This window comes from Balaenoptera borealis, assembly GCF_965194805.1.
Source record: "Balaenoptera borealis genome assembly, chromosome: 8".
In the NCBI taxonomy this organism is placed as follows: domain Eukaryota; kingdom Metazoa; phylum Chordata; class Mammalia; order Artiodactyla; family Balaenopteridae; genus Balaenoptera; species Balaenoptera borealis.
The window spans coordinates 90,613,322-90,675,625 of NC_138865.1; the positions used below are offsets into that span (position 1 = coordinate 90,613,322).

At 42.5% G+C, this 62,304-nt stretch overlaps 1 protein-coding gene and 1 pseudogene across 3 annotated transcripts in view; both read left to right on the top strand.

Annotated features, from left to right (window-relative positions):
* LOC309634272 (transmembrane emp24 domain-containing protein 2 pseudogene) overlaps positions 1 to 6,372 on the top strand; it is a 9,346-nt pseudogene extending 2,974 nt beyond the window's left edge. Inside the window, exon 1 of the transcript in view lies at positions 1 to 6,372. This exon is cut by the window's left edge and continues 2,974 nt beyond it. The product of the transcript in view is annotated as a transmembrane emp24 domain-containing protein 2 pseudogene (transcript).
* Positions 6,373 to 19,945: 13,573 nt separating this feature from the next.
* On the top strand, positions 19,946 to 60,145 carry NR4A3 (nuclear receptor subfamily 4 group A member 3). 2 transcript variants are annotated; one of them, XR_014247881.1, is made up of 9 exons: positions 19,946 to 20,507; positions 23,756 to 23,929; positions 26,199 to 27,166; positions 31,116 to 31,245; positions 31,708 to 31,880; positions 41,552 to 41,751; positions 43,984 to 44,162; positions 56,857 to 58,158; positions 59,843 to 60,145. XR_014247881.1 is itself a non-coding variant. In XM_082403988.1 (8 exons), exons 3-8 carry the CDS (start codon positions 26,201 to 26,203, stop codon positions 57,102 to 57,104), a joined length of 1,896 nt encoding a protein of 631 aa, XP_082260114.1. In that variant the 5' UTR covers positions 19,946 to 20,507; positions 23,756 to 23,929; positions 26,199 to 26,200; the 3' UTR covers positions 57,105 to 60,145. The 2 variants fall into 2 exon arrangements, 1 of the variants encoding a protein (XP_082260114.1); XM_082403988.1 differs by having other exon boundaries at positions 56,857 to 60,145.
* Positions 60,146 to 62,304: the final 2,159 nt, after the last annotated feature.

Below are 62,304 nucleotides of genomic sequence, written 5' to 3' on the forward strand. Positions count from 1 at the left end.
TACAATGAGGTATCACCTCACACCAGTTAGAATGGGCATCATAAGAAAATCTACAAACAACAAATGCTGGAGAGGGTGTGGAGAAAAGGGAACCCTCTTGCACTGTTGGTGGGAATGTAAATCGATACAGCCACTATGGAGAACAGTATGGAGGTTCCTTAAAAAACTAAAAATAGAATTACCATATGACCCAGCAATCCCACTACTGGGCATATACCCAGAGAAAACCGTAATTCAAAAAGACACATGCACCCCAATGTTCATTGCAGCACTATTTACAATAGCCAGGTCAGGGAAGCAACCTAAATGCCCATAGACAGAGGAATGGATGAAGAAGATGTGGTACCTATATACGATGGAATATTACCCAGCCATAAAAAGGAATGAAATTGTGTCATTTGCAGAGACGTGGATGGACCTAGAGACTGTCATACAGAGTGAAGTAAGTCAGAAAGAGAAAAGCATATATCGTATATTAACGCATATATGTGGTATCTAGAAAAATGGTACAGATGAACCAGTTTGCAGGGCAGAAATAGAGACACAGATGTAGAGAACAAACGTATGGCCACCAAGGGGGGAAAGTGGCAGTGGGGGGATGAATTAGGAGATTGGGATTCACGTATATACACTAATATGTATAAAATAGATAACTAATAAGAGCCTGCTGTATAAAATTTTTTTTTTGATTTAAGAAAAAGATATAAAAAAAAAAACCCACAATATTGTGGAGAAGGCAGCAGTGGCAGCAGCGACGGCAGCTCTGGAGATGCAGTCCCGGTCCTGGCTTCAACCCCAGCCCCATCATGGTGGCACTCGCTGAGCTCCTGGCCGCCCTCCTGGCCACAGCCTCGGGCTACTTTGTCAGCATCGACGCACATGCCGAGGAGTGCTTCTTCGAGCGGGTCACCTTGGGCACCAAGATGGGCCTCATCTTCGAGGTGGCTGAGGGCAGCTTCCTAGACATCGACGTATAGATTACAGGGCCTAATAATAAACGAATTTATAAAGGAGACTGGGAGTCCAGTGGGAAATACACATTTGCTGCTCACATGGATGGAACATATAAGTTTTGTTTTAGCAGCAGAATGTCCAACGTGACTCCAAAGATAGTGATGTTCACCGTTGATATTGGGGAGGCCCCAAAAGGACAAGACATGGAAACAGAAGCTCACCAGAACAAGCTACAAGAAATGATTAATGAGCTCACAGTGGCAATGACAGCTGTAAAGCATGAACAGGAATACATGGAAGCTCGGGAGCGAATACACAGAGCAGTCAATGACAGCACAAACAGCAGAGTGGTCCTTTGGTCCTTCTTTGAAGCTCTTGTTCTAGTTGCCATGACATTGGGACGGATCTACTACCTGAAGAGATTTTTTGTAGTCCGGAAGGTTGTTTAAAAAGCCTTTTCCTGATGGTCCCAAACTCATAATTCACTGTTTACCAAACATCTTGGGCATAATAATGTCATTACTTTCTATGTTTTTATTTTCTGAACTGTACATTCACAGCTTATGTTTCTTTGTAATTAATAGATATTGGGGGGAAAACACTTTTTCAGGAAAATTATAGTGAAAATTTGACATTTGATTGGCATAATTTCGTATTTGAATTCTTCCTCCATTATACAGGTCCTTCCAGAACTCAGACGCTGTAAGTTGAATATCGGTGTATAGTCCTTATTATATCTTCTTTCCTTTTGCTTTCATAATAAAATGCAGTTTGTTCAGGATAGTACTTTACTGATAGCACTTTACTAAAATGACTGCATTCTTGGGATCCCTAATCCTGCAGTTCAAGTCATTAAAGATTCATTTTGTTGAGTCCTTAGGAGAAACAACAATCTGAATCTTGACATTTTCTGTCCAGCCAAAATTGGCAGAGCCCTGTGACTTAGAAGATGCTACCAGGTGGTATTTTCATACTTTGTCTACCTTGCTTTTGCTTTAAAGATAAGTCTTAAACCAACAACCTTTCCCCCCCGCTAAAGTTTTACTCTGAACCTTAGAACTCAGTCACCTCCAGTTAAAATTGTTGACACAAGCAGCTAATAACCATTTTTTGGTTTCTGCCTAACCGTGTAAGAAGTCTCTGTTAAAGCCAATTCTCTAGGTGTTTCAGCGAACGGTAGCTCTTTTTCTTTCTGTGCTGGCACATCCACTTCTCTACTCTTGGCACGTAGGAGGTATGCATTCAATACTAGGAAAAATCTGGATTTCTGATGCCAAAGGGTTAAAGCCTCCTGGATTTCTTTGCAGTGATATACAGCCACCGTTTCATTTTTGATCAGTGGCATTTTGGTCACTGTTTAATTAGGGTACTGAACATCACTGTCAGTACCAGGGTTTTTGTTTTTGTTTTTCTTGGGTTTTTCTTTTCTTTTGAATTTTGTTTTGTATAAAACGAAATGACTTTCTCTGATGATGGGTTTAAAATTAAAGGAGCATCTAGTTTTGGTGTGGGGATGATCCAGAATTATGTTGTGACTGATGTATATTAGTTACTTGTGCTTTTTTTTTTTTTTTGGATCTTTGCAAGGGGAAAACTACAAGTAATGAGCTTTATATAATTAATTTAAATTTGTTACAGGTTTTCATGTTCAGGATAAACAATTTTTCAACCTGGGGTGAAAATACTTGCAACAGTTTCAGGTGACTGTGTTTTACCTTAGGACAACTGTTGCATTCCAATTTGTGTGCGCATGTGTGTGAAAACATTTCAAAATTGAGTTAAAATATGTAAATTTAAAATTGGTTGTGTATCTAATCTGCCCCAGGTTCAGTAAATAAATAATTCTTAAAAATAAAAAGAGTTTACATATGGATCTTGACTTATATGACCCAAATGAGAATGCCCACGTAATGTAAGAAGCCTATCCTACTGATTTAAGCCATGACCAAAACATACACACACACCTTTTAGTCCAATTACACAAGAAACAAAAAAACCCAACTTTTAATATTGTTAATCATGAATAGTCAGATGTTACTTTAACTTAATTTAGTCCCTTTTTTTATAGTTCTGCAAATGCAAAGCTAGCATAACGATTTGGTGGAACTCTTGTGTTAATTAGTTCAATTCTAGTTACTAAGCACTTAGCACCAACCAGAAATATTTTAAATGTTCCTCTTTGTATACTAGCTAAAAATTCCCCAGCCCATTTGCCCACCTTCAGACAGAAGATTATTTCTTCAATCCAAAAGGAAGATATTAAATTAAATGGCATACAATGAATATAGTGGGTTGAATTGGTGGTCCCTGAAAAGATAGATACATGTCCTAATGCCTGGAAACTGTGAATGTTACCTTATTTGAATAAAGAGTCTTTGCAGGTATAATTAAAGATCTTGAGATGAGGAAATCATCCTGGCTTACTAGGTGGGTCCTAAATCCAATAACAAGTGGAGTATTAAAGTCAGTCCTTATAAGAATCAATCCTTATAAGAGTCCTTATAAGAGAAAGGCAAAGAGAGATTTGAGACAGACATAAGAGGAAAAGACACAGAATAGAGAAGGAGGAGGCTATGTGACCACAAAGGCAGAGACTGGAGTGAGGTGACCATAAGCCAAGGAGTGCCAACAGCCATCAGAAGGTGAAAGAGGCAAAGAATGAATTCTCCCCTAGAGCCTCCGGAGGGAGTGAAGCCCTGACAACACCTTGATTTCAGACTTCTGGCCTCCAGAACCATGAGAGAATAAATATCTGTTGTTTATGCCACCCAGTTTGTGGAAATTTGTTACAGCAACCATAGGAAGCTAATACAGTGAACAAAGGCATTTTGGTAAGGAATCATGGGTTGAAGTCCCACTCCTGTCATTCAGTCCCTATTTGCTCTTTAGTAAGTTGGTTAGCCTCTCTGAGCCTCCGTGACCTTATTTGTAAAAATGGGATAATCAAACCTGTGCTGCTATCCTCCAGGGTTCTGATAAGAATCAAATGAGGTCATACAGATGAAAACATTCAGAATACTGTAAAATCCTTTACAAATATGAATTATTATTCTTATACTTTATCTGGAATTTAATGAGGTTTGGAGTCCAGGCTCTTTATTCAAGCCCACTTGCTGCAACCGTTTACACAAATCAGCACTTGTCTAATTTTAACAATGCCAACATTATATCAATTTCTAATATTAAATTTTATTTATAGAATTAAACTATCACTAATATACATAGTACCTCTTTAGTGCTAGGATTTAATGAAGAAGGTCTAATTACCACTAACCTTATCATCCATTTCACTTCCCTCCAGATATCTTCTACTACTGTCACACTAATTTAGAAAAGAGACCATCTAATTGGTTTATTGACCCCATATACATTAACAAATCAGTTCTAACTGATTTGCCTTCAATAATATCTGTGAACTCACTTAACACAATCATAATTCTTTCTCTAGCTGACCTTAATTATTCCTTACTGAATTTTTCTTGGCTAAGAATGAATCATTAATAACCTCTTCCTCCTATTTTCTGGTTTTCCCCAATAGGTGGATCCTGATCTACTGCCAGACCTAGTTTCACCTTTCCTGAAATCAAGTATATTTATGAAGTATAACCATAAACTAAGGATATCGTTCCACAGGTTATGCACAAAAGTTTCATAACTCTATAATTTCACTTTATCCATGTACGAGTTTATATTTTCTAGAGAATTTTTCCATTTTTATTTCACAAGAAACATCATCAAACATATTCCAAACTATTGAGAGGCTAGTTCTACTGCAAGCTTCAAATTTCTTTCCTTCAGGGGACTTTCCTGGTGACGCAGTGGTTGAGAATCCACCTGGCAATGCATGGGACACGGGTTCGAGCCCTGGTCCAGGAAGATCCCACATGCCGCGGAGCAACTAAGCCCGTGCACCACAACTACTAAGCCTGCGCTCTAGAGCCTGCAAGCCACAACTACTGAGCCTGTATGCCACAACTACTGAACCCGAGCGCCACAACTACTGAAACCCGTGTGCTCTAGGGCCCATGCTCCGCCACAAGAGAAGCCACCGCAATGAGAAACCTGTGCACCGCAACAAAGAGTAGCCCCCGCTCGCTGCAACTAGAGAAAACCTGCATGCAGCAACAAAGACCCAACGCAACCAAAAAAAAAAAAATTTCTTTCCTTCAGTGCAAGAGTTTGACATTAAAAATAAAGAAATAGTACTCTGATGATGCAGTCTTTATTTTCTTGTGCCATAATCATTCTTTTCTATATCAGAATTGAAAGATATTCAAATTTTCCTTAGATCTAACACAGAGTACCATAAACATTTTATTCTTTGAAATTTTGTCTCTTCAGAGTAACTTAAAAGAATTTTTCCCAAACAGAAGTTCAAAACAGTAAAAACCTGAATGGGCTTTTGAGATTTCTAAATGTAATAATCACTTGCAATTATTATTATCAATAACACACATCCTTAAGATGAGATGTCCTTCAAGAACGCATTAGGTGTCCCTACCAAGCCACTGAATTGTGGGCAGTAAGTTATTTTAATATACTTCACTACGTTTCCATAAGTAGAAGTTAAATCACTTCTAAGATGTAAATTAAACACTTGGTTCTCAGGATCACCACTAAAAATTTCAAATCAGAAGTTACACTTAGGAAATCCACAACCATTATTTTGTATAAATACAGACGAATACTACTCTATGGCATTATCCATAACTTTAAATATAGGCTTTACCCGCCTACAAATGGGTTTATAAAGGTACCTACTATAGCACCTCAGATCAATAAGAAATTTAGTAACAATGGTTTCCTAACTCTCTGGTCTCTAAATGACCTACATAAAAGTAAACTGTGAACCTCTTCCAACAACTGTTAGCCTCTACATTTTTCAGACAATCGGATCCCACATGAGACTGCCAAAATACTACTTATTCTGTGAAATGTACTAATCCTCCTGATCAGGAAAACTGGAACTAACGATCTTCATTAAGAATTTTAACTCTGGATTCTCAGAGTACTTCTTAAGAAACAAAAAACATCCTATGAAGCCGTCCATTCCCCAGTCACCCATCTTAGCAACCAAGTGTAGAACCTGGCTCCTCGCCACTAGAGGGGGGTGTTTCTTCTATTGGTTTCTCTTTCCCCTAATTTGGCTTACCAGAATTTCTGGTTCAACTAGAAATAAGCCTCAAGATCAACATCCTGACCTTTATTTCCCCTTCATACTGTGTGGCCCTTTCTTTTTATTTCAGGCTGTAAGCTACCACTAAAATATCAACTTCAAACCCTGATTACCTGTACAATTATGTCCCATGTCATATTTCATTGCCTTTTTACAAACAAACAAGATACACAGAGCTAATTCTAGAGACTTTGACATTAGTTCATCTGAAAAAAATCAGAAAATGCAACCAACCTTGCTTATTCTTTTTCAGGAAAAAGGCTTTTTTTCATTTTCCATGTTCACATTATTTCATTTGAATCACAACAAAACTACAGAAAAGAATTGAACAATTAGTAACAAATTCCAAAGAAGAAACTTTATGTCTTTAAGTGACTTGCCCAAGATTTCAGGTAGCAAATAGTGAAGCCATAATGAAGACTCAAGTGCCCTGACCCCTAGACATTTCTGGTGCTACCTGTTCTATGCCATGAGTAAAAGGCACTAGATGAGAAAATGGACTGAGGACTGACCTACTCTTACGTTTGCCATACCAGTCTAGAGCAAACAGCTGTGTGACTACTTAACTCACTATTATTTCTGGCAAAGATTATAAACGTCTTAGACTAGCCCCCAGTGGCCATAAAGTCACAAAGTGAGACAGGAGTAGATGAGAGAGATAAAGGAAAAGAGAGGCTCAGGGGAGAAGGAAGAGGTGAAAGTAAATCTATTAAACAATTTTGAGGCCAGGCATAAGATGCTAAGTATACAAGAAGAGGGACCAAGATGCATCGAGGAATCAGAATCAGAATCAGGAAAAGAACAAATGAATGACAAAAAGAAGCAGTCACACCACCAGATATTCAAATGATCCAAAAGGCTCCAGAAGAGGGACTTCTCTGGTGGTCCAGTGGTTAAGACTCCATGCTCCCAGTGCAGGGGCCCAGGTTTGATCCCTGGTCAGGTAACTAGAGCCCACATGCCGCAACTAAGAGCCCGCATGCTGCAACTAAAGATCCTGCATGTGGCAACGAAGATCCCGTGTGCTGCAACTAGGACTTGGTACAGCCAAATAAATAAAATAAATAAATGTTTTTTTAAAAAGGCTCCAGAAGAGATGATGGCAGCTGGCTGATTCCTTGCTGCTTTCTGTGAAGAACGCTGGTTCTTCTGTGAAGAACCTCTAAGGGTAGAGGCCCTTAGAGAAGACTGAGACAAGAATTGGCCAGTTAAAATCTGCACCCACTTTCTGAAGCCATAAGACAGGGGAGGGAAGAGCCCCAATAAAAGGAAATCCATCAAAATAAAATCAAAACCGTTTGACATGAATCTGCTTGGGACAAAGTGAGTATACCACTCAGAATGCTTTTGGCTGCAAGTGACAAAATCCCAGATCATGCTGGCTTACACAGTAAGGAACTGTATTATCTCACAGACCTGGAAGTTCAGAGGTAAGGCAGACCAAGTACAATAGAATCAGCAGTTCAGTAAGGTCATCAAGAGCTCAGGTTTCCTCTCTCTGTTCTGCCATCTTCTAGATCAGCTTCCTCCAAAGCTAGTTTCTCTCATTACCCTAAGATGTCTTGAGCAGTTCTAGCTATCATATTCAGACATAACAGCATCAGAGGAAGAAGAGGCACCATCTCTTTCTTTTATCTCTTTTTAGGGTCAAGAAAACCTTTCTCAGAAGCACCCCGGCCCTCCTTCAGGCTTTCCTTCACATCTCATTGGCCAAAATAGGTTACAGGCCATTCCTAACCCTTCATTAGCAGAGGAAATGGGATTAACCATGACTGTTTAGACTCATCATCTAGGGTGGAATTAATGCTGGGTAGTCAATCACTATGACCATACCATGGGCAAGTTATAATGATGAGTATTATTGTGGCATTGTTTTCACTCCATAACAAACCTATAATTTATTATGTTGCTTCCAAGATCTTAACGATGAGGCATGTGCTTTGCCCGAAATTCAGATAATTACTCTTTGGTCACATTCCATATTTGACATCATAAACTTTTCTATCAGTTAGAAAACATTTTATTACAATTTTCTTGGTCAATCCACTATTTAAAAAAAAAAAAAAAAACTTTAATGCAATATTTTAGAGCAAGAATGGCAAATAGGTTTGTCACAGCAACTCCAGCAGCTACAGCTACTTAGAATCCCATTTCAAGAAAGATCCAAAGATGAGTTTGGACCCAATAAGTAATAGTGCCATGACTGATTAGTGATGTCTACCATGTACTCAAGTTTGCGCACAACACATAGCACATATCTGCCAACCCTGATTTAGAGAAAATCTATTTAAATAATTTCCCTCCAATGACAATGGATCTCTCTGCCTTATTTTTATTCTAGTCAGGAGCCAATCTAATTCCTACCCTCTCTTTATTATTCTCATCTAATTTATATATTTATACACATAATATACATCAAGCATGAACTCCAAAAATTACTTTATAGATAATCAGAGCGTTCCACAGGGACCCTTTTGTAAATACATAGAAAGGGTTGGCAGAATGGCTTAATTTACAAACTGTCTCACTTAAATAAAGCAGGGGGGGTGTCTTTGGGGCCCAGGCTAGTTGTGGATCTCAGCAGGCTTCAGGGACAGAAGGAAAAAGAGAATGGCAATCTATTCCCAATTAAAGTGGACTGGCCCACAGTTGCAGGTCAAAAGGCCGAAAGGAACCAAAGCCTAAACCTGGACAAAGGTGACTAATCAATCATTGGAGAATGCTTAAATAATGGCAGATTACAAACAGTATGCAGAGTTTATGTGTATAAAATGCATTTGAAAAGATAGGAAAGGACAACGTTGGTTATTCTTGGGTAAATTAATTTATGGCTTTTTTTTCCTTTTGTCCTTCTACTCATCTACATTTTTTCTGAGTGTCCTGTACTGCACATACACTGCCTTTTTAATGAGGGGAAAAAAACCCAATAATGGAAACATGTTTTTATCTTATCCCTCGATGTTTTGGTTGTTCCAATTAACCTCTTATTGCCTTGTAGTTAAGATCGAGTTTGTCCAACTATGCTATTGTTGGGCAGCTAGGTTGTCTTAACCTTTTGGTATCACAAGCAACAAAGTGCTCTTGTAGTTGAAAATTAATTTGAAATATAAAAGAAGGAAATTAGAAAAATCTCTAGAAAATGGACCAAAAGTGTTTAAACACCCCATAATATACTAAAAGTATCACTACTCAAAAATTAATAACTTAGGATATTCACACCAAATAATTGTTTTAACCAAATTGTCCAGTTGACCAGTTTACTTTCAACTAAATTATATTTGGACAAAATTGATTTTGGCCAAAATAACTTTAAGTCAGATTGGTATGGGACAGAGTATACTACCAGCATCAGAGGAAAGTCTAAATGCAGAGATAAGAAATAGCCACACACACCCCCCAAAAAGGTTCAATAATAAGGAACTGGCAAGTCTGAAAGAGAAACATCACCTGGGGCAATGTTTCAAAGTAGAAGGAAGTGTTTATCAAAAAGCTATAAAACTAGTCCAAGTAGCTTAGAAAGTGCTAGTAAGGATATCAAGTAAATTCACTTTCAGCTGCCTGCTTGGACACTCTCCCCTAGGTAGAACAATGCTGGGTTTTCCCCAGGTTCCCTAGATGAAAAAACTTAATCTGTTTGGAGTTCAAATTGAGGATGTATGTTCCCCAAATCATTCATCCACAATCACTTTCCCAGTAAATGAGGTTCTGGAACTGGCCACTGCATGATGGGGAATCCAAACCACTTCTTGGGCATATTATGGTTCCCTATCCCAAATTATAGAGGGTAATATCCCATATTGTCAGACAAGCAGAGGTAGCAGATGATGTGAATTTGCACAGAAAGAAGCAATCTGAACTGGATTGCCTCAGGAGTAAAAGACCCAGGTAGTGGGTTTCAGCTTCTAGAATAGCTGGGTAGCATGGCCAGAGAGAGTTAGAAGACATCTCTGGCTTGAACATTCTTCGAAGGAAACTGATTACAGTTAAGATTTCTTTTTAGCCCATTATTGCTCCATGGAAAATCCTGGAGAGCTTTCTAAGCAGCCTGTATTCATTCAAATAATAACTGGCTGTCAGGCTGCTGGTGTTGCTGAGGTAAGCAGAGAGGTAGCAGGGTAGAAGGCAAAGACATCTATGCCATTAAAGAAGGCATTCTATAGGAAGGAAAACAGAGAACTGCATTTATATTCAGTCACAGCAAAGTAGGTGTGAAAAAACAAGGTAGATGAATCAATTTGTTTCTAGGAAAAAGCGAAACAATGTAGAGAGGGACTATTCACAAATGGTGTTGGGGCAACTGAGTAGCCATTTGGAAAATAATTAATTTGGACCTATGTCTCATACCATTCACTAAGAAAAATGCATCAAAAAACTTAAGTGTGAAATAGAAGCCATAAAAGTAGTAGTAGAAGACAATATGAGAGAATTCTTTTATAACCTTGTAGTGGGGCAGGCTTTTCTAACTATGACACAAAACCCAAAAGTCATAAAAGAGAAAACTGACAAATTCAACTACATTTTAAGAAAAATCTACATGGCAAAACACTACAAGCAAAGACAAATGACAAACTGGGGTCAGGGGGGATGATGCAACTCATTTTACAGAGGGCAAACCTCCATATTATAAACATCAGCTACAAGTTGATTTTCAAATGACCACCCCCCCAAAAGAAGAAAAGAATATAAGCGATACTTCACAGAAAAGGAAATACAAATGGCTTTTAAACATATGAAAAAATATTCAAACTCACTCTTTAAAAGAAATAAAAATTAAAACCACACTAAGATAACAATTTTCACCCACTGGATTGGAAAAATTCCAAAAGTTCAATAACACATTTTGTTGGCAAGAACACGGCTAGTCAGGCACTATTATACATTTCTGGTGGGGGTATAAATTATACAGCCTCTATGAAGGGCAATTTGGTAGTACCTATAAAACCACTATGAGATACACTCTTTGACCAGCAATTCCACTTTTAGGAATTTACCCTACAAATATATTTGTACAAGTGTGAAATAATCTATGTAACAAAAGTATTTACTGCAGCATTGTTTCTAATAGCAAAAGATTGAAAATTTCCCAAATGTCCATCAATATGGTACTGATTAAATAAATGATGCTATAGCCACACAATGATGTGGAAGAGATCTCCAAGACATAGTGTTAAAGTGAAATACACCTCATATATTTTTCCACTGTTATGGAAAAAACACCAAGATACACTGTTGAGTGAAAAAGGCAGAATGGAAGCATAAGCTTCAATTTGTATAAAAAAGGAAAGGAAAACAGAATTTATATTTGTATTGGCTTGGATATGCATTTTAAAACTCTAGGAGGATAGGAACTGAGTAGATGGTGGACAGGAGTGGAAGGGAAACTTTTTTATTTCTAAACATTTTGTTGTTTGAGTCATGTGAATGTATTACCTTTTCAAAAGTTAAATCTTAAGATTTAATATATTAAATGTTTAGAAAATATAATTTGAGTTCCTAGATAATATTCTACATTTATGCCCCTCAGTCTATGGGTGATAGATGGTAGACAAGTGACAAGAGGCCTTGAACTGTAAAGCAAAGTGAGGGTTACAGTAGGAAATCTTATGACTAGAAGTGAAGAACTTACCAATGAACAGGTTATACAGACCCAGGGTAGAGACAGTAAAGAAAAGAGGGAAGGACACCATCTTGTGAAAGTATCGGAGCAAAAGTGCCACATCGAAATAAAGAGATAAGCCAGAGATTAACTCTTGAGGGGGTTCAGGATCAAAAGGTGATATAATTCCTTAGGATACTTGAATTCGTTACTTCAAACACAGATGTCACAGAGTGCTGTGACTCAGGGGTACTGCCCTCAATATGGACAACTAGATGTGTCTGTAGTCTAGCCGCAATGGAGGGACAGGCGTTTCAGAAGCAGCAGCACAGTGATGTACAGCAGGTCTTCTCTGCTGCTCTCTGATGCTGAACCCCTGAGTGAAACTCTCTCAGAAAAGTTAATAAGGCCACAAGGCTGGTTATGATAAAGAAAATAGAATATTTTGAATAAAGCTTCTTGAAAACTGCTTTCATTCATTCATCAAATGTTTACAGAGCACCTACTCTGTGCCAAGAACTGCTCCGTGGGCTCAGTAAATTCATCCCCCAAAATAAATATGTCCAAGATAATTTAAACAAAAAGGCATTTTAAAAGATTCTGAGGTAAATAGAAGCTTCTCACACACAAAAAACTTAAATATAAAAAGTCACTAGGGGGGCTTCCCTGGTGGCGCAGTGGTTGGGAGTCTGCCTGCCAATGCAGGGGACGCGGGTTCGAGCCCTGGTCTGGGAGGATCCCACATGCCGCGGAGCAACTAGGCCCGTGAGCCACAACTACTGAGCCTGCGCGTCTGGAGCCTGTGCTCCGCAACAAGAGAGGCCGCGATAGTGACAGGCCCGCGCACCGCGATGAAGAGTGGCCCCCGCTTGCCGCAACTGGAGAAAGCCCTCGCACAGAAACGAAGACCCAACACAGCCATAAATAAATAAATAAACAAACAAACAAAAAAAACAAAAAAACACCAAAAAGTCACTAAAAAGTTAACTGGCAACTATAAAGTGCCATGAAACTATGGTAAATGGATTTCAAATTGTATACAGGTTACCCTGTTGTTTTAAAAAAGTGAAATTAATGACTTAACATATGAATTTAAAATAAGATAATCATTTTCAGAAATTAGAAATGAGTAAAATTTAATAATTTTACTAAACTTAAAAAGTATCAATATAAATCTTTAAAATATGGCTTTCTATTCTCATCACTACAATTGATAAAACAGGAAAACATAACTGGAAAAGAGAACTAATTCAGAACAGGTATCAGGGAAGAATTTTTCCAGTAGTGAACTATAAACATGAGTAACAAATAATGAAAAACATATTATGGCAAAAAATTAGAATCAGTTATAATTACATGATCTAAGTAAGAAACCAGATACCTAAATATGTAGAAGAGGCATTTAAAAAGTAGCCCTAAATTAATGGGCAAACCATGTTTTTACTATCCAAACCTAACTCAGATAATACATAAATCTGCAATGTGTTAAGATTCGGGTATTTCCCAATGCCTATAAAGTCAGCCCTTATTTATCCATAAAAATGTATCCAACAGCAAACCAGCAAGTTTGCAAACAGAATTTATTGTATTCTTCCTGTTTGATTTGCTAACATTTTTCCAACTTAATACCTACTTGGTACTTTCCTTTTGACCTGCCTTCTCAATATTTCACTTTCTCTATTTATACTCCAAAAGGAGATGTAAAGACTTACAAGCCCACCATCACCAGTCCTTTTCTAGGAAAAAGCAAAAAGGACAGTTCTGCCTCAGCTGCTACATTTAAGAAGAAATGATTCATGCTTAGCATGCAGTGAGAATCAGAAAAGAACAGGAGGAGCAAACAACAGTATCCATTCCAATGAAAGTTTATTAATTTGTATGAAGTCAGTTTGTGACTCATCCATATTCAAATGAATGAACAAAAACAAATTCCAAAGCTAAATATAAAATGACTTTTGGACTACCCAGGTTTCTGCTTGTTTCCACTTTATGGACAAGACAAGGCTGTGATGCTGGCAACACATAAACACTCTCAGGCCACCAAGATCCCACTCAGTGGCTACAGTTATTTATCAAGTAGGCCAAAGAAGTTTAATATAATATTACTACGAATATTACTACTATTTGTACAGTATACAAAAGAGTTACTGAGCCTCCTGACTTCAGCAATCCAGTAGTGACAGGAGACCAGGCCAGAGCTGACTCATGATTTACAACATTTAACCAGCCTTAAAAAGCATTCAACTTTAGAACCTGAAAGATCCTTAAAGATCATATAGTCAGCCCAACATTATCCTTTTACAGATAATGATATTTAGGCCCCCGCAAAAGATTAATTAACTTACCCAAGGTTGGGCAGCTTCATGGCAGCAAAACCAGCCCCAGGCCTCTGAGAAGCAATCTAGTGCTTTCTGTAAAATACAGCATCCCACTCCTGGAGAATATGCTGAAGGAACTGATCTTGTACACATGAGGCAATTTTTTTTTTTCAGAGTTGGGTGATAGGAAAGGGCTATGTAGTTATATGTGGAGAGATATTTACTTGCTCCATCAACCCTAGCTAAAATGCAGATCTTATTTCATAGGCATAAATAATATCCTGAATTTATTTATCACACATGCGTAATAACTTTTCTCTCCCAAATCACTGTGGCCTTCCAGAGTTTACCAACGACTGGGGAAAACATGACTAAGAAATAAACTATCTTTTTAACCAGATTGCAAGCCTGTCCTGTTATTTACTAATGGATAGAAAAATATTATTTAATGAGATTAAAAAATAATATTAGCGCTTATACTATTAAGTAATCTTTCCCTCTCTGGTTTTTACTCTTTTCTAAAATTTTCTGTAACATAGAAAGTCTTTCCTGATCTATTATTTACTTTTTCCTTGTTAAATATTAATATTCTAATTCACATGAGCCTCTTTCTAAGACTTCTAAGAAATCATAATTCCAAAATCTCTTTGCCTAGTTTACTTCTGCATATACGTAGTGTCATACAAATCTATTTAAACATATCTTAGAAAAGATAAGAAACTCAAGAATTTATATGTTTAACTGGTTATACATAGGTGCCATGGTTCTCAATTTTTTAAACCTTAAGAAATTTTCCCAAAAGAAGTTGATATTAACATTTCCTAGCCTACAGCATCCCATTCTTCATTGAGAGGAAGCAGCATAAGAGAAAGTACACAAAGAGGGGGAAAGACTGTAGAACAGTCAAACCAAAAGTCTGTCAGGGAAAAAAAAAATCATAGCAAATCTTCCTACACGGCTATAATAGGTACAAGCCAAGCTGCAATTTCCTTGTATCACCATGTGGCTGTCTGGGCTTGTGGTGGGCACTATACTCAAATCAGGAGTGTTAAAAGTTGAGGTAAAGAAAACAACTAATGTATGATATCATTTTGTCCATTCATGTCAAGAATATCCTAATCCATATAGCTGGTTACTTATATTATGGCTGCTCTCTCTTCATATTCAAATTTAGATGGGGAAATATTTTATGGATATTTACTATCTCTGTTAAACTTAGGTGCCACAGAAATTTCAAAGATATATGAGACATGCTTTTGAAGCTTACAGTTCAACAGGGCAATAAGCTATGGACACAAGAGCACAAAAAGAAGGCAGTAAAATAAGAACTTTATGAAAGACTAAAGCACAATCTGAGTTCATTTCTTGAACTAGTTTTAGAGGAAGGGTAAGATTTCAATAAGCAGAGAAGAAGGGAACGCCATAAAAAGGAAAACTATGAACAAATGTGGAAGAGTAAAAGGATGTCTGAAGAAAAGTGAGGGTAACAGTTTGACTAGGATAGGAAAATTCTGTGGAAATAAAGAGGCCAGGATGTGGAGGCTTTGGGGTTTTATTTTGGAGACATATCCAGCTGCTGAAGACTTTTGAGCCCAGGAGTGACATAACAAAAGCCGTATTTTAGGAAGAATAATCTGGCAATGATAGAAGTGATAAGGAAGGGATGGTATGCAGGTAGATCAGACAGAAAACTACTACCATTGTCCCATGTTCCTGAGCCCAGTAATTTAAGTGTATAAGTCAATGTCAGCCCAAGCTACCAAATTTTATATACATATCTTAAATGTAGTATAGAACTTCTATAGTGATTCAGGAAAACATGGACTTACACACAAGTCTTTTAATTTTCTCTCTTATCTTCACCTTAGGTAACAACTTCTGGCTTGGAATTTTCATTTCACCTTTCCTCACCCAATTTTTGTATCAGCAAGACTCATCATCATTCTTTACATATTAGCAAAATCAACAAGATTTACATGTCAGTGATTAATCAGAAGAGTCTTTAAAGCAATTCTAAATCCCATTTTGTTAAAGTAACTGCTTTATATCATACACAATAAATTTCCCCAAAATTTCATATTTTATTTTCCAAGAGAAAGAGCACTTTCTTTCTTGCAGACAGACTACACCTACAAAACCAAAACAAAATGAAAGATAATTATCCAATGAATCTGTAATAGTTACTTCATAGAAAGAATTTTTAACAGATTGGCTGCCATAAGTATCATGAAAGCAGAAACTAACTGCTTTCTTTGCTTTGGGTGTAAACTAGGCCACACATGAATGTCCCTCTTCTAGAAAAAGGACCAAACCAGGTTAAGTTTTCCACATTTCACAGACTAAGATAGTCTTATTCTATTTGATTTCCCAAAAGAAGAGATTTAATTATAAAGTATTGTTTCATTTAATAAAAAAGTCATCAAAAAGGTATTTTATATTACTGAAATGGTCATATTACATAAGCCTTACAGAAAATTATGCCTGACTTTTAGTAAATCAGACTTTTGAAACAGTATAGAACAATAGATATTAATTTGAAAAAGAGAACGATTCACTTGGTTTGAGGTCACCTAAAGAACTGCATATGACTACAGCCCTAGGTTTAAGCAAAGGATGGGTGTCCCAGTTTGTAAGAGAGCCTTGTCTCTGCTTCCATGACTTTCCATTTGAGTGCAAAAATGTTGCCACTTATCAGTGACCACTGGAACCTCTCCAACAGTCAGTCCAGCTTCCTACCCAGCGGAGCACTAAGCCAGCTGATTGGTTCAGTGCAATCAGACAACAGCCCTCAGCCTCACAGTAGTCAAGGAACAAAGATTGGTGACCCGATACTCAGGAAGAAAAGGACGTAAAAGGCAGAGGAGGGGAAAAAGGGGCGAGGGAAGCATATAACCAACATAAACGTCCAGAAAGTCACATTCACTCAAGAGTCAAAGGGAGAACTGCTTTACCTGGAGATATGCAGACAGGGATGGAATTTTTTTTTTTAATTTAAGATAAATAAGACCACCGGTTTGAAACGGTCACTGAGGAAACCCAATTCATATAAACAAACTTAGCTAGAAGCTTTATAAGTACCTTCAGTGGGCAAGGATCTTTTACATATTAACATTTAAAAATGTAGTTTACTCAACAAATTCACTGAAAGATGTCTTGTTTCCTAAAAACTGTACCTAATAACTGTTCTTTTCAGTGATTCCAGTTCTGCACGCGATTTCAAATTGAAGGGGGAATGGGTGGGGTGCAGAAGATAAGAAATTTTTACAGCATGGAAATAAAAGTATTTTTAAACCTTCTTGGGGGTGAAAAGTTAGGCAAGAAGTAATACGTGGAAACTGTCAAGTGCTTCTATACACATCCACCCACCAGATACCATCGCAGCCGGCTAGGGGAGTCTCCCTCTTCTTGCCTGACAGCTTCACTTTCTTTGAGGTCTGGAGCTGGTGATCACACTGGCCCGTCATGGTATTTTCATTTAACAAAGCAGTTACTCAACAGGGGAAAAAGCCACAAAGGAGCAGAGCAACTGCTGCTGCACCCGTGATGCAAGTGCAAGATGAGCCCCGGGCCGCCACCGCCGCCTCGGCTCCTCCGTGACGTCCGGGAGGGGTATCCCCGGCTCTCAGGAAGTGGTGGCCGCGGGCGGCTCCGCCCCCACGCGACTCGGGGCTGGCCGGGCCGCGGGGTGGCGGGACGGCCGGGCCCGCCGGCTGGCGGGGATTGCCGTCCCACACCCGCGCACGCCCCATGGGCCGCGCGTCCCGGGCCCTCCCCCGCGCCACCCCTGAGGGCAGGCTCCGCGCCCTGACTCGCCCTCCGCTCAAGTCACAGCCCGCGCGTCCCACTCTATCCCACAGCTCACACCCACTCACCCCGACCCCCTGCGCCGAACCCGGCCCAGCGTCGCCGGTCACCAGACTGGGTCGAGCCGAGTCCAAGATGGCGACTCCGCCCCCGCCCCCTCCGCACTCCCCGCGGGGTCTGGGCGCCCCCTCACGCGGCGAGCTGGCGCCCTAGGCCCGGCTAAAAATAGCCAGGCCCGACTATATTTGGTGCGGCCGGATCCCGGCGCGGCCGCGCGCACCCCGCCCCGCCCCGCGCGCACCCGGCCCCGCCCCGCCCCGCCCCGCCCGGCCGAGAGCTGCTCTGAATGGAGAAGGGGCGGGGGTGACCGAGGGGAACCTACTCCGCTATCTGCCGCGCGCGCGCGGCGGCAGCGGCGGCGGCGGCGGGGCCCGGCCAACCGCCGAATTTAGTAACATTGCCTGCGTCAATCACGCGCCTCGCGTGCGTCAGCGCCGCGCGGCTCCAGGTCCTGCTACCCCCACCCGCCCGCCTTTGAATGGATGCAATGTAGCAGCGCCCTCCTTCCTTGTGAGACTGGATTGGAACCCGTGGCAGTGCAGAGGCTCTGTTCCTGTCCGCTAGGTCAACTTTCGTAGTACCCTTCCAGGTCTTCTCCACACCACCCTGTCTGAAGTGGAAGTGGAAGTGGAGGCGAAGAAATACACCCATAGCATATGTATAATTCTAGTTTTGTTTCCAAGTTTCTTGTGGTAGCTCGAACCTTCGATTCTGAATTGTGTGCTCCGCCCCACACACACACACGCAAAGATTGTGACAGGTCAAAGACATAAATGTCACGTCTGATTCAAGCGGACCACATGGGGACCATGTCTGTCTGCATTGTTTCACTCAAATACTTTCTCCTCCTCAAAAAATCATTTTTAAAAGAGGTTGTTTTCACCCAGCTGCAACCTTTGGAACTAGGAGACTTTAATTCTGATAAAAATTTTTTGTGTTTTCAGCAAGAAATTCACACTTAAATTCATCACTTCCAGGAAGAAATTGCTCTCCCTAACAGAATCACCCAGGCTTTCAGCTCACCATTTCATAACAAATGTGTCCCAGGAGACCAGAGCAAATCCCGTAGCGAGGGACTGACTAATAAATCCTGTTGATTGATTTCGAAATGTTTAATTTGGGAGGTGGGAGGGGAGGCCCGTCTACAACCATCAAAAAGTGAAAGTGCGAACTGAGAGTTACATTTCTGATGGGAGGGGGTGATTTGCAAGTCAGACCCGCTCAGCTGTTCAACACGTGTGTGTTTGTTTTACACACAATAAGTAGTTTCTGCTGCAGCGCGCGCGGATGACGGATGTGCACTTAGTTGGGTTATAAAGTCCCGTTAGGAAACCCACACTTTAAGTGTAAAGAAATAAAACCTTATCTTCCAGAGCCATCGGTATCCCTGTGCGAAACACGCACCCAGCAAATGATGGGAGGAGGAGAGAGATTAGCCTAGGCGCAGGGAGCCAGAAAGACGTAAACAAGCTTTAGAACTGTTGCTTGGGGAAAGAGCAGCTGCACCTCGGGGAGTCTTCGGACTGGTGCCTGACTCCTGCACCCGCTGCCAGGTCACTCGGAGAAGCTGGCTGGCTGAGCCTTCCCTTTCGGAAGAGCTGTCCTCTCTCTTACCCCCTCGCCCTGGCTCCCTGCCTCGGGGCAGCCTCGGAGGCGCGCCAGTAGCACTCCTCCAACTCTACTCCACCCGAGTCTGACAGCTGGGCGGTCCCGCCTGACCCGCGGGCGGGCCGCTGCACCCTCTTACAGAATAGCGCCCGGGCAAGCAGCGCGGTTGCAAACGGGTTGGCAGCGCGAGTCCGAAAGGCCCCCGGGCCGGGACTGGCCGCGCGGCACAGTTTCCATTGCGCTGCCCTGCAAATGGCCGGGGAACGCGCGCGCGCACACATGCACACACACCCCCTCCCTCGCACACGCGGAACCGGCTGGGCCAGGGGAGGGAGGAGGAGGGTGACGTAGCGTCCCATGGCGTCACATTGACGTCTCGCATTCCAGGCACTCTATGGAGAGGCCGCTAGGGCTCCTGTGGCATAAATGACGTGCCGAGAGAGAGAGCGAACGCGCAGCCGGGAGAGCGGAGTCTCCTGCCTCCCGCCCCCCACCCCTCCAGCTCCTGCTCCTCCTCCGCTCCCCACACACAGACAAGCTCACACCCGCTCCCTCACTCGCACACACAGACACACGCGCGCACACACGCTCCTCACACACACTCCACTCTCTCCCGCGCGCTCACACCCCTCTCGCCCTGCGCCCTCGCGGGTGCAGCGCTGCGCGACAGGCGGACGCCCCTCCCGGTCTCACTTTGCAACGCTGACAGCGCCGGCGGTGGCTGTGGAGGTGGGAACAGAAGCGGCATCCTACCCCCTGGTCGCGGCCCGAGCCAGGACGCCCGCGGAACCCCTCGGCGGCGCTCTCCCATGAGTCGGGATCGCAGCATCCCCTGCCAGCAGCTCACTGCCTCTGGGAGCCGCTGGACTTCTACACCGCAGCCCTTCCGGGACAGCAACTGTGACTCCCGCCCCCCCCGCCGCCCCCAGTGCAGATTTCGGGGCAGCTTTCTAGAAACTCGCTCTAAAGACGGAACCGCCACAGCACTCAAGTACGTATGAGATTCGCTCAGTTAATAGGGGGACTTGCTAAAAAGTTGGCGCGCTGGGAAGCTTAGCTTCTGAAATTGACAACTTTGAGTGTGGGGTTTTCCCCCCTCGCCTCCTCGCTCCGGCTTTGCTCGCGGAGTCGCCGGCGGGTTCTGATCTGAAACTTTTCCCCCGTAGCGGTCCTGCGGGGATCTCTGGAGCTTGTGGGATTCCTCTCCCTACCCAAAGAGGCGAAAAGCCTCTAACAAAGAGGAGGACCGGGATTTGTGCAGTAGCAGCTCCAGCGATGTAATTCAGGGTATTTCGGCTCTAGTTGTCATGGTAATGATGCTCTAGGCGGCGGCGGCGGCAGCGGCAGGGAGTTGCAGCTCCGGTGATGAACGGCAGTAATTTTCCTGCCTTTTAACTAGGATTGAAAATAGGGGCTCCGGTGGGTCCAAGTTAATATGCCTAATGGTGACTCCGAGATGGTTGACTGGGAGGAAGCTTGGGAGGGAAGGGGCCTGGTCAGCAGCGGCCGGAGTTTGCAGCGGCGCTCCGAGGATCTCAGGAAAGAGGGCGTAATTGTAGGAATGTGGCTTATTGTATTGAAATGAGCCTGGGGCTCCACCAGGCACGTCTGCCTGGAGTCGCCGACTTGCCCGTTTACACTTTTCCCTTCGGAGGTAATCGGGTGTAATTGCCGACCCCAGTGCCCCGACACGCGTGGGAACGGTGTCCCTCTCCTCCGGGCCTTGAGTCGGTATGCGAGAGGCGTGTTTTACTCTTAACTGACAGAACTCGCGCTTTTGGAGAAGTTGCTCGTAGTGTTTTACTCTTCATAGAAATGAAAGTTCTCGGTGGTGAGAGGAGAGCGGTCAAGCGGGCGCAGCCTGCGGAGGCTGACTTCCAAAGGCACCTCTAGAACCTGTTGGAAGCTTGGGTCAGTCGTGAGGGAGAAAGCATTTGTCCCTTCATTCCAAAGACCGTTCTTGGAGATTGTCATTTATTTATTATGCCCACGGATTCTCCAGAGGGAAGAGCTGCAAGGAGTAGGGTAATCAGAAATCTCGGGCTATTATCCCAGAGCCCTAGGGTGCCAGGAGAGAGGTACAGGGCGCCCTTCAGTCATTTCATCGCGAATCCAATCCTGAATCTTCTTTTCCCACGACGGAGAAATATTTTATAGAACTGAGCTGGGGAAAGGAACAGCTGGCTAACGCGGCTGCTGAGCACAATGAATGAAGTTTGAGTTTATTCGAGTTCTCTTATCCGAGCAAGACGCTCGTAATGTGAATATCAAAGACCCCTTAGGCCACAGCAGCCTCCACACCCGCTCCCTCCTCCCGAACCCCCCAACCCCCCACCCCCACCCCCGCTTCCCTGGGACCGTGCGCTCGCAGAAATTCTCCCCCGCGGTTTGTCTCCTCTCCCTCTGTCTTTCTGAGAATCTCTGTCTTTCCCTTTCTGTCGGTCTCTTCTCCACTCCTCCTGCCCCCGCCCAACCTCCGCCCCCGCTCCCCAGGGTTGGAAACTCCGTGGAGGAGCCCCGGTCACAATGGTGCGTTTCACGGTTTCCTTCACACACTTCACCACGGGGAGGGGAACACGGGGGTGTTCCTTTCGTCGGCCCACGAGAAAGAAAGGGGCTTTGACAGAGGTAGTTATTTCTTCCTAATTTACAACCCCGAGGCTCCGTGCTCCCGGCCGCGGCGGCCGCGAGCGGGAGCGGAGCAACGTGTTTCCAGGCGCTGAGGCTTCGCCTAGGTAACCGGTCTTTTCGGGGCGGGGGGGTAAGGGTGGGGGGAGAGAGCCGAGGGGCGCTCGGCTCGGCTGTAGGAAGTGCGGTGTGGCTCTTCCCCGCGAACGCCGGGCGCTCGAGAGGAGCCCCTTCCTTGGGGAGACGCTACCCTCGACCACCCCAGTCAGAGGCCTATCCTTGGAGAAAGACTCCGCTTGAAAGGCCGCGGAGAAGGGCGGGAATGCGGGCACCTGGAGATGGTGGTGGGAGGTTGCCAGAGACTCCCACTGAAGATGCGGGAGTGACGGGAAGCGCAAGCTACAGCCGTGGGAAGATCCGCCCTTGCCTGCGCTAGGGCGAGCGCAGGCTTTCTGTAGTATCAGCTGGGGCTGGGGTTGGGGATGGCAAGGGAATCCCCCATTTCCTGGCCGTCGAGGGCTCCCCGGATCTGGGGGCTCCGATAACCTCTTTCCTTTCAGGCAAGCCCGGGGAGCAGGGGCGGCGGGAGACGAAACTTATCCGACACCCGCGGCCCGCGCACCCCCGAGGTTTTTGGAATTTTGGTAGTTTGGGTTTTTTTTTTTCCGAGTCCCCGTTCCCATCCCTTAAGCTGCGAGTGGGTCCGGGCAAAGGGGGCGCTATAGGCCGGAGTTTGGGGCCGTGGGATCCTTACCCGAGGCCTGCCGAAATGCGCTTCTAGCTACAAAGTTTCGCTAAGGCTTTGCGCAGAGACGCTCGCCCCAGAGCCGCTCTCGGCGCCCTCCGGAATGTGCCCCCCTCCGGGTCGCCGGATGGCCCCGAGCCTCGAAGTCGCCCACCCTCTGGGATACCGCCCGCTGGGCGCAGGGGGCCTCCCTCCCCTCTCACCACCAGCCGCAAACGCCAACCGCCTTGTGCCTCGTTTCCAGCGCCGGCCTATTTCCACTGTGTCCTTTTGTTTGCTTGACCCCTGGCCCCCGAAACTCGCGGCTAATAGAGGCGAAGCTCCATTCGCATTTAGAATGAAAGGCGCAGACTTTCTTAATTCCTCGGGGCATTCATGCATTCGTTCCGGACCCTGTGCCTTTCCTATGCAACGTGTAAAATTTGTATTTGAGGGGTGGGGGCGGGTGAAGTTGGAAAATATTTTCCGCTCGTGCACACTCACAGACTCCGATTCGGGCGGAACTCCTTCCTCAAGTGTTCTCCATTCTTCGGTTTTCATGACATCGTTAGCTTGGAACCAATTGTGGGGGCAGATAGATTAATTTCTGGGCGACGACTGGCTGCGCGTTTTTTTAGCCTCGGTTCGGCAACCACAAAACCGCGGTGAGTGCGGACAGCCTTTCCTCGGCTCCCCCAAGGCGCTGTGATGCTTGCTGCCCGGGGACTCCGGTCACCTTAAGCACCGCTTTCTTACCCTTCTAATTCTTTTGTAATTAATGCATTTCTAGAGATCTCTTCAACCCTCACCGCCGTACGCCCAGTCCAGGCCGCGGTGACCCAGCGTGGTCTCACTGTGACCTTTGTCCTCTCTCCTGGTGCCCGCAGAGCCCACTGCGGAAGAGCGCAGCCCGGCAAGCCCCAGCCCTGAGACTGGACCCTCAGCGGAGCCGGGCAGCACCTCCGCCGCTTCGCCCTGCCGGACGTCCTCGCCTCCTCCACTCTCAGCCTCCGCTGGAGAGACCCCCAGCCCCACCATTCAGCGCGCAAGATATCCTCCAGGTAGGTCTGAAGGCACGACCCCTTATTCCTCCCGGGCTGGGATATGTGGGTGGGGGAGCCACATACCCAGCAAGCAGGCTGGTCGACTTGCCCAGCGCCAGGACAGCGAGTGACTGCTGGCCGAGAATTTCACGGCACAGGTGGCTTCCTTGCACGAATCTCCTCTGGATACCACACCCTGTTGCTACCTAGTGGAGCAGCCAGATTAAATTAATCGTATTGCTCAAAGATATTTTTCCTGAGAAAAATGCAAATACACCAACAGATTTCGATCTTTTATACATTTTAATGTCTTCATATTTGCTCTACTTTTAATGCTAATGCATTTAAGTTATGGGATCATTTCGAACAATGCAAAGCATTTTTGTTTGTATAAAACGCAAATCATTTGGGTGCAGACATTTGGATTATTGAAGCTCAAAGGGAAAGAGAGAAAGCATTTGAGCTGAAAACCAAGGAGTAAATTTGATTTGGGCAAAAGAAAGGATTGCAGGTTTGGCTTGTAATACCTCTTTATGCATTTGGTAAAGGGATACCAGGTGCCTGGCCAAAGAGATGCAGATAAATAGAACTCAGTCCCAGCAAGCTCATCTTCTATCTGGAAACCTCAGAAAGACACAAAGAAGAGCAATAGGTAGGGATTGGCAAAGAAGAATGATAGAAAAGACTCATGGAGAAATCCAAGGGAGGAGAACAAATGAAACATCAAGCAGTGTTCTTTCTTTTAAATGACTAGCCTTTCATTTCATCCCAACAACTGGACAGCAGGATAAGTGCTCTTTTAACTTCAAACTAATGAGTGTTTGTAGGGCACTCGGGAAATAAAGGCTTGAACTGGCCTCTCCTCATCACTGCTTCTTCCACCAGGCCCTCAACACCTTTTTACAAGATTTCATCCCATACATGTATGACTCAATCAGATTTGGAAATGTGGGTAAGAGAAAGATGTCAAAGGAAATGTGAAGTATTCACTTTTCTGTTAGTCACAACTTTTACCCCATAGACTCCAAAGACACGTTAAGCACGTGGTTTTCCTTTGGCTCAGAAAAACCAACCACCAGAAACTGCCCAGTTTACTATTTATATTTAGCCATAAAGAAAGGGAAATAATTAGATAAATTATCCACTAGATCCAATATTTCTCAGGGCTTTCTCATCCAGTTCAACCTCTCTGAACAATAGTAAGCACTCCAGATATCATTGCTTTGGGGGCTGAAAGAAACTAAACCTATTAAGAAACTGCTTTCTTTTCTAGGGGTGCTAATTCTTCTGTCATAAGAAAATATGTAGATAACTAACCTATTAGGACGACTGTAAACTATTGTTATAAAGCAGCCACTGATATATTTTATTTCTTAGAATGGGGGAGAAATACACACACACACACACACACACACACACACACACACATATATAGCATATATGGCAGAGAGCAGGTTTGGTGGGTGTTTTGTTGCAGCTGCTGATCTTTTTCTTTGCAGATGGTACAAACTCCCCCGAGTCCATTTCCTGGGCCTACGTTCCTACCTCACCACCTAGCTGGCTGAAATCATCAACAGGGGTCCAGTTTGAGCAGGCTGCTAGCCCTGCTTGGAGGAGTAGGGAGAGGGTGGGAGAAAGCAACCACAATGTGTGTGGGTAGCCTCAGTTGGCACTCATAAAATGTTAGAATGTCACTGGGCCAGTAAGTCCCATGTAGGACACCTTTTTTTTTTTTTTTTTTTCTTTTACTAACTCATAGGTTTACAAATCAAAGCGTGTGACTTGGGGGACCAGTGGTCTCTTTCACCCAAAAGAAACCAACACGGCCTTCACTGGATTTCTTCTTGTCCTCCCAATTTGTGGCTGAGGTCACTTCATTTAATCTCTAGGGCTCAAAACCACTTTTAAAAACACGACTTATGAGGGAAGACATCAAAATTCACAGATACAGTGGAGGACAGGGCAAGGGAGGGAAGGTGGGCACAGAAGTCCTCAGGAGGCTGGGTTTTGGCAACCTGTGGCCCCTTCGGCAGTTTGTCAGGGATTCAACTTTCTTCCCAGGGGAAGAAGGAAGGAAGGAAGGGAGGAAGGAAGGGAGGGAGGGAGGGAGGAAGGAAGGAAGGAAGGAAGGAGGGAAGGAAGGACTCTAAGTCTATGCTACTAGAAGGTGGAAAGAATGTCACTTCCTCTCTATTTCCCATATTAGAGAGTGACAAGTCCATTGCTACCTATTAGCTAGGAAGAGTGCCGACTTGCTTCTGAGAGACCTTTTTCCTCTCCCTTGCAGGTATGCCCTGCGTGCAAGCCCAGTATAGCCCTTCACCGCCAGGTTCCAGTTATGCAGCACAGACATATGGCTCGGAATACACCACGGAGATCATGAATCCTGACTACTCCAAGCTGACCATGGACCTCGGCAGCACCGAGATCACGGCCACGGCTACCACGTCCCTGCCCAGCTTCAGTACCTTCATGGAGGGCTACTCGAGCAACTACGAACTCAAGCCCTCCTGCCTGTACCAAATGCAGCCGTCGGGGACCCGACCTTTGATCAAGATGGAGGAGGGCCGCGCGCACGGCTACCACCATCACCACCATGACCACCACCACCACCACCATCACCAGCAGCAGCCATCCATTCCGCCCCCCTCCGGCCCGGAGGACGAGGTGCTGCCCAGCACCTCCATGTACTTTAAGCAGTCTCCGCCGTCCACCCCCACCACGCCGGGCTTCCCCCAGCAGGCGGGGGCGATGTGGGACGACACGCTGTCCTCGGCACAGGGCTGCATCGCACCCGGCCCGTTGCTCGACCAGCCGATGAAGGCGGTGCCCACGGTGGCAGGCGCGCGCTTCCCGCTCTTCCCCTTCAAGCCCTCGCCGCCGCACCCGCCCGCGCCCAGCCCCGCAGGCGGCCACCACCTCGGCTACGACCCGACGGCCGCCGCCGCGCTAAGCCTGCCGCTGGGAGCCGCCGCCGCCGCCGCCGCCGCCGCCGCAGGCAGCCAGGCAGCCGCGCTCGAGGGCCACCCGTATGGGCTGCCGCTGGCCAAGAGGGCGGCCGCGCTGGCCTTCCCGCCACTCGGCCTCACGGCCTCCCCCACCGCATCCAACCTGCTGGGCGAGAGCCCCAGCCTGCCGTCACCGCCCAACAGGAGCTCGGCGTCGGGCGAGGGCACGTGCGCCGTGTGCGGGGACAACGCCGCCTGCCAGCACTACGGTGTGCGCACCTGCGAGGGCTGCAAGGGCTTCTTCAAGGTGAGCGCTCGCCTCTTCCGGCTCCCTCTCCCCTCCGCAGCCAGCTTCCTCAGACACCCGCTCGAGTGAGCGTCTAAGCGGGCCCTTCCCGGTTTGAGAGGTGTAATGGTTATACTGTGCATTTCAGTAGCCTTTCCTAGCACCCTCACACCCACTTTCTCAGGGTTTTTTAACTTGACGTCCATTACAGGAGGCCCAGACGGGCTTGAGGGGGCTGTGAACTTCCTGACTTGGCGTTACTTCCTGCTCATTTTTATGGAGAGAGCTTTCAGCAGATTCGCAAAGGGATCTGTGACCTCAAAATGCAAACACCTCACTGTGTTCCTATTCTGTCCATCCAGTATATCTGAGGGAATAGAGTCTGTGTGCCAGGCCCTGGGTATTTGTATCTCATTTAATCCTCCTAGTAAGAGCTAGGACTCTAGACTCAAACAGAACTGACATTGAATTTTGGTCACCCACTAGCTATTTTTACTAACTGCGTCTTGAATGTTTAATTATCCTTGTTTCATAGATGAGGAAATGGAGGCTCAGGGAGGTTAACTGCCCCTGGACACACACTCAGAGAGTGAGATGGAGGCAGGATGCAAACTCATGTTTGCATGACCTCAACGTGCCTGCCCTCTTCATAGCTCTGCAGCTGCAGAATAGACAGGGGCAGCTGGTGGATGCAGTTTGGGGCAGCTTGCTCTGTAGAAGATAGCAGCTGGGGTCTCATCATTCCACTCCACTTCTGAGTGTACCACACAGAGTGGGGACACTCTTCATTATCTCAGAGACCCAAAGGAGAATTTTATAGTGGGAGGGTCTTCAGCCTCCCCCTTATTTTGCCCAGGAGGATACTGAAGTCTAGAGAGGTGATTTAGTTGCACATGGGGACAGTTCCAGCTGGTTTCTCCTGACTCTTGAGTTCAGTGCTCTTCTCACCACTCAGGGGGAACAGGCCTTGTTCTCTTGCAGCTCTACTTTTGCTACTGACTCCCAGAATTCTTCAGACACTTAATTCTGTGCCACGCTCCTCACTCCTCACTCCCCTGGCTCTTATGTCAGGCATTTGCAAACCCCCGAATGCTCAATAATCACTTCCTAGCCTTCAGTGTTGGGCAGGGTGGAGGGAGAGGAGAAGCTGGATGCTGATTGGATAATGAGGATTTGGGAGGCCAATAGGATGTATCTGGGAGCATCCTGGAATTGGAGTCAGAACACTAAAATAGGAGTCCTTGATCTGTCACCTACCAATTTTATGATGTTGGGCATGACACTTCCTTCCAGGCCTCAGTTCCCCTATCAGGTGAATAAATTTCAGAGAAAGGCTGTGAGTATTAAATGAGAGAAAACATTTATGAAAGCACTTTATAAGCTTTAAAGGGCCATAAAAGAATAGTTCATTATAAATGAAAATACAGACATTTATTAAAAAATGCACATGTGTGCATTGGTATACATACCAACAAGCAACAGTTATTTTTGATCTGGAGCTAGGAATCATGTGATTAACTTCTGCAGATAAATGAGAAAATGCTTGTGGAAAGATTTTGCAGTATGTTAAATGCCATACAGGAGGTATGCAGGATTATGATGTTTTAAATGTAGAACCGTCGGTTTAGCCGTTTTTTTCTGTCTTAACTACACAAGCTTTACTTTCAAGTAACTGCATTCCTTTAGCAGATTTGCTTTTTACAGCATTTCAGCGGAAATGCTGAAAGGCAGTGAAATGGGCAGCTGAAAGGCGGAAAAGAAAGAAAAACGAGAGAAGTACAAGTAATCCACAAATATAATCACCCCTGAATTGACCAAAATACAGGAGTGGTGATACATTCCTCGTCTAGAAATGTCAATTAAGTGTTCCCCAACAGCATCCTTTTTCTGTAGCAATATCTTGAAAACAAATCTATACTTGAAAGGGTAGGGGTAGGATAAGGGAGAACCACCCCACAGATCCGTTAATTAAGGGAACGGGAGCAGGTTTTACCCAGTGGCTTTCTACCATTAAATTGAATTCTTTAAAAATGTGACATGAAGTGCAGTTAATGATGGGAATTCAGTGATTGAACCATAACGATCTCTCCCTGTCCTTAAACTATTGTGCAGGCATACACAAATGTGGGGAAGGTTTGAGGTTATTGGGAAAACGTATACCTGAAGCAAAATGCCACCAGCACTGAAACTGGGATATCCTTGAGGACGATGGCAAGAAGTAGAGTTTTTTAAATTACTTCATGTTCAATGAAAGAGAGCTTCATTTAGGAAACACAAGTTTCCTACCCTTACAAACTGCTGCGAATTTAAATGGTGGAGGGGCTTCCCTGGTGGCGCAGTGGTTGGGAGTCTGCCTGCTAATGCGGGGGACGCGGGTTCGGGCCCTGGTCTGGGAGGATCCCACATGCCGCGGAGCGGCTGGGCCCGTGAGCCACAACTGCTGGGCCTGCGCGTCTGGAGCCTGTGCTCCGCAACGGGAGGGGCCGCAATGGTGAGGGGCCCACGCGCCGCGGTGAAGAGTGGCCCCCGCTTGCCACAACTGGAGAGGGCCCTCGCACAGAAATGAGGACCCAACACAGCCATAAATAAATAAATAAATAAATTTAAATTAAAAAAAAAAAAAGCATTTAAATGGTGGAAACCTCAGAAGTATGTTTGTGTTTTGGAAATTTTGCATTTTAAACTAAAATCACCTGCTAAAGCAGGGAAAATGTATCTGGCTTTAAATTTTATATAAGCAGTTTAGAAATGATCTCTTAAAATGAAATTAAAAGGTGATAAAAAAAAAGGTGATAGAGTGAAAACTGATACAAGGGGGTTGAGAATTGCTGAAAATTAAAAAAGAAAGTAAATCTATTTAGAATTTTAGACACAAAATAGATCACCAATCCCAAATTACCTGGATTTCTTTTTTTTTATGCAGCCCAGGCTTACCAAATAAATTCCAACTTTCTGCTCTATTTGGAGTTGAATATATTCAGGTAATTTCTGAATGAGTGGTAAATACACATCCATTTGCACAAATGTTTTTAATTTTTTTAAAAAAATCAAGCATTCTCTTATATTTGGAGCATAAAATATCCTTTATTATTTCTTCATGTTTCATTTTTAAATTATACATGATTCTGAAGAATACAACATTATTTTATACCCAGGCCCAAGTTTTATGATACATCTTTTACAGTATGGCTGTTTTGATGTCTGTGTCAATATTCATTTATGAAATAACCAATTAATGGGAATTTTCATTGAAAATATATGGCTCTCATATTCCTTCTTTTATCTCATTCTTTTTGTTTGGTTGGTTTTTTTTTTTTTCTTTCTTGGATGTGATAGCGGTTTTTAGTATCCCGTTTTACGATTTTGCTTTCAAAAATGAGAAATGGACAGTTTACCATTCTTTTAAAAATAAAATACACTACACAAGCTGATTAAGTGATTTTTTTTTGCGTTAAAACATTATTTCCTATATGTTATAACTAGACAAGTCCTCGTTTTTGCTTTTTATGATTTCATCTCTATTGGGGAACAAAGCCAGTTTCTGTGATATTTGACTTACAATAGTGATATCCAGCAAAGTACATCCCAGATAATTTTGATTTTATTTTAATAAGGTCAGCAATAATCAGGGGAGTGGAACAAGTAGAAAATTGTTCCCAAAGGGATATTAAAAGTGAATCTAATCCTCCAAGGTATGATATGTTGACCTGGTAATTTCAGATATGATTTTATCATTCAGACTTGGGTGTCTCCTGAGACTTGCTTCAGAACAATCCGAGATGATTTTCATTGTCAGCAGCTAACACTAATAAAATTGTTTTTCCTGCAGGCTAGCGTGTTAGGAAATTAAATTTATCTAATTATACGAATTGCACTGTCGCTTTTCACATTGTAATTAAAATACATCTTGTCAGGTCCTACCTCTTTCCAGAAACTATTAGTTGACTATCTCTGTATTGTATTTCCTCAGAGAACGGTGCAGAAAAATGCAAAATATGTTTGCCTGGCAAATAAAAACTGCCCTGTAGACAAGAGACGTCGAAACCGATGTCAGTACTGTCGATTTCAGAAGTGTCTCGGTGTCGGAATGGTTAAAGAAGGTATGGATATAATGCTTTTTGTCCAGCTTGCTTATAAATATTCTCAGATATCACTGAAAAAGTTAATATTTACATTAGAATGGTGAAGTTTCCTAGTTTCCCTTTCTTTTCAACATTTTATTTTTATGGTGTATATTTACGTTCAAAAATAGCTGAGGTCTACTTATTCTAATTTCTCAAAATCAATAGAGAGCTTGTGTACATACATCTTTGTTCTATTTGAGAAGGAGACTTTTAGGGCTAATTCATTACCAAATGTAAGTATGGGGTGGCTTTTATGCTGCTTGTTTCAACTCTCATTAAATCGTTGTGTGGATATTACTCCAAACTTATTGCCCCTTTTAAATGGTTGGTCTCATTAATGATTTGCTCAACTGTAAAGTGTTTTGATTCCTTTTTGTGATTTATGGCTGTTGATGGATATCTTTGAAGACATTTTTTCTTTGTTTCTCTCGGTATCAGTCGTGCGTACAGATAGTCTGAAAGGGAGGAGAGGTCGGCTGCCTTCCAAACCAAAGAGCCCATTACAGCAGGAAGCCTCTCAGCCCTCTCCACCTTCTCCTCCAATCTGTATGATGAACGCCCTCGTCCGAGCTTTAACAGACTCAACGCCCAGAGATCTCGATTATTCCAGAGTAAGTTTTATGATGTCTTGCTCTTGAATGAATGATCAGGGTCTCTATTCATGATAATAGTAATAAGAGTGGATTGAATGGCTTCGTGCCTGGCACTGTGCTCAACCGTTTTCATACCTTTTCTCTACTTTTCACTTCACTTAGCAATTCCAGTGCATCCATTGCACCAAATAATTTTTGCCTTATTGAATCTCTAAATGCCTTAACAAATGACCCTGACCGTGCTGCACCTGTCATACCCATTGTTGCAGGATTCCTGATGGTTGTGCCAATGAAAATCTGCACAGGTGAATTACAATTTGTACATTTCTTTCATGCTTTAGACAAAGTGACTACTTTTTTTTTTTCCATATTGTGACCAAACCATCTGGGTAAGCTTCAAGTTATCCTTAAACAGTTTACCCAATTGCACCGGCATTGACTGACCTACTGCTTATACTGAGGGATTAAACCATTGATGGAGAGGAGCAAACTCTGGCCTTGACATCGGGAGGTGTCAGGAGGACTGGGATGGAATGCTACCTCTGCTGCTTCCTGCCTGGGTCACCTGGCTCTTGCTGTTGGCTTTCTCATCCTTACAGTGGAGATGATTACAATAGTTAACCTCAGAGGGGTGTTTTGAACATCAGTCACACAGGAATGACGGTTGAGAAAACATTTGAAAACTGTAAATGATTACCAGTGTTGTTATTTAAGCCAACCAAAATATATTAACACTTTTATTTCATATGGGATATAGTAAAATATCATCAGTTTGAGCCCTGCAAATTCCCAGAAATTTGGATAACACAAAGAAGAATGATGAGAAAGGATTTTCTGAGCAAAGGTATAAACATTACTGGAAGGCAGTTTTAAAAGAGACTTAGAAAAGCAGACTTCTAGTAAGACAGGGTCTCACCAAAGAAGAAAAGAAAGGAAAAAGATCTCAATCATTGAGCAATTTCTACATGCTAGGCATTGTGGTACTTTGTCTCATCTAACCATTGAAAGAAACATGAACTGTACGAATGGTTAATCCCACCGTAAGACAAGAAAACTTAGAAACACAGTTTACGCACAGATAAGAGAGATACCAGTCCAGGGATCCCCAGTTGGTTGATTTGGCTTGGCAGCAGCTACCAGATTGCCCTCTCCAGGTCCAATCAGTATTTCAAACTTCTGGTTGAAGGGCTGGCCAAGAGTGTGAAAGTGTCTGCCATATGCCCTCCTTTTAGGCTGCAATGTTGACAAAAGTGAAGGGGTGATTTGTGTATCTGCTGTGATCTTCCTTCCCTCATCCCCTCCCTCACTGTAGGTTGTGAAGCCTCCTCTCCACACTTGAGCACAAGACTTCATAAGAGAAGCATGGTAGACCCTTAGAATCAAAGGTTGAGGACTCTTACTCTGATTACAAGTAGCATCTCTTGACTGAAGTCAAGTCTCAAATAATAGTCTAACAGAATAATGCAGTGATTAAGGGCTTAGGTTTTGGAACCATGCAGGCCTTGATTAAAATCCCAACACCATCATGTACTAGTTGGGTGATCTTGAGCAACTGATTAAATCTTTTAATGTGTCAGTTTCCTCATCTGTGTTATGGAGTAATAGTAATAATATCTACTTCCCAGGGTTGTTTCTGGGAAGTTTAAATAAGATGATACTTGTCAAAGGTTTAGCACAGTGCCCTGTATGTTATCTCCTTGACCAAAACTTCTTATTCTATCCTTTGTTGAACGTTCTAATGAGTATAAACACTACACATGTCAGGTGCTATGTAGCAAAACCACTAAGGTAAGTGTTATGATCTCTCATAGATGAGATTAAAACTGAGAAAGGCTAAAGGACTGACTTGCCCAAGGTCACATAGTAATAGGTATCAGAGATAGAATTAGAAGCCAAGTGGGCCCAATTTGGCCCCCAAAGTCTGTGCTCTTAAAACCATAATTCGTTGCATCTCTGGTTTCAGTGAGAGTGGGTGATAGAAAAGCATTTGGGAATAAAAACTTTTCCATGAGCCAACTCTGGCCTTCCCTTACGCAATTCATCTGAATTAATGAAGCTTCTTGGCACTGCCTTCACTGAGGCTACAGCACACAATCTGACATTGTTCTGGGGCATTTGAAATCACTATTGATGGCCAGTCCAGAGGTTTAGTCCACAAAGTGATTTGGTGGGTTGGGGGGGACCCAAATTATCCAATTATTGGTCTACATGGCCTAATTAGTTATTCAGAGGCAAACCCTACCCTGTACTTTGAGTTGTCCCAGCTGGGAACTGCCTCACACTGAAAAATCAATCCACTGTGTTTGCTTGCTTCTGCACCATTCAGGGTGTTAGACTAGAGTCATCATCCTCATCAACAAACATTTATCCAATTTAATTGTTAGCTTTGCCCAAAATAACAGATTGACCATGCCAGAGTCTGGGTCACACTGATACTACCTTTGGGGCCTGGCTCAATTTTGTAAAGCGTATTTATTTTAATTGCATTGTTTTGGAATTGGGTTGAACCTCATAGCTTGGATTCTCCTGCTTTTAGATAGCTTTACAAAATTATCAAAAATTGGACCCAAATCAATTAAATTAAAAGTCTCTTTTAATAAAATACAGTGAGTTTTCATCAAAAACTTGGATGAAGGCAGAGAAGGCATGCTGATCACATTTGCAGATGACAGAAAGCTGGGAGGGATCGCTAATATGATGGATGTCAGTGTCAACATTCAGAGTGATTTCGACAAGCTGGAACAGGATGGGCTGAAACCATCGTGAAGAAAGGTCACAAAAATAAGTGTGAAGCTCAGCATTTAGAATTTTTTAAAATGGGAGAGCCTTGGCCTGTCAGTGGTTCATGTTAAGAAGATCTCAGGAGTTTATTCCATACACATTCAGTAAGAACCAACAAAGTGTGCAGTGGAAGGGAGGGATGCTAAATTAGCTTAGACCTCAGTAGTAGAAGCATGGGGCTAGAACCAAGTTGATGGTGTCCCACGGACTCTGTCCTGTCAGTGCACACTTCAAGGATGGAGTTCAGTTCCAAGCTGGGATTTAAGAGGATCCAGTGTATGTATGTGGATACACTGTTTCTGGAAACTCGAAAGGGATGGTTGAAGGAAATGGAAATACGTAGACAGAAAGGGAGAAGATTTGGCAGGATTAGGTCACACTTTGGCCCTGTCGCCAAGAGGACTGTTGCTCCCAAGGGCAGAACTAGAGGGTGAAGGAGGGGGCCCTTCCAGCTCACTCTGAGGGCAAGGAAGAACTTTCCTGGCTATAAGAGCTGCTGTGGAAGCGTGAGTTCATCAACACAAGTTGTCCTTATGTAAGGACAACACATAACAGGGTTCCTCACAGGAGAGAGGTTATTTTGGCTGATACTAATTTCCTTCCAACGCTAAGATTTTATGATTCTAGGGTTTACCTTACTGTCCCTAAATGCAAGTGAATATATATACATATACATGTAAGAATATGTGTTGTTAAACAACTTGTTACTTCACAAGATTGAATTTGCTTCATTCTCTTTTAAAAAAAAATTAGCATAAAATGAATGAAGCAAAATGAATTTATTGAATGCCTACTTTGAGCCAGGCACCATCACATACATTCTTACATAATTTCACTTAAACCCAGTTTATGTGGTACAATTTATGGTTTCAGTCATTTTTTTAATGTCATTCATTGAAATTCAATTTTCATATTACCTTCTCCTTAAAGTTTTTTATTTATTAATTCATAGAACTGGAGGTGATCTTGAGGTCATCTAATCCAAAACCCATATTTCAGAAGACTAAATAAAGGCTTAAAAAGGCTAAGTGGCTTGCCTAAGGTCAGTGGCAGAGCTAGGGTTAGACCCAAATCTCATCACTCAAAGTAATATGTTTCTCTTTCACCATACTGCCACTTCTGTTTAATGGCAATATACTAGTTTTTTTTTTAATAGAAGCTTTATTAGATTTTAAAAATTACAATAAGAGTAATTTATAAAAGGCAGACCATTTAGAAGTGAATAAAGTGAAAAATGAAAGTCTCTTCTTCATTTATTCCTGCCTAATCTATATCATAGTGGTATATATAATTTTACATTTTAAATAAGAATATGCCCTGTCAGTTTTGAGTCAGACAGTTGGCTTGACCAAAACAGTTTATTAAAGATGCTACCTTCCCCCAGTGAATCAGAGAAATGAGAAAATGTTTGCCGGGCAGGTATGTTCTAATCTTGTACCTGCCTATGTGGCTTTAAGGTAGTAAGTGAGCATTTTCCTCATTTGTGGGAAAGGGAGGTGGAGGAGTTGTTCCAAGTCACAGAGGGAAGGGGGTTTTCAAGGCCAGAAAGAGAGCTCTTCGCTCTGTGAAGCGTTCCTGGCTCTGGGAACTTTTCTTCTCCTTTGGGCCAAACTTCTCTCCTTCAAAAGTGAGCTCAGATCATTGTATATCAGTGCAGTCAAAACATGTCACATTTGATTTGTTTCTCCTCAAAATGTTGCTATTCTGTACCCCACAGTTGCTTTTAATTTAGCATTACAAGTATATATAGATACTGGGCTTGTCTTCAGAGCCTGCATAATTACTAATGAGAAAATGCACTTCACATCCTCATTAGTTGGTCATTTCAAGTATTTTCCAGCAAACTAGGATGTTTTCTGGTAATGGGTGTCACTTAGTATAGTAACAGACTCCAAACACAAGAGATACTGCCCAGATAAAACCAGGCACCAGCAAGTGGCATTTAAATATGTTAACAAGATGGCCTAAGAAATGGTTGACACGTGTTAAACCTACAAAGTAAACATCATGAAGATTCTGCAAAGAGGGTGCTTTCATGAAGCTACTCAGAAGACCCTCTCAAATTGCCACCAACTCACTAGATGATTTCAGGCAAGTTCTGCCCTGCTGTAGGCCTCAGTTTTCTCATCTGAAGGCCGAGGAGATTGGACTAAATGCACTGCCATGATCCCTTCCAGCCTTCTCCTTCCCTGACCCTCTGATTCCCCTATGGGTACAGGTCTGCATTTCCCAAAGTGTGGTGCCCAGACCGCATGTATCAGAAGGAGTCAGGGTGTTTGCTTAAAATGCAGATTCTCGGGGCCACACGCAGGCCCACTGACTCAGAATTGGGGGACGGGGGAAGGCAGGCAGGAATCTGTATTCTAAAGAGGACCTTGGATGATTCTTTGGCACACTAAGCCTTGAGAACGATCGATATGGTTTAATAAGAACAATTCAATTTTACCTCGTATCTCCTATTTCCCAACTTTCTTGGGGTTGAAAAGGAATAAGCAATAGAGATAAGTTTAACAGAAAGTAATTGATTCATTTAACAGTTCTTCCAGAGCAGTGGACCCGTTAGAACAAGATGCAGCTCCTGCCCTCATGGAGCTTACAGGCAAGTGAAGGAGACAGAAAGTAAACAAATATGTAACTGCAGTGATGCCATTGACGGGAAGAGAGGAGGGTTTTTTGGTTTTGGTTTGGTTTTTTAGAGAGGGGAGGCAATTAGATCAGAAAAGAAGAAATTTGGGATAAAATATATTCATTGCCAGTTTTTAAAGTGTCACTTTTTAAAGTGTAAGAACCTAAGAATATGTATACATAGTTTGGCTCATAGAACGATAACATCTAAAATATAAAGAAATATAAGGACCCAGGGAAAAGTAACATTCTAAGTGGAAACAAAGTGTTCTTAGGACATTTTACATATTTAGCCAGGACTGACACTGAGGTAGAGTAAATAGCAGATTCCACTCTGCTATGAAAGCATCACATTGCTAAATTTTAGGGCTGGTGTTCACCAAGGGTCTCACGTAATTCCCAAATAACTTATTTTAGGCCTAGGTTGTGGCTGAAATCTGACCTGTATAGCCATAGTATTGCCATTTGAAATGTGTCAACTCAATTTAGTTTAAATAGTATTCACTGTTTTTTGCAGCTCTAGATTCTCAACCTAAGTGCTTCGGAGAAATCTGCATTAGACGTTAGCTATCAGTAAATGCAATATTGTGTCTTTGACTAGTGGTAAAACCTGATTATTGATTATCCGTATAGGCCGGAATAAAAAGCATAAATAGGAAAAAAAAGATTCATTTTTAAAGTCTTTCTCTATTTGGCCTATGTCTGATTAGAATAGTCAATAAACAAGTATTTCTAGATTTTTCTTTGGTGAACCCCGAAGCTGCTTATCCCAGAGACAGAGGGATGTAGGGGAGCACAGAAGCAGAGATGGGGGTCTGGTTCTTCCAACTCTACATCCAGTATTCCTTAGCGAGGTGTTTATAAACTGCTAGTCCGGGCAGAGAAAGACTCTAAAACGTTTTGTTCCATTTCTTTAAATCTTATGTTCAGTAGAGGGGATACTTGATTTGTCTTTTCCCCCCAGCACTTGATGCTGACCCTCCAGTCACCCCCAAGTTACTGGTGGCTCAGGCTGAATCCAGTTTGGCTCCAGAATTCTGAAACGTGAACCAGAATCACTGCAGGTGAAGCTCAGAGGGTCTGGCTGGAGTCTGGCACACGGGGCCCGCTGGCTTTCCTCCCTGCTGGACTCTATCAGAGAAAACCGCACACACAGGCAGCAACTGCATTTCCCTGTGTGCAGGATGCATGAAATGTGAGCCCAGCAGGGGTGGAGGCCTGCAGAGGACCCCGGGGGAAAGCTAAGTGCTCCGGAGGATTCTGAGCAAATATTGGAAGCAGGGAGATTATTGAGTTGTGAGCCATGGTTTCAGGGACTTCAGTGCAGGAGAGAGCTGTTAGGTCCCATTCCCTGACATTCTTTAGTCTTTTTTTCTCCATTTAACACACTATTTTAAAACAATAATGCTGAATCAGTATCAAATTCCAGGTAATACCGTCATACCTGGTGTGATTAGCAACATTTAGAATCATCAAATGCAAGAGCCATCACATGGAACATTCACCAGGATAGATGATGGTCTGGGCCATAAAGCACACCTTAACACATTTAAAAGAATAGAAATCATACAGTGTCTGCCGTCAATCCCACAAAGGAATTAAACTAGAAATCAGTAACAGAAAGATAGCTGAATGCAAGAGCCAGAAGGAATCAGCTAGTCTAGTCACTTCCAACTTCAGAGGCAGAAATAAACCCAGAGAAGTTAAGTGCCTTGTCTAGGGCTGCACAGCAAGTCAGTGCCAGAGCCTGGAGGAGGTCCCCATGACCTACTGCCTGATCCAACATTCTTTCCTCAACTCTGAATTACCTGGGAGTTTCACATGTAGTGCTGTCAACTTTCTAAAGGTGGTGCTGCCCTGAATTTCATCCTGCCCCTGGAGAGCATATGGAATTAGATTCATATAAGAAGAGAAAGTTTAAAAATAAAATCTTTTTTCTTTCCACTCTCCTCCAGTTAATAGTATGTGTGCTGGAAGGAAGTAGTGGGGAGTGTCTGTGACACCAGTATCATGCTGTCATCCTTGAATATCTGTGGGAAGGATGACTGCTTCCTTCTCCTGGCCTTTGCTTCCGTGGTCCATTACAACACAGAACATCCAGGGCTTCACAGAATCCAGGCCCTGGGTGGATTATTGGGAACAGAGGAGCCAGGGATTTGAACTGGACCTGATATTATGGGATCCTAGAAAAAGTCAGGGCTGAAAATTGGAAACCTTCCGGTTCAACCCTTTCCCCCATTTTATAAATATGGAAGCTGAGGGACAGTGATAACTCCAAGTATCAAAACTGTTATCAGTATCATCACTATCGTCATGTGTTAAACACGTTCTGTGCGTCAGGTCCTCTGCATGTATTATCACATTTAATCATCACAACAAAATGTTAAGGAAGATATTATCCCCATTTTACAGAGGAGAAAACTGAGGCTCAGAAAAGTGAAGTAATTTACCCCAGATAACTATAGCAGCAGAGCTACATTATTTCACAAATTAGGAGCCTAGACAAATCTAGGATCAAAGTGGCTTGGCTCCTTGTCTGATGTTTCTTTTCTTATTTCATGATGCCTCTTGGGAAAACACAAAGGGAAAAAAAAGACCCAATTAAGACAAGTGCCTCATTTCCTCAGACCTGTGTAGTTCTACAGTGAGCACTTGGCTGCTTATTGGCTGTTTGTCCTCCAGCCAGGTTAGAGTACTGTTGCAAACCTAGGCACTCCCCTGACTGTTCTTTCATGGAACAATATTCAACAACTGTTTATTGAGCGTCAATTATGTGCCAGTCACTGTGTTGACAAAATATGGGACCAAATGAATACATACATGGAGAACTCCAATTAAAGCAAAGCAAAATACTTTTTAAAACTATCCTACAGGCCACCAGCTAGTAACATCAGACCTATTAACAGCCAGGAGGTGTAGGACTGGAAATCACAGAGCCATGTTTAAGTCTTGGCTGTATCACTGTTGGTTATGTAACTTGGGAAAGTCTATTAACCTTTCCAAGCATCTTTGAGCCTCAGTTTCCTCATCTGTAAAGTAAAGATTAAAATCCATGCCCTTTGAGGATCAACTTGAGAGACACAAAAGCACACTCAGCTGTGTTCGTATGAAGGCAATGACGTGCATATTTACATGAATGTTTTTGCACATCTCCTAAGTCTCTGTGTTGTTGGTTGTCCCTTAATTATTATCTCGCTGTATCAATCTTCCTGCCTGATGCAGGAAAGATTTTCCTCCAGTGATTCAAGCAAAACCCAGGCTCTACCAGCATATCTAAAAGCCGTGTCAAGACTTTATCCCTGTTTGTACCTTTCTTCTCCTGGGGCCCTCTAGATCAATGATGTCCAATAGGATGTTCTGCCGTGATGGAAATGTTCTAAACACATGTGACTATTGAGCACTTGAAATATGGCTAGCGTGACTGAAGAACTGGATTTTAAATTGTATTTAATTTTCATTAATTTTAGTAGCCGCGAGCCCTGAGTCTGATGGCACACAGCTGCCTGGGCCCTGCCAAGGACACACTCCTTCCTGACTGCTTCCTTGTTTTATCTCTCAGGAATCCATCTGCAGCAAGCATCCATCTTCTCGTATTGGTCAATTCCGTGATTCTCAAACTTCACTGTGCATGAGAATTCACCTGGAGATCTTGATAAAACAGTTTCTTGGGCCTACCCTCAGAGTTTCTGATTCTGTAGGTCTGGGGCAGAGCTGGAGATTTTCATTTCTAACACATTCCCAGGTGTTGCTGTTGCTGCTGGACCGGGGCCACAGTTTGAGAACCAGGGGTTAATTAAGCATCTTGTTTGGAGACAGCTGTGCCTTAGGGAATCTGTGGATCCTGGAGGCTGGTGCAGACACAACCCCCTGGGGTAACGGTTCTCAGCACAGCAGCCCTTTGGAATCACCTGGGGAGCTTTTAAAATTCCTGATGGCCAGTCCCGATCCCAGACCAGTTAAATTAGAATCTCTGTGGATATGACCCAGACATGAGTGTTTTTTTAAAGCTCCCCAGATGATTGCAGTCAGGATTGAAAACCACTGCACTTAATGGGACTTAAGCAAATTTCATTGACTATTAAGTGGTAACAGAATCCACTCTATTTATGTCACAGGGCTATTGTGAGAATCCGATGAGACTGTGATTGCAAAAAGGTTTTATAAACTGTGGCACCTAAAAGTAAGGATTTAGGTGTTGAAAATCTTGGAAGAGCCAAGCTGCAAATGATGCTGTTATCCCTGTTGGATTGAGATAACGCCGCTATCTGTGGTTTGCATTCTAGTACTGTCCCACTGACCAGGCCACTGCAGGCACAGATGCCGAGCATGTACAACAGTTCTACAACCTTCTAACAGCCTCCATTGACGTATCTAGAAGCTGGGCAGAAAAGATTCCCGGATTTACTGATCTCCCCAAAGAAGATCAGACATTACTTATAGAATCAGCCTTTTTGGAGCTGTTTGTTCTCAGACTTTCCATCAGGTAATTACTTTTATTTTTTCTTCCTCAGTCCACTCCTTCCTTTGAAGAAGTTTGAAACCTGCTGTGTTTGTAACTAAGTCAGCAGTGAAAAGTTTGCTCAAGATGGACATATGAAATATGACCAGGCATTAAAAAAACTGAGCAGTGGGTGGAGCCCTGGGCTGGTAGCCAGGACTCCTGGGTTCTAGTCTCAGTTTTAATACAGACTTGCTCTAAGACCCTGAGCAGGTCACTTGCCTCACCAGGAATTTAGTTTCCTTCTTTGTAAAATGAGAATGTTGGGTTTGGTGTTCTCTAAAGCCCCTTGTCGCTCACATTCTGTGATTCCAGGAAGATTCTCATGGTGCATAAGGTATTTCCTGGGAGCAAGTATTTGTTTTGAACGTTGCATTTACCTCCCAAGGTTCTATTTAACAAATTGCTGTTCTCATACACCAGGTGGGGCACTGAAGAGTTCCCACAGCTTCTCAACCCCCAGTGTTTACTCCAAGAGAATAGCTTCTGGATCAAAAGATTTGGTTCAACTTATGACACTCAGTGACACCAAACACAAAGAGGAGCTGATTTTTCTAAAAGCTGGAACCTGGGATCTAAGCTTCTCTCTTAAAGTCCACATTAGCATTTTAAATTTCATCTTCCTTGCTTCCTTTTAGTTATATATTTATAGGAGATGGTACCAACATTTTACCAATTTTATAGGAAAAATCATCACCTTTCCCCTCTTTGTCTTCCCTACCACCCCCTCCCCAGTTTCATACCATACTACCAGAAACTCTCACTTAAAGTGCAAATTCCCATGCCTCATTCCCAGCTATTTTGGTTTGGATCTGCCTTGAAGGAAGTCCAGAAATCTGCATTTTTAAGTCATGCTCCAGCGATTCTGATGCCGGTGTTCTGAGGTCTGGGTTTTAAACCCTGAGGTTGAATCATTCGGTCCCGTGTGTCCCTCTGTGGAGGGATCTGTGGGAGAGGCTGAGGTGGAGTTACTAGACTGCCAGTAGTTAGCACAGTTACTGCCACTCCTGTGTGTGCAGGAGCCACGCTGAGCCAGCAATGTGACTACCATCTATTAGGCAGGCAGCAAAGGATTAAGTAGGTGATAAGCTCCATGAGAGCAGGCACCACAGAGGCCCTGTTTACCAGGTGTTCTCCAGTGTCTGGCTAAGGAATGGGTACAGGCTTTGTGCTCAGGAAATACTTTCTGAGTGAATGAATGAATAAAGCTGTTCATCCAAGAGGCACAATTAAAGTGACATTAACTTGTTAAGGCAGAAGGCCAGGAGAGAGAAATATGTGGCAAGAGATTTGAAAATTAAAGGAATTTAAGATTAAGGTAAGGACCACCTAGAATTCAGAATTAGTTAACACCTAACACTCATTGGCCTCTTGTATACCAGGCATTGTGCATGGGCTTTCAAATCCTTTATTTCATTCAATTCCCACAACATTCTTTGGAGGTAGCAATTATAATTCCTGTTTTATAGACAAGGAAAAGGAAACTCAGAAAGATTAAAGGAGTGCCCAAGGCCCCACAGCGAAGTGGTGCTAACTAGAAGTTCCAGGGCACCTTTCATTAGAAAAGAATGGGATGACTATGGACATAATATAAACTATCTGGATGGGTTGAGAAATAACCCTCTACAGCCCCACTGTTTAAAGCAGAGAATGTAATACAAAATAAGGACTCTTTTTATTTTAGACCACTGTTCAGTTTGTCATTGACTTCTGGAGCTTGCAGGAACTTGGTGTTTTTAGAGTCTGCACAATGGAATTGTAGTGTCTAGCCTCGGGCCTTATCACTTTTTGACATTTAAGAAAATGAAAGAGAAGTCGAAGGAGCGAAGTGGGAAGGAGGACTGAAGGGAACAGTCTCGTGTTCACTGCAGAGAGAGACTGGGCACTGGGCTTCGCTTCCACCATCCGTGAGTCCCAGGATGAGCCAGCAGCTGCTTGTAGCAATAAGAGAGCAGACGCCCCACCCCGAGCATCCCCAGGGCTGAGGCTCACCAAGGAAGTCAGCAGACAACCCAACCGGTGGTGGTTGTTTATCCCAGGAGCACAGTCTTGTTCATGGAGGGCGTCTGGACAGGTTTCACAGCACCACGCTGGGTTTTGGACGCTGCCCCAAAGCTGTGCGGGTGCCTGTGTGTTATGATGTTATCCCACTGGACAGACTGAACAGACCTATTTAATGTGTCTCTGTCCCTCACCCACCGCGACTTTCTCTCGTAGGTCAAACACTGCTGAAGATAAGTTTGTGTTCTGCAATGGACTTGTCCTGCATCGACTTCAGTGCCTTCGTGGATTTGGGGAGTGGCTCGACTCCATTAAAGACTTTTCCTTAAGTTTGCAGAGCCTGAACCTTGATATCCAAGCCTTAGCCTGCCTGTCAGCACTGAGCATGATCACAGGTAAGCACCACCCTGCCGTGACTTGAAGGGACTGTGTCCCCCTCTCTCTCCTTTCCTGGCTTATGGTAGATTCTGGCTTTGGCTGTCACACACACAAGAAATTAGGAAACTGATTGCCACTTTGCTGAAATCTGCTGTTTACCCTAGTTTAAAACAAGAGACAGGGACTTCCCTGGTGGCGCAGTGGTTAAGAATCCGCCTGCTAATACAGGGAACACGGGTTCAAGCCCTGGTCCGGGAAGATCCCACATGTCGCGGAGCAACTAAGTCCATGCGCCGCAACTACTGAGCCTGCGCTCTAGAGCCCACGAGCCACAGCTACCGAAGCCCAGGCGCCTAGAGCCTGTGCTCCGCAACAAGAGAAAGCCCGTGCACAACAATGAAGACCCAGTGCAGCCAAAAGTAAATTAATTAATTAATTAATTTAAAAAAAAAAAAAAAAACCACAAGAGACATACACCTGCAACTCATTGTCATGAACTTCCAGGAAAGAGGATTCCCAGTCTATTTGGTTATTGTCAACAAACCCAATAGATGAAAATCTAAGTTTCCACGGGACCTCCGTGGGCAGTTGGAGTCACTGCTTCAGGGTTATTTTTACGGGGGGTTTGGAAGGAAGATTACCTTAACCAGCCTGTTCCTGTGGGGCAGAGGGGCGAGTCTTCCCTTTTCCCCAGTCCTTGGCTAGTAACCCAAAGTAAAACCAAAGAACTGCACACACATAAAACACACCTGTATTTATTTACAGCTTTATTTAGCAACTTTGATTGGCAGAGGACTGAGGAAAATGGATATTCATATAAAGCAAAAATGGTTTAACTCAACGATTTTGACGGGTTAAAAGCAGAAGCCTAAAATATAGTCAACTTCTTTGTTATGCCATTCTCCCCCTACGTGTCACTCCCTCTCTATCCTTTGGGAGATAAAGGATTCCAAGGCAGAATGAGACAGAAAGAGAAAGGCACAGTGGGTAAGAGAGGGGATACCATCTCCCTGTGGCTGCTGGAGGCCGCAGGCCCCAGCTCCCCTTTGCCCCTTTACACTTTCAGAGTTTCCTGTTCGATCTCATCCTTCTTGATCAAACGGGGGCCTGGTGAGACAGTGACAGTAGATGGAGGCTCCAGAAGAGGCTAGCCAGACCAGGGGTGCACCTCCCATCCTTTTCGTCAGACCCAAGTACAGGCTAGGCCATTGGACTGAGGATTAAATTTCAGATTCTTGAAACACTCTTGGCCGTGGAGAACATGTTTTTCAGGCAGGTGATGAGTTTCACAGAGGACCAGATGCATCCTGTGGCACAGATGGGCCCTTCTTTCTGATGCATTGTCTATATGCACCTTCTTGGGACATCTGTTAGCTAAAGTGAGATGTATCTGAGTACCTTAAGAGGCTAAGCTGGTTCATCATTTAATGGTTTACATGAAGGTCAAGAAGAGTAAAAGCATGTGCCATGGGAGGAATAGGACACTAGCATGTTCCCTTAGTATTCCAAGTGGAACCTGAATCCTCCTGGTCTTTGATCCTAGATGAGAAACTCCCTTCTTTTGTAAGGGCTGCCAGAGACTTCCAAGGGAGCCATTAACAAAACAAAAAGAAACACAGTCTCCAGGAGTATGGATTTGATTAAGGGGGCTTTCAAATGGCAACGTAAGGGAGCACCCGAAGAAAATAAACCCATTTAAGGCACAGACATATTACTCCAGCAGTACTGAAATGAAACTGGCTCAAAGGCTACCTTTCAACTAAAGCTCTTCAGTTCAATTTTAAAACAATTCACCTCTTCCTAGGACAGTTAAACCTTCAAAACTAGAAAGTATGAAATTTAGTTAATTTAGAAAAACAGACACAAAAACTAGAGCCAGCCTTTGCTTTCCATAAATAAAGCCAGCACATTGCCATGTCTCTATGGAAATGGGTTTTGAGTCTAGTAAATCAACAAGTGTTCCCTGATCTAGGTACTCTGCTGCAAGTCAGTGGGTTTTCAGAGATGATAACACACATCCCTAGAGGAGATAGAATATGCAAAAGAATCCATGTGATAGAAGGTGCTGAGTGCTATGGTGGGGATGTGAAGGTGGGTACAAAGTGCTGAGAGACCCATGGTAGGGGGTGGTCTTCTCAAAAGAGGTAACATAAAAGAGTCTAAAAAAGAGTGGATATATGTATATGTATAACCGATATGCTTTGCTGTACACCTGAAACTAACACAACATTGTAAATCAACTATACTCCAAAAAAAATTTTTAAAAAGAAGTAAATATCTCCAAACCAGGAAAAAAAAAAGAGGTAACGTGAGCTGGTCTTTGATAAAAGCATAGGATGTCTCCAGGCTAAAATGGAAGGAGTGAGAATTCTAGGCATAAATAAAAATGTGCTAAAGCCATTGAAAATATGGCTGTCATACGTTTCAGGAAGGAAATGTGTAAAAAAATAGAGTGATGGGAAATGAGACTGGTGTGATAGGTTAGGGTGGGGCAGGGCATGAAGAAGCTTTCACATTTAGGTGAGAAGATTGGGGGTTATCTTGAGAGCAGTGGGGGATCCACAGAGATGAGCATCGTGGCCAGGCTTGCATTTTAGAAAGGTCTACCCTGACAGCTGGTTTTGAGCACAGATTTTAGCAGGAAAGAGACTAAGCGGGAAAAGGCCAGTCCAGGTGTGAGAGTTGTGGTTTAAGAGGAGGGACCGAGGCCTACATGTTTTTTTTGTTTTACCCTTTAAGTAGAAATTAATAGACAACAATGAGGTCACAGCATGCGGGTGCCAGGCAATCCCAACCTGGAGAGATCGGCAGTTCAGTGCACAGAATACAAACTAGGAATTAGGAGAAGGTGGTGCTAGTCTTGTCCCTGCCTCCAGTTTACTGTGTGTCCGGCAGTTATAGCTGCTCATCCACTGCCTATTTATGCAGAGGCATGCTCAGGGAGGAAACAGTTTAGCATGGCAGAAATTGCAAGGATTTTGGAGACCACCATCCCCAGGTTAGAATCTGGGATCGCGTATTTAGTAAGTACGTACTATTGAGAAATGCATTTCTCTGAACTTCAGTTTCCCCATCTGTAAAATGGGGGAAATAATATCTATTGCCTCAGGTGGCAGTAAGGATTACAGAAAATTAGGTTTGTGATGTAGCCAAACTGGATTCAGAATAAGCACTCTTATCCACTTATGTTCCACCCTGGAGGGATGGTAACAGGGACTCCCTCAAATGAGACACACGCCTGCCCCTTCTGCACACCCTAAGTGGTCCAAAGTCAAACTCAGTGGCATGAGGAATCAGGTGGTGGCCTTAGAAGCAGTGTGTTTGGTGAATATCTCTTTGGATGCTTGAGAGAGGCTCAGAGCAGGACAGTGATATTAAAGGAATTCAGCTGCAGTTACTGGGCACTTACAATGGGCCCAGTCCTTGGTGGGGTGGTTCCAGATCCTGTGCTCAGTCCTGCAGCCTGTGCAGAGCCGGGTGTTACAGGTGCTGTGGTTATAACACACAAGAAAAAGAAGGCCTCTTCTCTCATTTCTGGATCTCGCAGAACTCTCTTTGTGATTTGCTGGTTCAGAGGGGGTTTGAAATGTGTGAAAGCATCAGGAAATGGCAGAAAAGGCAGTGCCTGAGCAACAGTAGTGCACATTGTTGTGGATATTAATTTTCATTTGAATATGGGCTACCCTGAAATCTTGACTTCTAAATAAGCTCCGTTGATCCTAAAGGGTGCTTGTCGAATATCAGGGGGGCTATTGGCAGCAGAAAAATCATCCCAAAATCGTCTGCTCCAGACCACACAGAACTCATGAAAAGGAAATGGGGTCTTAGACATTTAACCAGTCTTGCTTTCCAGGAAATTTATTGAGAATCTGGACAATATTGGTAGTTTGTACAAACCTGACTTTGTTTCCTAATTCTTTTTTTTCCTCTTCCTCCACCTCTCTCTATGTGCCCTGGTGAAAAACTAGGTGGCGAGGTGGGGCAGGAAATGGTTTCTTTCAGATCACTCTCCTTTCGCACAGTGAAAGGGAATTCCCCACAGTTGTGGTTGTCAAATGTTTTTAGGTCCCCAGTTCATCTACCCTAACCATTCCCTTTTCCAGTGACATATTCCTGACATAGGAGTAAGGGAAATGCTTTGCTTCTGATGGAATATCAATGAGGTGGTATCTAGCTGCAGTTAATTATGTATAACAAATAAGAAGCCCCCCAAATAGAAAGTTAGTGTGGAATTACCATTTTATAAGTATCCATTCACTAAGTAAATACTGAAGACCTACTATATGTGGGGCATGGTGGCAGTCCCTAGGGATGCAAAGATGAGTCATGTGTGAATTCTGCTGTCAGAAAGTGTATGGTCTACTAGGAAGTCATATATGATGATGATGTAGTGAACTCAGTGTGTGGTGGTGAGTGCTCAGGTCCTTAAAAGTGCAGGGGAAGTTCAGACTACTGCTAGCACTTTGGAGGTGAAAAACAGTGTAGGTGCTGGTCATGAATAGCTTCCCAAGGAGGTGGTATCAAGAAATGAGACCATTTAGAGGAAGGACATTCCAGACGGAGGAAACAGCATAGCAAGGACATGGCAGTGGAACACTTCAACACATTTTGGGGAAAAGCAAGTATGGTGGAGTAGCATTATGTATCTTTTAAATCCTATATATAATCTCAGTAGAAAGAACAGAAAAATTAAAAGAGTACAAGTTATTACATTTGATGATTCTATGTCTTTAAATGAGCGTGAGAGAGAAGACATGAATCCACTGTGGGCCATGGTCTCTCTGCTTCTGGTGGTGAGAGCTGAGCGCATGTCCTGCACTTTGGGGAAATGTAAAGAATTTTCAGGAAAAAATATTGATTCTATGTAATATTTATCTTATGGCCTAGGATTATAACCTAACCTCGGAGTAAAATGCATTTCCCGTATAGTAAAAAGGGAAATAAGATTGGAAAGGCAGTTTTGGACCAGATGGTGGAGGGAACTTGAGTGCCCAAATACCATTTTGCAAAACACTACACTAAAAGAATGTTCCCCGTGGCTTTCTTTCCCTACTCATGTCTTCCGTCAGGTAGAATATGCTCTTTTCTTTCTGTAGTCTTTTTCTTTGTCTTATTGGAACATGAATTCTGAGATTGAGGGGGAGGCAGAAGGCAATGAAACAGTGACATGGCAGAACGGGGCAGGTGGCTGATCCTGCCACACCCTCTACCACCTGTCTTCCCAGAGCTCCACTGTTCTCTCTAAATGGTTACCTGGTTACTCTGTTTTTATATCACATATAGCCATCGGCTACATTGCAAGGAAAACTAAGTGTAAAACTTGGCAGGGCCATACTGTTTTTTTTAAAAGGTAGTGGAGAAAGGTTATCATGAGATTTGGAGATTGGAGAACTGAGTTCAAGTCTTCACCCTGCTTACTTCCTAGCTGTGCAAGTTTGGACAAGTTCCTTACCCTCTGTGAATCTCAGTTTTCTCATTTTTCACAGGGATAATAATGTCTGCTTGTAGGTTTCTTGTAAAGATTGAATGAGCTAATGTATACTTTGCAGAAAAAAATATTAGACAAACCTTTATTATTATTATCCTAAATGGTAGGAGTTTTACTTCCAGGTAGAGCTAGCTGTTCTAAGAATCCATAAAAATGTTGATGCATCCCTAGAATTGTTTATGCACATCACAATAAGCAATTTCTTTGTCTCTTTCTTTTCCAACTAGATCCAGGGTTTCTTAAGGGCAGGGAGAGTCTTATTCATCTTTAAAATTACTTTAGCATTGAAAGGTGTCTGGCACAAAGCAAATATTGGTTGAATGAATGGGTTAATTGTGAATAGCAGAAAGTTTCCCAAATTAGGAAAATCTGAATTATTTATTTTTAGCCCACCACTTTGTTAGTAGAAAATAGTCAGAATTCCTGAGAACTACCTTATTTCAATTCAGATTGACACAGTAATATTTATTGAGCATCTTCTATGTGCCAGGCATAAACTCCCTTATCCTCCAAGAGTTTGTGGTCTCGCTGGGGAGACAGACACCTGCTCTAATAGATCAAAGACAGACAGACAGACTGAAAAGCACTATTACAGCCTGAGCACAGGTTGCTGACCAACTTGTGGTTTCCTGATCAGTGTGGGCTCAGTGTCTCTGGGACTACCCGTCAGTACAGGATGTTATTATGACATGAGAAGTAGCGGTGAGATGACCTCCCAGAGAAGGAAGTAGAGCTCCGAGCAGGAAGTCCTGTTTGTTAGTTGGTGTCTGAGTTACACACACATCTCTCCCCAGTTTCTCTCCTCTCCTTCTCCTTTGGCTGGACCTGTATTATTGCTGTTGCTGGGTTGGCCTGTGTGGAGACCTGCTCAAAATCAAAAGAAGTTGCTTTTCCTTATTGAGGCTCCTGATGGTATCATCACCCCTTTCCTCATCCCCTGATCCTTGCTATGAGGAAGAGGATTTGGCATTTCTTGTGTGGGTCTAAGAGGCAGAACTGGAAACTGTAGGAAGGCAAAATTTAGCTCAACATAAGAAAAGCTTTCTAAAAGACAGAACTATTTGAAATTCGAATAAGCAACCATGGGCAGTGAGTTCCTGCCTTGGGGAGTGAGGTTTACGAAACAGAGACTAAATGAACTCTAGTTGTAGACTGGGTCAAACGTCTTATGGGGACTGGGGTTGACTATAACAGACCTTCTCCGGCTTTCACGTGCATGCAAATCACTGGACATCTTGTTAAATTGAGGATTCTGATTAGGTAGGTCTCGGCAAGGCCTGAGATTCTAACAAGCTCCCAGGTGATGTTGATGCTGCTGATCTAGGGACCACACTTGAGCAGCAAGGGACAAGGGAACCTACTGGTAATCAGGATTCCATGAAATTAACAACAACTACCATTTAAAAATACTCAGTGCGAGGCACTGTGCCAAGGCCTCTGCATGTGTTATTTGTTTAATGTTCTTTAGTAAATAAATTTGGAAGGACCTGAGATGGGTTACAGCAGAGATGGGAAGCACAGAGACCAGTCAAAAGCTATTAAAACAATATAGGTAACAGATATTGAAAACCTGGTCCAGAGGCAGTGAGACTGAGAGAAGATAGGTGCAAGGAACATTGCAGAGATAATAATCAAAGTTCTTGCATTGGATTAAATATGAGCCGGGGAGAAAAATTGTTAGATTTGATTGTGAGAGTGACGGGGAGGATTGTGGAATCATTAATAGGCCAACTCAGAAGTGGCTGATTTGAAGGAAAGTTGAAGGGAAAGTTGAGCTGGGGACGTGGAGGATACTTGCTAATATTTATTAAGTACTTACTATATGCCAGGCATTGTTCCAAATACTTCACATGTCTTAATTCATTTAATTCTCACAACAACTCATGAGGCAGGTACCATTATTAGCTCTATTTTATGAATGTGGAAACAGACCCAAAGTCACCCAGCTAATAAGTGACAGAGCAAAGCTTTACATCCAGGAAATCTGGTTCCAAAGCTTCTGATGTGGTAGGTTTTAGAGTTTGTTAAGTTCTTTCCTGTTGTTAGCTTCTTAATAACTCCCAACTTGCTTATTCTGAGCAACCTACCTGTTTAATATTCATTTAATATATTTTACAGGTCCCTCCATTAATATATTCACTTAACAGATATTTATTGGGTATCTCCTATGTAGTAGGCTTGGTGCTGGAGATACAATGATGAGCAAGTACAGTCTATGCCCCCATGGAGCTTACATTTAATGGAGGAGGAGGCAATTGTCGCAAAAATATCTGATTTCAACCTGTGATATCATTCAAAGGGAAAAAATAGAGAAAATGCCATAGGAGAACATGATCTAGACTGGGAGTAAAAAGGGAAGCTTCCCTGAAGAATTATTTGATCTGCAGTCTAAAGGATGAATAGATGTTAACTAGGTGAAGAGAGAAGAACATGAACACAAACCTAAGTAGCTTTATTATTTCACTCAATTAGTCTCTCCCCCTCTCTCTCTATCTCTCTCTCCCTGTTTCCTCCCTTCTCCCTCCCTCCCTCCCGTCTCTCCTCCTCCCCACTGCCTGCCTTCCTCTCTCTCCTAGCAGAGATGTCTATGGCATGGATAGCCAGAATGAGCAGGAACCCAGCAGTGTCTTTAGATACTAACACCACGCAGGTTAGGAGTGCGGTCTGTTGTCTGTCTGCTTTGTTCACTGCTCTAACCCCAGTGGCTCTAACATTGCTTGGCGCAGAATAGATACTCAAATATTTGTTGAAAGAAGCAATTAGTCAATTAGCTAATTAGGTACAGGGAAAGTAGGAGGGAGTTACAGGGAGGCTGAGTTAATCTCAGGAAGAGGAGGAACATTCTAACAGTGTTCAAGGCAACCAGGTATAATAGAAATATCTCTGGACTTGGTGTGAAGGAAATTAGCCACTTGTTAATTTTGACCATGGGCAAATCACTTAACTCTCTGTGCCTTAGCCTTCTTACTCATTGAATAAAAATCATCTTTGTCCTGCCTAATTCACAGGGTTATTGTGAGGGTGCAGTAAAATAATCTAAGTAAAAATGTAATGTAAAGTGCTATTAAACATATTTTTATTATCAGGGTGTAATAGTGAACTGCCGGTCCAGCTGGTGCCAGGTACTGTCTTTGTGGTATCTCATAGTGGGAATTCTTGTCTTAGGAGAAAGTTTGAACTAAATAACTCAAATTCTTTCCAATTCATATATTCTATGGTTATGACATATAAATCCATTATGTAACCATTTCTGTAAGTTGTATTTTAAAGTTTTGAATACATAAAGCTGAGTTAAAATACTGAAGTATTGGGTAAAAATGTTGTAGATCAAAATGCAAAAAATACTGAGAAGTTTGTTTTATTTAATGGTGGACAAAGATCTTAAGCTGAAATCTGTATATAATTCTCTAGGGAGGGGGGAAATCCGAATTTCTGATTTCCCCTAGAATTTATGAACTCTCTGTATATCAGCTCTGCAGCCATGTTTACCAAGCTGCAAGATGAAAGGGGGTCCCTTAAACTAAAATGTCAGTGATTGGGGTTTTAAGGAATTTCAAATTACTCGGAAGGTCCCAGACACTTAGTGACTCCCAAGTGATTTGAAAATCTTACTGACTGCTGGCAGCAGTTTGCCTGGAGACTGAATTTTATCTCAGCCCTTTTAAAAGAGTAAAGAAGCCACAAATCCAGTAGCTGTTCAAAACAACAAAGAAGGTGCCCTTGGCTTCTAACAGGAGTGTCTCTGAATTCCTCAAGGAATTCCAGGCCTAGGCTTGATCCAGCTGGCAGGAGGTATCGATCTCCACTTGAATTCACTGAATAAATAATGGTTGCCATAGTTATCGAGCAGTCACAACTGGTTGGAGAGCAGGGAAAACTCCGAGGCACCTTCTGTGAGTTTGGCCATGAGAAAGTCTGGTTACAAGGTTCCATAATCAACCCCCTCCTGAAATCCAGCCCACACATTGCTCAGTTTCTTTATCCTGATAATGAATATGGGATCTTGAATATAGTGCAAGGCATGAGGCACAGAAAGGAAGGGAAAGCTTAAATCAATGGATTGGTATTTTATTCTGGGAAAAGCATCTCTCCCTGCATTATGAACCTAATTTGATATATTTCAGTATTTAATAGAATTTGCTATCAGCAAGATGACTGTTTGATCGTGTTACAGCAACTAGAGGGCTTCTCAGAGGACCAAATCCCAGTTTGTTCTATTTTAACATTGTTTATTATACCAATAGCGTTAACCTGGATATTTTAAAAGAAAGGAAAAGAGTTATCTGACAATCTCATGAATATTTTCACTTTTCTGTTTCCTTTCATCCTTCTCTATATGCAGAAATAATTTTTACATGGATGGAATCACAGCTTAGATACCATTTTCTATTCTAATCTTTATTTAATGTGATATTATATATTTTGCCATGTCGCTTCACAGCCTTCATATTTGTCCTTTTTGATGTCTACAGAATCTTCTATTATGAGGGCATACCATTTTTCACTTAACAGTTCCCCTATTCTTCTTCCCTTTATCTTTTTCCATTTTTTAAAATAGGTAATGCTACCCCAAATGTCTTCATGCATACAGTCTTATTCTTCTGTTCAGTGTTTTCTTCAGATAAATTCCCAAGAATGGGATTACTTGGTCAGAGGCTACGAACATTTTATAGCTCTGGAAATTTACTGCCAAATTTGCAGCCAGCTTTTTTGCTTTTGGGGGGAAAATAAAACTTTAGGCAGAGCACCATTGCTGTTGAAGTTCACTCTTGAGTGCTTCTTCTGAGACTAAAACAAGGGGACTATGTATTTAGTAAAGATAAACCATAGAGGACAGCTTTGCACCTGGGCTGATTAATTAATAGCTTCCTGGGGGAAAGCAAAATCCTGCACAGCAAAGCTTGGGAGTCAGGGGACTTTATCGCCTTTGTTTGACCCTGCAGCTGCCAACCATTTGCCATGTGTCAGGTATTGTCTTAGGGGCTGACTGTACCATGCATGTAGCACTCTCCAGTTGGCAGAACACTTTTATGTAGCATCTTCTTAGCTGAAACTCACAATAAACCATGGAGGCGAGCTTTATTATAATCACACTTTTTCTTTCAATTCATTGTGTAATATTTAAGAAACACAGAAAAGAATGAAGAAGACTACAACAAAGACTTGTGTATCTACCACCCTTTAATCCCCATTTTCCTAGGAGGATGTTGAGCCTTAGAGCAATTAGGTCACATGATTAGTAAGTAACAGAACCAAAAATGGAACCCAGGTCTGTCTGACTCCAAGTTCAGTCACCTTTTCTCTATATTATGTTGCACTGAGATTGGAGACCTGTAAGTTACAGCCCACTGAGATGCTGCTGGCAATTTTCATGGTTGTATTTTAATATAATTATAAATATATACAAATGTGCATCAGAGCTGGAAGGGACCTTAGAGGTCATTAAATCCGATCTCTTCCTTTTCATAGGGGCTCGAGAGAGGAAGGCACTCCCCAAGTCATACACAACTAGCCAAGTTGGGGAAGAATGCAGATCTCCTGATTCCTGGGCCTTCTTTTATTTAGGGCAAGAGAAAAAAAAATGTGTCTAGATAGTTGCTTCATTTTTCCGATGATTTTGGGAATTAACTTTTCTAACAAAAATATTCCCAACTAAAAAAAAAAATTAATGTAGGAAAAATTAAAAACTAGTACTTGATTTCCCATTGGATGGATATCTTCCATCTCTCAAGAATTATTATTTTACATGTAAATATACCAAGAGATGAAAACTTTGACTAAGATAACAGGGGCCAAGCTCTTCTCTCAAGAAAGAGACTCTGATATCTACATGCTGAGGGAGAGCAAATTGATTTGTACTGGATGTCATGCTCCTTTCTGTTTGCAAGGAGATGCAACATTGCTCTGGAGCAAGAGGACAGAGTCTGCCTCAGAAGACTGGGTTCAAATCCCAGCTTTTAGCAGCTGTGTGACTTTGGGAAAACCATTTAACCTTATTTACAAAATAAGAGATCATAATATTTAACATGGAGATAATTTATACATTATTTTATAAAATATAAGATACTGGTGTTCATGTCTTGCCACATTATAAAATACTTGCACCACCTCCTCTGGGCCTCCTCTCTTCTCTTTGACTTTTCCGTCTCCACAGCAGAGGAACGTGTATTTTGTACCAGGTGTAGCTCAGGTGTAGGTGTGTGCCAGGTGTAGGTCAATAGGAGTATGGGGCTGGGAGAACAAGGAAAAGAAAATCTGGATTCTTCTCAATGCTGGTTAGCATGAAAATACAAGAATGCACTTTGTATCAGGTCTTGCAGGGCGGCCTTTGCATTAACAAATGGAAATTACAGCCGCATTACCAACCCAGTGTGTCAAGATGGGAACATTTTTTCATTTGCCTGGATGTGTTTCCATGTCACTCTGAAAAAGAGTTGCTTCCTGATGGGGCTTTTGGAAGACCTCAGTCAGATAATGTGTGCAAAATAGTAACCACCCTGTTATTCACTCAATGTGGCTCTGTGACGGGAACTGTGTCTGCATTATTCGCCCAAGCTGATCCTCCCAGAAACCCTGAATTGGGTATGATTATTATCTTCATTTTATAAGGAAACTGGGACTCAGAAGTTAAGAGACTTACTCAAGGGGACACAGTGAGTAAGTGACAGGACTGGGATTCAATCCCTGTTGTTGTTTAATACCAAAGGCCATGAACTACCTCTAAGAGGGAGGGCACTTTGGCTGTAAAATGCCATCCCAACTGGCAGAACAGGGCACAGGCCTCCATTAGGGATTCACGGTTTGTTTGTTTGGGTTTTTTTTTTTTTTATTTTTGGCTGCGTTGGGTCTTTGTTGCTGCACGCGGGCTTTCTCTCGTTGTGTTGAGCAGGGGCTACTCTTCGTTGCGGTGCGCGGGCTTCTCATTGCGGTGGCTTCTCTTGTTGCGGAGCACAGGCTCTAGGTGCGCGGGCTTCAGTAGTTGTGGCACACAGGCTCAGTAGTTGTGGCTCACGGGCTCTAGAGCACAGCCTCAGTAGCTGTGGCACACGGGCTTAGTTGCTCCACGGCATGTGGGATCTTCCCGGACCAGGGCTCGAACCTGTGTCCCCAGAATTGGCAGGCGGATTCTTAACCACTGAGCCACCAGGGAAGTCCAGGGATTCCGGGTTTTTTAAGATGTAACTGCCTCCTAAATTTTTCTATCCTTTTCTAACCCTCTGCAGAACGACATGGGTTAAAAGAACCAAAGAGAGTGGAGGAGCTATGCAACAAGATCACAAGCAGCTTAAAAGAGCATCAGAGTAAGGGACAAGCTTTGGAGCCCACCGAGCCCAAGGTCCTGCGTGCCCTGGTAGAACTGCGGAAGATCTGCACCCTGGGCCTCCAGCGCATCTTCTACCTGAAGCTGGAAGACTTGGTGTCTCCACCTTCCATCATCGACAAGCTCTTCCTGGATACCCTGCCTTTCTGAGCAGGAGCAGCCTGAGCAGGGAGCTGCCTCATGTGCTAGCAGCCGCTTGCCAAGCAGCGGTGGATGGGTCTGGACACCTACCATCTTCTGTCCTTCCTTAAGAGAAAAAGCAAGCTCCTGTAGAAATGAAAGACCTTTTTTTTTTTTTTTTTTCCTGGCACTTTTCCTTACAACTGAAAGCCAGAAAACTTGCAGAGTATTGTGTTGGGGTTGTGTTTTATATTTAGGCTTTGGGGTTGGGGTTGGGGGGGTGGGGTATAGTTCATGAGGGTTTTCTAAGAAATTGCTAACAAAGCACTTTTGGACAATGCTATCCCAGCAGGAAAAAAATAATAATAATAATAACTGTTTTAAAACTCTTTCTGGGGAATACAATTATAGTTGGTTTGTATTTAAGAACAAGAACAGCCAAGGGTTGTTTGCCAGGGTAGGATGTGTCTTAAGATTGATCCCTTTAGAGTACACTTCTTGTATCAAGGGTACATATGTGGTGCAAACAAAGCAGAAATTCCCTCTTCCTAATTTCTTTCTTCCTTATTTTATTTTAACAAATGGTGAAAGATGGAGGATTACCTGTAAATCAGACATAGCAAAATGATAATGGCTGTTCGCTTCCATATACAAGTGCAATTTTTAAAGTGCTGTCTTACTAAGTCTTGTTTATTAACTCTCCTTTATTTTATATGGAAATTGAAAGGAGGCAGTCATGTTAGCAAATGACACATGCTAATTTTCCTAGCAGAGGCTTTGTCCACCTGCCCTTTAGAACCCTTCTGAGGTATGGCCCATCCAAGAATTTAGGCCATTCTTGATGGATACAGATCCCTGCCCTGACTGTCCATCTGTCCTAAAGGGGGCTCAGATTATAAGATGGATTGCATACAGCTTTTTTTTTTTGTCATGTTCTGTAAATCCAGCCGGAGTTCCCTAAACTTTCTTCAGTTATAGAAACCGACTGACACATTCATTCAGAAGCCCCAGGAGCATTCAATGAGTTTTAAGCGTTTGAACCCTAGATGAGAACATGCAAATGAGTAGGAATGGATCATACAGGGTAAGCACCAGGGATAATAAGGTTTTTAAAATATATATAATTTAATTTTTGTTATCGGTTAAAGAGACAATTTTGGAGAACAAGCAAGTCTTATTATAAAAAAAAAAATAGTGTGAATGTAAGTACTTAGAAAGGATTAGTGGGCTGCGTTTCAACATTCCGTGTTCGTACTCCCTTTTGTATGTTTATACTGTTAATGCCATATTATTATGAGATAATTTGTTGCATAGTGTCCTTATTTGTATAAACATTTGTATGCACGTTATATTGTAATAGCTTTGCCTGTATTTATTGCAAGACCACCAGCTCCTGGAAGCTGAGTTACAGAGTACTTAAATGGGGTGTTCACAGTGAACTTGGATACACCAATTAGAAATTAAATAAGCAAATATATATATAAATACAGCAGGTTACATATATATATTTATAATGTGTCTTTTTATTAACCATTTGTACAATAAATGTTACTTCCCATGCGGTTATTTTTTGGTTCATTTGCAGTGACTTTTAAGGCAGTACTGTTTAGCACTTTGATATTAAAATTTTGCTTATGTTTTGCTAAATTCAAATAATGTTTGAAGATTTTTAGGTCTAAAGGTCTTTATATTATATACTCTGTATCAAGTCAAAATATCTTTGGCCATTTTGCTAAGAAACAAACTTTGAATGTCAAACTGATGTCACAGTAGTTTTTGTTAGCTTTAAATCATTTTTGCTTTAGTCTTTTTAAAGGAAAAAGAACAAAACTATGCTGTTTATATTGTCATTAAATTATACAATCAAACAAATGCCAAATGAATTGCCTAATTGCTGCAAAGGATAGCCGAGATAGCAAATCATATATGTTTTTTTCCAAGAGTCATTCTGATATTTGATCATATATTATGTTTGTGTGAGCTTTTGTGAGAGATTATTATTTTTATATCAAGATGATAGGATCTGGAATGTTAGGATCTTGGAATGTTAGACTTAGAAGGGGCCTGACTTGTCAACTAGTCCACGCACCCTGAAATTCATAGAGGAGAAAACTGGGGCCCAGCAAAAGGCAAAGAGTTACCCAAGGTCAGACAGCTGGTAACAGAATCAAGACTAGGACCTAATCCTTCTTTCCATGGTCTTTTTACTTAATTTACTGCACCTATAGGGAAACAGGCTTTTAGAAATAACCACTAATATTTATTTACATTTTACCATGAAAAAGTAGTACTTTTGCAGTAATTTTTTTTAGCTTATATGCAAACACAATAAACATTATTAAATATCAGGAAAGCTAACTTTTCATACAAGGTAGCTTCAGACCAAATTCAAAATGAATTTGGATAAATTAGAAATACTGTGCATACATATAACCCTTTTGTGCACCGTTAGTCTTGGAATGTTAATCCTTGTTTTTTTGTCATGTCTGTAAAGGAAAAACAAAACAAAACAAAAAAACAGAGCCCTAGAGAAATGCTGTCACTTTTCATTTTTACACCCATCAGATTTAAGGGAAAGACTTTTTAGCTGTTATTGATTGGTTGGAAGGAATGAAGGTTTTTAGTTATAGGTCCAGACACTAGTGCTGAAAAATAAAGATTATAGCCAGTGTTCTTCTGTCTTCCATAGTTATTACAACTATGAGAGCCCCCCACCAAGTCATCTATCAATTCAAGTCTCTTTTTTTATCTTAATGTTGACACACAAGTTTATACAGAGTGGATGACCAAACTAGCTCAGAAGAGGACAGCAGGAATTAAAGCAGGTGATTCTTCCCTTGTGGGAGAGCTCTCAGTGAGAAAATGCCTTCTGTGGGCGGAAATCAGGAATCCACCAGCTGTTAATGGAGAGTGCCTTGCTTTCATTTCAGACAGCAGAGTTTTCCAAAGTTTCTCTGCTCCTCTAACAGCATTGCTCTTTAGTGTGTGTTAACCTGTGTTTGAAAGAAATGCTCTTGTACATTAACAATGTAAAGTTAAATGATTAAATTAAATTACATTTTATCAATGGCTACTGGTGTGTTGAATAAGCACGCTTCATTTAACAGTATTTTCTTAACCATTTATATAATGGTATTTGCTGTGAACTCTTAAACATACCCCAAATGGATTTTTTAAAAGGCTTACTAATGCTGAAAAATTAATAGGCATTCTGAATTGGAAATATATTAAACCTCACTGATTGGGAAGAAGGACATTCTAAATTCAATAACCATTTATTGACTACTTCCTGCAGGCAAAGCACAGTTGGGTGCTTTGAGGAGATACAAACATGCACAGTGTATGAAGTTTTTGCTTTCAACTGTATATAACATAAGTGGAGCTAACAATCTGTTGCCTAAACTTATCATTTAGGGGTATGAAGGATTTATTTCTATATCAAGATGACAGGATATCAGTTGTTTGTGAACCAGAATTTACAAGAATCAGGGTTAGAGTTCTCAAAGATTGATTGGTACTCTCTGCCTTTTTGCTGAAGCCATTACTATTACATTGCTTAGAAACCCCTCTGTGGGCAATGCAAATACAACTTTTATTCAGCTCTACCCCAAACACATATTCCAAGTTAGTACAAATATGGTTTTTTTGTGTGCACTGATAGCTCAAAACTAGAAACGTGGGAGCTCTCATGATTTTCTTCATTAGTTCATGCATAGAGTATTTTCTAAGTGCTGTGTGTGGTCTAGGAGCCAAACCCTTCTTCCTGCTTCTTGCCAGTGCCTTCATTTCCTCAACTATAAAATACAGTAAGAAGAGAATGAGAGATACAGCGGAGCACCATCTTGCATACAAATTCAAATATAGGTGCTTGGCCCAAAGGGAAAAAAGAAAGGGGGAGTGGGGAAGCTCCTTTTTCCGGGACTCTAGGGGCAAAAGTCTGGTTTGAATGGGGAGGGAGGCAAGGAAGATCAGTTCTAGATAAGGGGCATTTATTTGCCTGTGGTTGAATTTGCATAAGTTAAATTCACAAAGATAACGCAAGAAGCTAATTGTTGACTTTAAAAAAAATTGCAGTAAAACACACATAAAACATCATTTTAACCATTTTTAAGTATCCAGTGATGTTGAGTACATTCATATTGTTTAAGCAATCTCCAGAACTCTTCATCTTGCACAACTGAAGCTCTGTTCCTATTAACAATAACTCCCCATTCCTCCCTCCCTCAGCCCTTGTAACCAATATTCTTCTTTCTGTCTCTGTGAATTTCACTACCCTAGGTACCTCATTTGAGTGGAATCACACGGTATTTGTCCTCTTGTGTCTGGCTTATTTCACCTAACATAATGTTCTCAAGAGTCATCCATGTTGGAGCATGTGTCAGAATTTCCTTCCTTTTTAAGGCTAAATAATATTCCATACCACATAATATACCACATCTTGTTTACCTATTCACGTGTCATTGGACACTTGATTTGCTTCCCCCTTTTGGCTATTGTGAATAATGCTGGTATAAACATGGGTGTGCAAATATTATCTTTTCAAGACTTTGCTTTCAATTCTTTTGGCTAAATGTTGACCTTTGAGCTTAAGTATTATGTAAATTATTTTCAAAGATAATCTTGATTATATGTGATTTTTTTGTGTTTTTTTTTTTTTTGCCTTAGGCACTGATTTCAGACCCTCCCCATTTCCTTCTCTCAGGTAGCTCCATGAGCAAGCTGCTTATAAACCTTTGTTCTAGGACTAGGAGAAAAATGGGAAAGACTAAAATCAAAAACGGAAAAGACTGAAATCTAAGAGTATTAAATGGTCCATCATCTTGTCCAAATACTTTTCTTTGAAAAAGCCCATACTTTTCTTTGAAAAAGCCCATACTTTCAGCCCAATGGGTTGAAAATCTCATCATGTTTCAAAGAGGATTTTTGCACCTTCTATTATATGACACCCCTCACCATGAACAAAATTCTTCAAAAGACATTTAAGAAAATTATTCCTCAGGGTCATAGCTGAGTTGTACCGTGACACTAACATAGACAATACTTTTTGTTTGTGTGTTCTGTTTGGTTAGTGTTGCAAGCACACTCATTCCTGTTTTATTTTTTTAACTCTGCGCATTTCATGGCTCCAACTGGGAGCCCAAGGATCACTGGCCCTTTACCCGATTACCTGCTATGATGCTAGTCATCCTCCAGGCTGGGGCTCTAAGGGCATTTGGTTTGAGGAGAAGAG

Bases quoted from the DNA above. Each gene is read 5' to 3' on its own strand.
- NR4A3 (XM_082403988.1), top strand. From the start codon at position 26,201: ATGCCCTGCGTGCAAGCCCAGTATAGCCCTTCACCGCCAGGTTCCAGT. The intron at 27,167-31,115 runs GTGAGCGCTCGC...GTATTTCCTCAG, and splicing joins GCTGCAAGGGCTTCTTCAAG to AGAACGGTGCAGAAAAATGC. The intron at 31,246-31,707 runs GTATGGATATAA...TCTCGGTATCAG, and splicing joins TGTCGGAATGGTTAAAGAAG to TCGTGCGTACAGATAGTCTG.